At 37.3% G+C, this 70,813-nt stretch overlaps 6 protein-coding genes across 11 annotated transcripts; 4 read left to right on the top strand and 2 right to left on the bottom strand.

The window, feature by feature from the left end:
• Positions 1–401: 401 nt before the first annotated feature.
• On the top strand, positions 402–2,023 carry gbp (glycogen synthase kinase binding protein). Its single transcript, XM_027149912.2, has one exon. It carries the CDS (start codon positions 682–684, stop codon positions 1,180–1,182), a length of 501 nt encoding a protein of 166 aa, XP_027005713.2. The 5' UTR covers positions 402–681; the 3' UTR covers positions 1,183–2,023.
• An 11,623-nt stretch (positions 2,024–13,646) lies between these two features.
• On the bottom strand, positions 13,647–19,018 carry kcnv1 (potassium voltage-gated channel modifier subfamily V member 1). The gene is made up of 3 exons (XM_027148991.2): positions 18,800–19,018; positions 16,854–17,817; positions 13,647–14,670 (listed from the first exon to the last, which is right to left on the bottom strand). Exons 1-3 carry the CDS (start codon positions 18,833–18,835, stop codon positions 14,153–14,155), a joined length of 1,518 nt encoding a protein of 505 aa, XP_027004792.1. The 5' UTR covers positions 18,836–19,018; the 3' UTR covers positions 13,647–14,152.
• Positions 19,019–23,735: 4,717 nt separating this feature from the next.
• On the top strand, positions 23,736–31,964 carry dek (DEK proto-oncogene). Of its 2 annotated transcripts, none has more exons than XM_027149303.2 (11): positions 23,736–23,888; positions 24,665–24,795; positions 25,512–25,723; positions 25,813–25,907; positions 26,018–26,138; positions 26,280–26,579; positions 26,883–27,032; positions 27,117–27,228; positions 29,916–30,067; positions 30,418–30,486; positions 30,696–31,964. In XM_027149303.2, exons 1-11 carry the CDS (start codon positions 23,872–23,874, stop codon positions 30,705–30,707), a joined length of 1,371 nt encoding a protein of 456 aa, XP_027005104.2. In that variant the 5' UTR covers positions 23,736–23,871; the 3' UTR covers positions 30,708–31,964. The 2 variants fall into 2 exon arrangements, with proteins under 2 accessions (XP_027005104.2, XP_027005105.2); XM_027149304.2 differs by having other exon boundaries at positions 26,280–26,561.
• A 993-nt stretch (positions 31,965–32,957) lies between these two features.
• aldh5a1 (aldehyde dehydrogenase 5 family, member A1 (succinate-semialdehyde dehydrogenase)) lies at positions 32,958–40,137 on the top strand. Its single transcript, XM_027149302.2, has 10 exons — positions 32,958–33,355; positions 35,043–35,126; positions 36,361–36,531; positions 36,628–36,744; positions 36,852–36,995; positions 37,601–37,744; positions 37,851–38,009; positions 38,464–38,627; positions 39,138–39,196; positions 39,344–40,137. The coding sequence occupies exons 1-10, from the start codon at positions 33,068–33,070 to the stop codon at positions 39,550–39,552; spliced, it is 1,539 nt and encodes a 512-aa protein (XP_027005103.1). The 5' UTR covers positions 32,958–33,067; the 3' UTR covers positions 39,553–40,137.
• A 707-nt stretch (positions 40,138–40,844) lies between these two features.
• Positions 40,845–52,402, bottom strand: kiaa0319 (KIAA0319 ortholog). 4 transcript variants are annotated; one of them, XM_027148824.2, is made up of 21 exons: positions 52,243–52,402; positions 51,325–51,439; positions 50,095–50,801; positions 49,205–49,364; positions 46,500–46,598; positions 46,301–46,398; positions 46,114–46,201; positions 45,910–46,005; positions 45,619–45,751; positions 45,001–45,229; positions 44,636–44,759; positions 44,427–44,556; positions 43,887–44,035; positions 43,502–43,653; positions 43,291–43,429; positions 43,037–43,196; positions 42,419–42,555; positions 42,178–42,297; positions 41,955–42,036; positions 41,683–41,774; positions 40,845–41,573 (listed from the first exon to the last, which is right to left on the bottom strand). In XM_027148824.2, the coding sequence occupies exons 2-21, from the start codon at positions 51,374–51,376 to the stop codon at positions 41,401–41,403; spliced, it is 3,120 nt and encodes a 1,039-aa protein (XP_027004625.1). In that variant the 5' UTR covers positions 51,377–51,439; positions 52,243–52,402; the 3' UTR covers positions 40,845–41,400. The 4 variants fall into 4 exon arrangements, with proteins under 4 accessions (XP_027004625.1, XP_027004626.1, XP_027004627.1 ...); XM_027148825.2 differs by having other exon boundaries at positions 52,171–52,402; XM_027148826.2 differs by lacking the exon at positions 52,243–52,402 and adding an exon at positions 51,534–51,650.
• A 1,002-nt stretch (positions 52,403–53,404) lies between these two features.
• Positions 53,405–59,669, top strand: LOC113644790 (tyrosyl-DNA phosphodiesterase 2). 2 transcript variants are annotated; one of them, XM_027149894.2, is made up of 8 exons: positions 53,405–53,578; positions 53,828–53,926; positions 54,821–54,879; positions 55,119–55,625; positions 55,734–55,825; positions 56,131–56,249; positions 57,795–57,965; positions 58,154–59,669. In XM_027149894.2, the coding sequence occupies exons 3-8, from the start codon at positions 54,851–54,853 to the stop codon at positions 58,451–58,453; spliced, it is 1,218 nt and encodes a 405-aa protein (XP_027005695.2). In that variant the 5' UTR covers positions 53,405–53,578; positions 53,828–53,926; positions 54,821–54,850; the 3' UTR covers positions 58,454–59,669. The 2 variants fall into 2 exon arrangements, with proteins under 2 accessions (XP_027005695.2, XP_027005696.2); XM_027149895.2 differs by lacking the exons at positions 53,405–53,578; positions 53,828–53,926 and adding an exon at positions 54,164–54,213.
• Positions 59,670–70,813: the final 11,144 nt, after the last annotated feature.

Below are 70,813 nucleotides of genomic sequence, written 5' to 3' on the forward strand. Positions count from 1 at the left end.
GAGTGTTGATTACAATTGTCAGCTTGAACACATTTCATTGGTGATTTCATATTTTAGAGAAAATATGTTTTGAGAAAATAGGTATATTTTACTTTTTTATTAAAAATATGTCATTCATGTTTTGTTCAATAAACCTTAGGTGGGCGATATGAAAAACAATACTTTGTGCTACACCAATAAGTACAATAAAAGTTTTGTTTATCTGGTGTTATCTTGGGAACCTAAAGACCTGGCCCAAATGAAATAAAACATACTGATCACACAACCACACACTGATCATACATACCCTGCTGTTCCGTTTGTGTAAAGCTATTTGGTTTGAAGACGTAGGAATCAACCATGCGTCATTACAGGGGGTTCTGTATTGTAATTTGAATTAAAATTTTAATATCACGGTCGTATGGGTCTTGTTCAGCTATCAACTTGAACAAAAATCGAGAGAACAATGAGGGCCAATTATTTTTAACAATCATCCGTTTAACGTTAAGCCACATCACAGACGTTAGACTAGATCCTTTCTACCCGCACAAATGGTACGTTCCGTGGGTTGCGTCATTCATTGTTTACAAACCAACCCTAGCGGCTGCTTTTCGTTGGGCAGCGTGGTGGCTGTGGACGCCGGTGAAGTGCCCTCGTTTTCTTTCGAAACAAATTGCTGAAACGTTTAAGATTTACTTGAAAATGCCTTGTCGAAAGGAGAACTACATTCTCTTGGAGCAGTCCGTGACTGTCGATTCTAAAGAGGTGGACGCTCTTGTCACAAAAATCGGCGAGGCTCTTCAGCTGCACAACAATAGCGCTACACAGCAGACGATGTCGCGTCTCCACGGTCTGACCAGCGGTGGTAGCAGCAGCAGCAGCAGCAACAACAACAACAACGTCAAGCAGAGCAACAACAGTAACACTGCCATCGCACAGAAGAGAAATGGCTGCTGTATACGTCTTCGTAGCGGCCGAAAAGCGACCCGAGCAAGTCCATACAACATCCCCGGCTCCAGCGATCAAGAATGGGACCATTTCGGAACGTGGAAACGAAAGGGGCTCGACGGGTCGAGTAACGAAGACGACCCCCATCAGCTCCTACAAGAACTAATTTTATCTGGGAACCTCATCAAAGAAGCGGTTAGACGACTTCAGTTCCCCTCCGAGTCTCAACGTGATTTCTCTAAACAAATCGACTGAAACGGTGGACCGTCACAAAGCCAACGGACAGGAGGAGAACGTCGTGGTGGATTAAATTCGTTATCTGATCACCTCAGCTAACCCAGTTAGCCCAAGAGGTCACGAACTACCACTATAACATTCACACATTATTCAGTTCACAAAGACGAACTTAACTAAAAACCGCGATGTCGGATTAAAACGGAACTGTAAGGTTTTTTCGACTGTTAGCTAGCCGTGTTTTTGTTTGAAATGTGACTCGACGTTCTGACTCTGTCACTAACACGCGAAGGAAGACTGTTCTGAATGAAATGAAATGTAAACGGCAAGTTATTTGTCCTTAAACTCCACACGTATTGTGTTAACATTGTGTTTTGAAACGATATTCCTGCTTGCAGGCTAGTAGACCAAACGGTCGGTGCATCATGTTTGAGTAGCAAGTAAGAGGTTTAGCATCGTGCTACCTTTTGTTTACAGTCTTCTGTCGGTAGCTTGCAACGGGGATGGGCCACTGGTACTTAAACACACACTCTCTCACACAGACACACACACACACACTGAACAATAAGGTACTTCATTTCATGTTTTTGAACTTTCAAACTGTTTTCTACAACCACGTGGATTTCTACATCGAACCCAGGAACTGATCTGTGTTTTAAAGAGAATATCGTTTTGTAATGAAAGAGGAGTGTGAGAAGATTTTTTCACATCAGATTCTCGTTCTTTGAGAATTCCTGTATGGAGTTCGTCGGTTTCTCTGCTTTCTCTCTAATGTCTGTATACTTCGTAACGAAGTCATTTTAACAGCCCTGACTTTTTTCCAGGCAGTTTGGTCTATAATAAACACGGTGTATTTTTTTTTTCATTTGGCTGCTATTCGTGATTTATTCCCTTAATGGTGTGGTGGTGTGTAGGCAAACAAACTATACCTATTACTGAACTTTTTAGTGTCACAGTATGGAAACCTCAATAATATCACATACCTAGGAAGGTGCACAGTGTACATTGTGTACATTTTTAAAGCCTTGCTTTGAAATAAAATGGTGGTCTATTTTTGTGCCCTTAGATGTTTACACTATGCCTACTTTTCTAGGTGAAAGGTACCTATAAAGGAAAAGGGTTTATATCGTTTATAACCCTTTTTTCTGATAGATTATCTAATGAAACCGGTTAAGATGAGCATATGTTGTAACAAACATCAATCTGTACATATTCACTGATCTTCAGCCAAATGCTGTGAGCCGCACACACGTACTATCTGCGGACTCATTCTTCCTCTAGTTCCTGGTAATAGAAGCTTTTTCTGAAAAGCTGCCACGTGTGTAGCAACCAGCAGACTATACTTCCTCTATCAATTACCCTCCCCCTAACACTAGTCACTGCATTACATTATTGTCTCTGTCTCATTGGGTTTAATCTGCTTCTTTCTTTCATACAGATGTTTCACATTGTGTAATGTTTTCTTTCAGTCCTCACAAATGTTAAGCAGCACATTAGTAATCAAAAATCCTTCAAAAATCACAGGGCCAGAGACGTTTCATAAAGTGATAGCGTTAAAAATGAACCAAGAATCTTTAGACCACATTAGAATAAATTACATACATTAACATTTCATTCTTGCATATGAATTTGAGTTTGCTGGGGTTTTTTTTTCTCATTTAAAGTAGATATGTGCACTGATTTTTTATAGGTTCTTATTAATACAATTTTTTGTCCTTTAAGTCTTTAAATTGTACCATAATTGAGTTGGTCTATAGTATGAGATTTTTCAATAAGCAATATTCTATGACCGTTTAAAGGAAAACATTAAAATTGAATACATGCTTTATATTCTACACTCTGCCTGAACAGCTACAGCAGTACTTGTGCCAGGTTGTAAATTATTTCACAATGTACCCCTTTTTTAACTTTGGTTTTCTTTCCCAACATTTAAATACACATTCTGACAGCGCAAAGCTGCATACTGCTTTTAAAAATAGTGGGAAGCAGCTATGAAACTACTGAAGACTTAATACCAGTAATCCTCTCATGAATAACTGAAAATGGTGGTCTAGTCTTGGCACAGCATACATTCCTTATGCCAAGACTTAAATCTTAAGTCATATGCTTGCAGTTAATGTTTGGAAGTAGGTCCAAGTATTCATTGCCCTTTTATACAAATCTAGGACAAGTTTAGAAGAATTATGCTCAGTGCCTCATACTTCAGTGTTCTCCATCTCAAAATAGTCCCTCAGCTACAGTAATTTATAGTACACCATCTCATAAATGTTTACCCAGAGCAAAGAAGGGCATTGTAATCTCACCAAGCCAAGCCTTTAATATATATCATGATGTATCAGGAACCACATCTGCCAAAGTAAAATGGAGGGATGAAAACCATTTTATTCAGACGTTGGTTTGATGATGATGATGATGGTGGTGGAGTAGAGAGCACATTGGTGTAAAAAGACCAAAGCATTGAGGAAACAAATATTTTTTGGGAACAAGATTTGTATTCCATTTAAGGAAGCAAGTGGATCCAAAACTACCAATTTCTGCTGTTTAGAATACAGTATCTGTTTCATTTCTGTATCATGCTATCAAAAGCATTGTAATAGTTAATCAATCTAATGTAAGTGTCTTCATATTTCCAGTAGCTGATGGATTCGAGATTTCAGATTCAGTAATAATCTGTTAACACGCTGTTTATTTCTCCAACACCAGAGGCATTAACTTAAAAGTTAGAGAGCTTTTTTGTGTGGCTTCATGTTCTGAGGTGAATTTCCTCTTCACGTGTGGTCAAAGCCACACTAACCTTATTTGAGGACAATTGTATTATTTTTGAATGTCAAAATAAAATGGCACTTGATATTTAAGGATGAATGTTTAAATTGAGGTATTCACAGTAGGTCGAGGAGAGAATGAGATGCCTCAGTCTTAATTTAAGTTGAGAGAGCTTTCATTAGGAAAAGAAATGTAAACTAGTGTGGCCTTATACAGAAATTAACACTCAATTTGCTCAAAGTTCATTATGCTATTGTGTACTCATCTACTGGTTTACTGATAGTCATGTAAAATATTCATGTAAAAAATTTAAAACATTTCTGCATAACATAGTGCAGATCTTTCACTTAATTGTCTGTAAGTTCATACACAATTAAGTTAATGAAGACATCATTAATACAATGTATATTCATGAAAATTCATTTTCTCATTGGGTATAACATTTATTACACTGTAGGCAGTAGATACCCAGTGCTAGTCTAGAATATTTACTCATTTGTCTGACTGTTTGTTCCAGTTTTCTGCCAAAGCAATTAACCATATTTCAGTAAAATCACTAAGAATTCAATATGATAGGCAGGCTGTTGTTTGGGCTGCTTTATGACATTTTAAGAACATAATACCCAAACACCCCCTTATCTTGCTTTAGGCTTCGATGTCCTGTTATCTGTTTCTGTACTCATTTCTACCTCTTTTCTACCCAAAATCAAGTCACTGACAGAATTGTGTACCAATAAGAGCAATATTCATGTGTAATGCTAAAAGATCTTTAAGAGAGGATATGTACAGTATTTTAGATCAGAGAACATTGTCTTTGAATATTCAGTTTTCTTTCCCATATTCTCACCTTGCAATGATATATATATATATAGTATTTAAATTAGGAAATGATGATATTTTTAAAACAAAGAAAGTAAATGTACAATGTTGTGAAAATATAATATTCAAGATTGTTCACTGTTTCTGGGTCCCTATTTAAATATAAGCAGATTTGTCGTATTGGCCGTGTTATTGACCATTTCTGTGTACAAAAGCTCAGACGTTGCTCATGTCTGATCTCCTCTATAGAGGCATGTGTTTAGGTGACACTCCTAAAATGGACCAATATATTTTGCACAAAATAAACATTTCTACTTTTCAGTCAAGTTGTTGTACATGATATAATTCGAAAATGAAAATTTAAAATTGTATTAAATTAGACCTCACAAATTTGCACCTCATTGTATATTATAACAGTTTAATGTAGCTCAAAGAGCAGGTTCAGGTTGTTAAATATAGAAATGAATTAATTATAAGCAATATTATTAATCATTTCTAACGGCCATGAATTGTATCCTCCAGCAGAGGGCAATGAAACATAAATCACTGCACTTCCTTCTTCAAGAACAACAAATGTGGGCATATGGAAAATGAAGATGAAGAATGGATTGCAGCTTTTCTGCATTATTCTGAATCATAGCAGTGAATTGATCACATAAATACTCCTATGATCGAAACTCCCATACTCATAAATGTATATTCACTGAAATTGGACCTTCTTTTCTTTTCTTTACATGGATCACCACAAAATGGCAGACTTTCATAATATTCCCTTCTAAACAAACTTGATAATGTGCACACCATCAGCAGTGAATGAACCATCACTAGTGAATGAAGTATTTTAAGAACAGTTACTTTTACAGGAGAAAAAATAAAATAATTATTGTTATTCAAATACCTAAACCAGAAAATGGTGGCACATGTGTAGGTTTAGTCTGGTGGCTGATTTAGTTTAGCCCAATTGTATTAAACAAAACATGTTCAAATGAGTAGATGTTCTCTTCTTCTTCTGTGTAAGCCATTCATAGAAAATATACTATATGTCAAGATTGTCTGCAGGTCACAGGTGGTGTCATGGGGCATTAACAGTTCCTATAATTCTTGCTCTAGCTCAAATTGTACCTGGAGTTCTAACAGATATACGCCAATTTCTAACTCATTCCTCACCTTCCCACATGCCAAAGGCTGTTTCTGTAAATGTCACAACAAGTAAGGCACAATAATTTTATGCATGAGCCTTATGTAAGTCCAATGTTTTTTTAACTTGTCCTATATTCTGACCTACATCACAAAATAATGATGATTAAAAATAGGAACTCAGAAAACAAGTGTTGGGAATCCCATGGATGTTATATCATAGAACAATACTTTTCTCTGATACACTCAGAATGAAATCTAGAGCATCAAATCCGGTCTCCTGATTGTTTGATTACTGAGACATTTAAAATATGAGGAATAAATGTCCTCCATGTACTTAAGAGCGGTAGTGCTTGTTTTATCCATAATGTCTAATGTAAAGCACCAGCAGTCAGGCAGATTACTTCAACTATGTGGTGTTTCTTATTATGCAACATTGTCCGTAATTTTATTATTATAGGTCACCTGTTATTTCCAGATTTTATGATTGTACTGTATATCATTGATATACATCATCTCAGGCAATTTCCCGTAATGATTTAAAGGCTTGTTTAATCAAATCCTACACACATCACCCCTCAACTTGTTTTAAACAAGAATTATATTTCCATCTACTTCCTTTCAGTCTGGACCAGTTTCCTTTGGAAGACTTATTTCCTGTTTGCTTGTTTCCTAGCCATGTTGCAGCAGTAGGAACAAAAGTGAGCAGACGGCTCAACTGAGCAGTCTCGAGGTAGAGGAGATTGGCTTTACTGAATTGGTACACAGATTAGAGGAGCTGGCAGTGAGTACAGGACAAAAACAAGCCGTGTTTCTAAGGATGCAACAGCGTATTGAAATGCAGAGCTCATATACAGAGTGCCACTTAACTTACAGAGACAGATTCAGATGTACCGTATGATCACTGGCAATGTCTCATTCAAACATTAAGTTAGTTAAAATCAAGATAATCATTTTATAGATTAAACCTGGTTTGGCAAGTTTTAAAATGCAGTAAGTGGGAAGAGGAAAGGAAAATGGATGCATAAAATAAACACAACTTTAGATGAGGTACAGATTTTTATATTATATCTTAATAATCTGGGAAATAAAGTTGTCTCTGTAATATAGAATGTTCCTTAGGTCTTAGTAAGCAGAGATTCTAATCTAGAGAAACATGTGTATATAATTGAAAAAATATATTGATTTTTTTTTTGTTTTGTTTTTTACAAAAATATTTTACATAATAAAATATTGATTTCATCTGTGATTTCTTTTTTATTTAAGCTTAAAAATACATTGGAGATTATTAATTACATACATTATTGATTATTAATGGGGTATATAGTTATTGATTTACAAAATAGTGAATATTTTGTATGTCTTGTTATTGTTGTTATTGCTGTAAGAATGAATCATATATAAAGATACATAGAACAGCATCTTATTATGTAGACTAGTGTGTTCAGACAATATAAGAATATTTTGATGTGCTTGGAGAAGATCTGGTCTATCTGACTTATTCCATTTTCATTTGTATAGTGCTTTATTTGTAAATCAGTTAACTATTAGATGTAAGTTTTAAATGATTAAATGTATCTCTAATAAGCAACCCAGAGATGATTAGCGGTTAAGGTGTTGGACCACTAATTGGAAGGTCATGAGCTCAAATCCCTGGTCCACTGAGTGTCCCTTACTGGGCCCTTGAGCAAGGCCATCAATTGCTCAGTTGTATAAAAAAATACATAAAATGCAAGTTGCTCTGGAAAAGGGTGTCTGCCAAATGTAAATGAAACATGCCTGATAATAGAGCAATGTTTGTGCATGTGAAAGTGGTCTGTGTTGACTATGCCAGTTTCAATCTACACATGTAAAAAAAAAACAACTCAACAGTTTATTTACATTTTGCTTCAAATTCATTTATTCATTATTTCATATATTTCAATGTTTCATTTGTTAATGTCAAATGGGAGTGCAAATTTTTGTAGACATTGAAGCTGCTGTGTTTCTCCTTACCTCTTCACAGTCCATTACACTTCAAGGTCTAGCTGGCAGTTTTCTCTTTCAGTAATTCTGCTTGTTGCTATGTAGCTAGCTGACTCATGTTTAGCTGTATCTTCGCTTGTTAATAACAATACTGTTCCAGCTTTTGCATTAGCATTTGAGACTTTTTAAAAAGCAGATATTCTTCTTGCTGAGAATGTGAAACCCTTTTTTGTTTCTCTAGCTCATAAACTGATGACCTCACCCAGTCTTGCTCTTGTTATTGTTTAGCTAAATGGAGTAATTTTCTAGTCAATGCCAGATGCACTCAATTTGTCCTTCTAAAGTTGATGAGTCTGACATAGCCTTCAGTTCCACCAAAGCCTTTCTAGCCACTAGTTCTGCACGGTGTCATGTTGACTCCATCATTTGTAAGTTTTGTGTCAGTTCCAGCATGGCTCATTTATAGGAACTGTTAGAAATTTTGCTACAGCCATAGCAGCAGCAGCAGCTGAATGACATTTGTGTCAGATAAAGTTCTTTGACATGTTGTGCTGATATTAACCTGTGCAAAGTACTGTATGACCTGACTATGTCCAGTTGGTCAATGTATACATATTCATTCATTCAGTCATATCTTGTAGTGAAGGCTGCATGTAGCTTTTGGTTTTGGTAGATGTATTTTAATGCTTATTTGCATGGGATTACCCTATCTGCATGAGAGAGAGAGAGAGAGAGAGAGAGAGAGAGAGAGAGAGAGAGAGAGAGAGAGAGAGAGAGAGAGAGAGAGAGAGAGAGAGAGAGAGAGAGAGAGAGAGAGAGAGAGAGAGAGAGAGAGACCAGGGAGGCTATGTGAAGAAAAGTATTTCAATACAATGTATATGTGTCAAATAAAGGCCTCTTCTATGAGCACTTTTTGAGTGGTGCACAATTATTGCCACTCTGTAATGAATGTGGCACAATACAGTATACAGTTTTGAGCATTTTTATCAAAGTACTGAACGTTTGTTTAAGTCATATAATATGTGCAATGCAGCCCCATGATAGTGCCAGAAGCAGGTGTTCATTGTTGATAGCCATTATAGCTACTGTAGCTTCTATCTGGTGTTTTCATGTTTTGGCAAGTTTCAGCAAGTATGAAATGTCAGACAGTGTTTTTAGCTCTTACAATGCCAATATCAGACTGGGATCTGGGATTCAACAACAGTTATTTCTACTAAAATTCACACAGTCCACTATATAATTTACTGCAAAATGTCCGCTAACCACATACAGGTGCACTGTGTCACAACATGGAGAAAGACATAAATGTAAGAGGTACATGGCAATTGTCATTGGTCATTTTGTTTGTGGGTTTGTGGATATTCAAGACTGGGAAGACACCCAGTGCAGCACCTGTTCATGAACCGCAGGGTCCAATTGTAATAGTTGTGTGACAGTTAGCTTGTTTGTGATGAGCAGCATATACTGTATAGCACTACAGATGGATACTAAACTGTTTATTATTAATGGTAAAATGAAGCAGACTAGTAGCAGACTGATTATTGTAGAATCTACAGAGGGATGACATTGTATATCTTCCCCGTCTTACACAAAATGTATATCCAAGTTTAATAGTGTAGTAAATATACTTTATAGTATATAAGTAATTATGATATAGTACCTAACAAATATAAATAACAGTGTCCTACGAATAACAGTGACCTCACCACATTTGATAGTAGCAAAAACCTATTGTGCACAGAACTTTTGAGTGTTCTGTTATTATATTAAACACAATATTTTGTTGTTGATACACATCACCCGAGTCAGAAATACTTGGTGGAAATGATGGTTTTAAAAAATAGGCTATATTAAATAATGAATGCCATCTGTCCTATGGATTTGTACTTACAATTTAAAGAAACTGGTGTGATTTGCTAGACACTATTTTGATATTATAAATATTTCAACCTGACTAATGTGCTCTTGAATTGCCCAATCAATCGCTTGGGCGAATATACCAGCATGCAGTTTGCTTTTGCCTTAAAGTTTAACCCTGCTATGGCAAGTTTATTGGATCTTTATACAGATAATACTTAAACATACTTATGCATGTGTATTTTTAAATAGTATACATATTAAAATTTCACATTTATTTACTGTACTGTATATTCAAGAAATATCCAATTCCCTAACTTGTCACCAGAAAAAAATCTGTTCTTACAGTAGCTGATACACTGCTACTCTGTGCAGCTTCCTTCTGTTATCACTCAATTAAAACTATTTTTTATGACCAATTAGTGACACCATATTGTCCTCTGGTTGATATATTGCTTTGCTTGTTTTTTTTTTATTGTATATCGCATTGGATAACAGCGTCGGCTAAATGTAACGTAATGTTAATGTAATATATGGATTGAACTAAGTGATGTGATGTATGAGCGAATTTCAGAAATTTAGTTATATAAGCACCTTCCTCTCTTAGACCTCACACATGTCTAATTAGGACCTATTGTGTGATGCTCTGATCAGATAGCAGCTCTATGAGGCCACTCGAGAGGACACCTTTGAGCAAAAGGGACACAAGAGTAATTTAGTGTGCTAATGTGGGACTAAAAGAAAAGTTAATTAGTGTCATCACCAGATTCAGTCTGTGAACAATAGAATCCAGAGAGTGGACAGTTGCTCATAGAAGATAAAGGATAAAAGGCTCTCAGGCCTATTAATGTTTCATTTCAAACAGCACATTAAAGACATATTCCAGATTGTTCATACTCTGTCCAGATTCACTGGGTGTTGTTAATGATGGCATACAGAGTATTTGTCTGACTGTTCAAAGAACAACTGTTCCTAAGTAATTACACCGAATCACTTAAAAATGTACAAAGTTACTTAGCACAAATCTTGTAACCTTAAAGAGTCATATGAGAACTAGTTGACATACAAAGGGGATCTATAAACTACCCACATATTTTAAAGGAAACTGAACATCAGAATGCTCTACACTAAATTACTGCTCATAAATAGTCTTAAACCATCATGTGGCACAAAAACTAGTCATTCTCTGCTGCTTGCTTTCCTCAGTGACTTGTCAACTCTTCAGTCCATGCCCTGTAAAAATGTGTCAAATGAAGTAAATCCATTTGTATTTAAAACTCTCTAAATATATGACACAGAATCCCAATCACAAAATGAGAACACATCCATCTGGACCACTGTTTAACCCCATATTTACTACAATTTAAACATTACACATACTTTACAGATGAAAAATGATACACGGGTTCAGTATTCATTTATAGAAGGACATCCAAGTTTTTGTTCAGCACTAAGAGCAATTTGCATTTCATCCCCTGGTCAAATATTAGAAACGGTCAATTCACTGTTCTTCCTTGAATGTTAGAAAGAGAGCATGACTTTATCATTTTGGCCTGCAATTGGATGATTTTTTTTTATTTCGGCAAAGCCAAATAAAAAAGATAAGATAAGATGCAACCCAGCTTATAATTTTAGATTAGAAGAATGATATTAGTAAATATCTTAATAATTAATCTCTAATAACAATAGTAAACCTAATAGCAAAACATTATTACAGCAGGTTGTTTGTACAGCAGTCCTATCTGAGATGAATTGTTCCATCCTGTGCCCAGTTTTACTGGTATATGCTCCAGATCCATCACAGCCCTGATCATGGCATTTATAAAAGACGAACAAATGAATGAATGTTTGCAAAGCATTGTAGAAGTAGGTGAATACTTATTGAAGATGTTGGGTGGGATTGTTCCCAAAAACGGAAAGATAACAATTCAACATGTTAGTCTCCTGGCTGTTATTTGTAAGCATTTCAAATATTTTCCTCATGACACATTCTGCAAAGGACATGGGAATTGGGGGGTGCTGAGGCTTTTCAACATTCTCTTTCTTTGCTTTTAGGACTCTTTCAAGTGCAACTGCAGCTGCAACAGAAATAACTAAAACTAAAATAATAATAGTAATGGTATAGAAAGCGCACATCACATGTCTCCTGTCAAAGTTCCAGCACCCCCAGTGTAAAACTGTCCTTGCATTCTGCTGTCCTCAATCCTTTGCAGTTCTCATTTGGCCTTCATTTTGACTTTGCAGCAGTCACACTGCAGAAATCTTTTTATGGTGCTGAATTCTTTTCCAAAAATGTGATAAATCCCTGAGAATAGGGAGCTTTCTGCTTTCTGCGCACTGCTTTATAGTGTTGGTAAGGTGTTTAAATTCTCTCAGCTGAATGCATATTGAATTATTAGCATTTTAAATTTTATATATAAAATTTTGACTATTGCTGAACAAATACCCTGTACCTATCTCTTAGAAAATGTATTAAATTATACAGCATACATTATTCTTGGTTTGTAGTGAGGAGTTATGAATATGATTAAAAAGGCTGTTGAATGAGCAAATCAAGGTCTAGCATCATCGAGGTGAATCAAATACTGAATTTTGTAACGCTTTGCAGACATAAACTGACAAATTTTCCAGTACAATATTGCTGAATATTTAAATTCTTTAGAACATGGCAAAAAAATCTTGCTTCATTAAAAATGATTTTCAGAAAACATGCATAAAAATAGCTTTATTATCATTACATATTTCCCTTTGCTCATAGATACTCCATACTCATGTACAGTATCTGAGTCTTCAAGGACACACAGCTTTCCTCCTCCATGTCAGTCTGACCTATTTGTGAGATACCACATTGCTTCATGGGTTGCTTTAACACTCTTTTTTTTTTTTTTTTTTTCAAATTCAGTGTCACTGGTCTCTGTAGAATAAACAGCTTGAGCAATGTCCTTCATTTACCATAGGAAGGATATCCCTCCATATCTATCTATCTATCTATCTATCTATCTATCTATCTATCTATCTATCTATCTATCTATCTATCTATCTATCTATCTATCTATCTATCTATCTATCTATCTATCTAATTGAAGAATGAAAATTGAACAAAAAGATCCATGTTTGTTATTTGAACATTCTTTAATATTTGAGTATGCTATCTGAACTTATCCCTTTAACAAGAAAAGGTTCATTTTTCTGTACTGTTGGACTATTGCTGTGTTCAGACATATTTATATTTAAAATACGGTACAGCACACAGCCAGCTTTTCTTATGGACATTATGTACTATATAGCCAACACAGCTGCTAACCTCAAGATGTGTGTCAGTGATTTAAAAATGTATGCATAAGCCTTTGGAATAATGTTAGCCAAGCAATCTATTAGTTTATGCTCCATGACCATTAAAGTATGTAGGCGTCTGGCAACCTGCCTCGATTCCCGCCATTTATATTCAGTTATTTGCAATTCCTTTTCTAATTGCTTTCTTTAAAAAAATGAATGGCACTTGTTGTGGCATCAGCATCAAGTTGTTATTCTTTACAGTGACTGGAAAGATCCAATGCTCATAGGGAAAAAAGCAGACGCATAGATTATAGGTCCGGTCTGTCTTTGTGTGAGAACCAGGAATATTCTGAAAATTCTTTTGAGCAACAGCTTGAATCAAGTTATGTCATGTTGGGTCTTCTCTCGTTCCCTTTTTGACTCATATAATTATATGGTCAATTTTCTCTTGTTGGTGGTTATTAGAAGGCAGGTAGAAGGGGAAGCTAGCCATCCAGAGAATAGATAAACCCTTATCCCTGTGCATCAAACACATTCAAATGCATTCTATTTATACCTCAACCTGTACAGACTGCCTGTTCACCCAGCATCCTCTGATCTGTCTTATAGTAAATATGTGGATTGTATAACGTGAAGTAGGCAGGGAAATTACAAAGCAAACAAGAAGATACAAGAAAAAACATGCAATTTATTACATTTATGATTACTAAATACTTACAAGATTCTACTTTTTATTCACATTGTTGTACCAAATAAAAGTGATCACAGTATTTTCAGTGTATCTACAGCAAATTGCAGAAAGAAGGCCAAACTGTCTCTAATCTATAAATATCAAGCGTGTGTTCCTGCAAAAGAGGGAGCATTTAATAAGCTGACTCTTAAATGGATGTTGTGCCTTTTATATTTTTTCTGCCCTCCATCTCTATTGTTTCATAGAGCATTCATATTCAGATTGAACGCAATATTACAATGAAATAAAATTAAATGAGAAATGTAACTAAATGATCAATCCTTGCTCAACATCATTGAATGCACTGAAAACAATCTATGCCACACTTGCAGAATGTATTAGATTTATTACATGTACTGTAAGTTAAAGTTAGAAGGTACATTTTAAATAAACATTCTAGATTTTTCACTTCAAATTTCACTTGAGTAAGTTCTGCCTGTTTTGTCACCAGACATCTTCTCCTGCACTGCTGCGTGTACTTGTCCTCTCTCTGCTGTACAGCCGCAGCAGTTCTAGCACACTGCGAGCGTAGACATCACGCAGGTTTAACCCTATGGCTGGTTGCATCCCATCTGAGGTTGAGTTGCGCTTCAGACGCTTCAGTGCCTCACTGTGCCGTAGCGCTACCTCCTTCATCTTCAGAGTGAAGTAGCAGACCGAGAAGCGGTCGTTGATAATGGCAATGGGAAGAGCAAGGACAAGGATGCCTGAAAGAATACAGATGAAAGCTATGACTTTGCCAATGGCCGTCTCTGGGCGGATGTCCCCATAACCCACAGTGGTCATGGATGTGGTGGCCCACCACCAGGCGCAAGGCACATTGATGAATGTAGTCTCAGGCATGTCATGCTCAATGGCGTACTCCACCATGGCAAATATGGAAATTCCCACAGAGAGGAAGAGCATCAGCAGGCCCACCTCCTCATAGCACAGCGCGATCGTCATGCCCAAAGACTTCAGACCTGATGAAGAGTGTATATAATATGTTAAACACAGGCCACATGTTTTTGGAGCATCTGGAAGACTTAATTATTTTTAATATGTCCATTAAACATGATTTCTGGAGGAGATTTTAGGTTCAGATGCTGACAGTTGGCTGTATTTAGAGTTTAGTTACACATCCATATTAAGGATTTAATAATGAAACATATAATGTATAATATATATTCATAGCTCAGATGTAACCGCAATTCTAAATATTTAAAATGTTTTTTGTTTTTTGTTTTTTTGCACTGTGAACATTGGAGTATGCAATCTTAATTGGAGACCTTATTATAAGGATCAATTGTTGTGGTTAAAGTCATGGCAGATGAATGCTTAGTCAGCCTACCTTTCAAACAATGGCCATGTTTTATTTGCAGGCGTGCACCTGGGCTCAGTTTATTATTTTGTGATAGTATTTAATTATGTTATTTGCTATATTTAATAATTTATTTGCAACACAATGCTAGGACTATTCATGCAGAAATATTTTCACAATATGCACAATTAAACATATATAAAGGTTTCTTTCAATATTAGCCATCTTCCTATTCATATATCACAGTAATTTTCATATATATCATTTAGAAATTACTTTTGTTACATCATATTGACGAAAATTGTACAGTAAAGAAGGTTATTCTGTTTTATAGTATTCTACAGTCTGCATTTGTATCCCTGAATTTTTTATGCTTAAAGGCATGTAATTGGTGTAGACACTGTCTTTGAATACATTTAACTTTTATCCACAAAAATAGTGCTATAACTTGTAGCAAACTTGGCCTCAGAATATATTTAAACCCTGAAAGTATAAGCCACCTGAGAGCCAATAAATAACTGCGTATATCATTCAGTAGAGTGCATTTATCATCATATATCTGCCTTGAATAACATTAGTTTAAGTTGCCTATATCTGCCTTTAATAACATGTAGTTATAGTATGGTGTATTAAGCAATGTTTCTGTAAATGAATAAAATGAATTTACGCATGTTCAAATATATTGCAGCATAATCTGACTTTATTGGCTGCCATCTGATCTGTGTTTCCATAATCAGATTAACCACAGCAAAGAACAAACACAGCCTGTGTGAAGTAGAGTGAATATAATCTCACACAATATTAAAATGTCATGTAAATAATGCTGGCTGCTGTTCTTACTGTGAGTTATCAATCTGTCATCATTTCTGATTTTACTGTGCCTGCTCTTAAACATTAAACTGAGAAAAGAATGACTTTAATATGTGTTCTTAATTCATCAAACAAAAAACATGCTTGGATATAATAGGTAAATTGTATGATAAATTAATAAAGGCAGTTTTATTATTTACTGTAGTTGTACTATCATCAACATTTACTTAACAGTTTGTAATGAAACCGTGAAATCTCAAGCAAGCACCTATTTTCCTTTTTTAGACTTTAGTCATATATGCATCTATTCCTTAATTATTCAGGACCCTCTCAGGACCCTCTCACTGCAGCATTCACACAATCAAAGCTGGACTTAATGTGCTATAAAACTTCTATTCTGTTGCATAGCCTCTTCCTGCCAGTCTCTATGGGAAGAATGTCCAAATATTAATTATGAATTAATTTGCCCATTCTCTCTCTTTCTCTCTCTTTCAGATAGCTTGGGATAAAAAGATAATGAACAATGATATCAGCCAAATAGAAAGTATATTTCATTAAAATGGAGCATAAACAGATAATTAACTTACTGAGAGTAAACTGGAAATTTCTGAACAGTTAATCTTTTCATTTCAATTTAGTTGCATTTTTAAGAATTGCTGGTTAAATGGCAGTTCTAGGTCATTCAGAATTAATTCATGACCCATATGTTTACATGTTACAGCTATGGCCCTTTTAATTAGCATAATCTCTTCCAAGAGAGAGTAAAACTATAAGGAAAACATGGACACTCCTAGTTAGGAACTTATCTTGAATGCATTTTTATGTAAATACATTTAACAAATATTTTTGTTTAGATTAACTTTGGCCTATTTTTACATTTATTATGACAATCTGATCTCATGATAGATGTGCAAAAATATAGTTGTATTTCTAATATAAAAACAGTCTCATGTTTACCTAAAACGTATTGGTTCTGATCTTTGTAACAAGTCCTATAAAACTTGTCCCCCAAACATGTTTCAACTATGATAGTACCTGTGGAATGACGTCCAAGTTTCAGCATTCTGAGAAACCTCATCAGTCGGAGAACCTGCACTACTCGTCCCACATTCTCCAATTCTGTTGAGCCTCCATGCAGATTCTCCACTGCTAAGGTGATATAGAAAGGCAGGATGGCCAGCAGGTCAATGATGTTCACCACACTCCTGCTAAATTTACATTTGTCCTTCACACACATGAACCTGAGCAGCAGCTCCCCTGTGAACCACACAATACAGATGTACTCAAGAATATCCAAGACAGGTGCACCAAGGATAGTAAAGTCCAGAGAAATCAGAGCCATGTTCACGATGGACACAATCACAAAAAACATAGACAACGTCCCATACATTTTTGCGGCCCTGGACGAATCTGGCTTCTCCATGAGGTCCCAGAGATGCCGGCGAATGTCCTCACACAGTACTCCACTGAAATCATCCTCTACACCATTCATTTCAACATCATTTTCAATCTCTATGGATTCTTTCATTTCCTTCTTGCGATAGTACCTGTCCCTGCAACAGTGGTCTATGCAAAGCTCATCAATACCCCAATATTCAATTTCTTGCAGAAAGGAGAACACACACAGTTCCTCTCTAACATGCAGATGGCCTGTCTTGTAAAAGTTTATGATGTATTGAAAGGTTTGAGAATTGCGGTCAAAGAAGTACTCATTTTCACGAAAGTCTGCATCATCACACAGGTCTAAAGCTGAATCTTGGGTGGAGAGTGCCAGCTTGCCCAGGCGCGTCTCAGGGTGAGAGGCCAGCAGCTCCTGAGAGAGAATGTAGCGGCTTCCACCGACATTAATGATAAAAAAGTCCAGAGGATTGTCATTTGGTGGAGGGGGTTCACTGAAGAACACACTGGAATCCTGAGACACCACTGAGGCATTGTCCCCATAGTACTCTGCTGTACTTGAAGCATCACTAATCATAGTGCTCTGGATTGTGTAAAGCCTCTGCAAACAGAAAATAAATGAATCAAACTAATATAATACAATAGTTACAAATGAAAAGTCTTTAGTTTGGATAATGTTACTATGTGTCTATCTATATATTGAGCCTACGTTCGGGGAAAAAGATATATATTCTCATGTATAATAGAACACCATTCACTGAATGAGCACATCCCCTAAACTGTTTCCTCCTCCACCCTCATCACTGAGTGATCCCACATTACACACTGAGGGAGAGAAGAAGCTCTTGGCAGTGCCCTACTTCTCCAAAGCTGCTCAATGAGATTTAAATATTTTAGCTAGCCTTCCTAATGAATTGCTTTAATGCTACTATTCTTGCAATCATTAATTCTCCTGGGTAACTTCCTCTCTATAATATTGTCATGATAGTAATTTTGAGGCTTGCATTTTTAATCAGATCTCATGAAAGAGGATGAACAATGTCCCATACCACAGTGAACAAACAGATGTGCGACAAATTGATTACATTTATTTACCCAGTATTTAAATGTAAACTAAAACAGCAGCAGCAGTAGTAGTAGTAGTAGTAGTAGTAGTAGCAGTAGTAGTAGTAGTAATACTAGTAATAGCATTTTCTATTTTAAAAAATATTATTTAAATGTAGTTTCACATAATTCCATCCGCACTATGACATATGTAACTGAGCAGCTTAAAATGGTCAGTGCTCTGTAATTTCTGGTGGACTTCAACACTATCAATAATATATCCATAGTTTGAAATGCATTAAAAATGCAACATATAATAAAAAAAATATGTCATATAGGCTTTAAAAAAATGTGTGAAGACTCATTTGAGATAAATTTATTTCATTAAGACAGATTTTTTTTTTAAAAGATTACAAAAAAATTGAGATAATAATAATAATAATAATAATAATAATAATAATAATAATAATAATACATTATTGTTTAGGTAAGACCAAAGCAGCAAGTAATTAAAGTAATTAGAGTACTGATTAGCCTACTTGGGCAATGTTTTGGAAAAGATGATCACAGTTCATGCTCCTCTTTGCTGTTCCCTGTTGTGGCTAGTCGAGCTGGGATTCGTAGCTGCAGGTTCATACCGTTGATCTGTGATCGTTTAGTCGTGTATCTGCGCGCAAAACCAGCAGGCTTGTGCCGTGCGCGCTCACGTTTACGTGTAGTTTAAAGGTTTGGAGGGAGCGAGAGCTCGTGATTGGTGATTCAGGAACGAATCACGCCTTTTAAACGACTCTTCTATGCGCATCAAACGAATCGAGTCACGAAAACGAACGGAACAGTTTTCTTTCCTACAGTGTATAACAAGTACAATCCTGATAAATGATGCTTAGTGCATGATGTTTAGGCTATGGATCTTTATAAACATTTCACTCTTAACTAATATGTGATATATTGGGCGGCCACTTAAAAAAATACGAAACAAAACAAAAAATAAAAATAAAACATAATATGAAAACTACTTGAATAAATTTCTTTTCATATTTTAGAGTGTTACAACATGCAAGTGGGATTGAAAAAATCTGAGACCACACTGAAAAACTGGGATTTTTGGTTTTCGAATTTAAAATTTAAAACAAACAGCCAAACTGTTGAAAACAGTACTCAGCCCCATCCTCTACACCCTGTTCACTTACTGTACGACTGTGTCGCCTCCCATAAGGACAACATCATCCTGAAGTTTGCGGACGACACTGCAGTGATAGGACGCATCATAGGGAGGTGGCCAGTTTGGTGCCATGGTGCGGAGACAACAACCTCACCCTCAACACGGACAAGATGAAGGAAATGATAGTGGACATGAGAAAGGAGAGGAGAACGCATCAGCCACTGTTCATCCGAGAGCTTGAAGTGGAGAGGGTGAGCAATTTTAAATACCTGGGTTTCCACATCAGTGAGGACCTCACTTGGACACCTCACGTCAAGCAGCTGGTCAAGAAGGCCCAACAGCAGCTGTATTTTCCGAGGAGGCTGAGGAAGTTTGGCATGTCGCCTAAGATCCTCAGCAACTTCTACAGCTGCGTCATCGAGAGTGTCCTGACCAACTGCATCACTGTGTGGAATGGCAGCACTTTCATGGACCGCAAACACCTGCAGAGAGTGGTGAAGACTGCGCAGAAGATAATCAGGACTCCACTGCCTTCTCTGCAGAGCATCTACCACCACAGAGTCCACAGGAGAGCTGCTTCCATCCTTAAAGACCCTTCCCACCCCCAGCATGGACTGTTCACACTTCTACAATCAGGACGGAGGTACAGAAGTGTGAAATGCAGGACCTAAAGACTGAAGAACTCTTTCTTTCCCTCAGCTATCAGACTCCTAAACAGCTGACAGGAGTTTGCAACCATAGACAAAATTGCTTAACTGTTTACATGGACATAACTGTTTACATTGAACTACATTTTTTCACATTCATTTTCTCAGAACTGCACTACCTCACCAAGAACTGCACTACCTCACTTTATTGCCTTATTCGGCACCGCACTACCTCACTTCTTATTGCCTCTATTAAGAACTGTACCTCACCTTTATTGCTTTTATTGCTCTTACTTTATTTATCTATTTTTGCTCTTTTTTTTGTTATATTTTATTTATTTTTTATTTTATTTTTTACTTTACTGTATGACAGTGTGGACAGCAAAGTAAGAATTTCATTGTGCAGGGAAACATGCTTTCTGTCTGTGCATATGACAATAAACACTTTAAACTTTTGTTTTGAATTTGTAAATATTTAAAACAAACATAGTTAATGTTCAAAATCCTGAATTTTTACTATCCAATTCTGCACTATTTTTATATGCCTATTTATATGTAAGCAAATTTTAGATATTGGCTATGTAAACTGCTTTGTACAAAAGGTCAGATTTTCCTCATGCCTAATCTCTTCTATTGAAGCATTTGTTCAACTGGTGCTTCAAGTATAGCATAACAGGCCCCTTTCATAAAAAAGAGGTCCACAAAGACATCTTTGCTGAAGTTGGATTGGAGGAACTGTCATGTGCCCCATAGGCACTAATGAAAAGCCTTGCCTATGGTTTTTGAGTGGCATGGTCATGTGTCCTTATCATTTTGACTATATAGTGTATATTAGATGCAAATGATTGCCTTCAGAAGTTGCATAATTATTTGAATGGAGTTTAATCTGTGTGCAACTGAAATGTCACATCATCACACAGTATAAAAAAAAATCCAGGACAAAGATAGGATTACTGAACTGGACTAAAGGGCTCAGAGGCTCAAGGAGTCAGCCAATGTGTAAAGTCACTCTTATTAACTACTCCTTGACATTTTTTTTCCCTAGAAAACTGAGCCATCCACCGAGAGTCAGTAAATGGGGATGGAAAGAATTAGTCAGAGAGTAACACTATTAACTTTGGTGGTAAAGCAAAATGTGTTCATTTGTAACAGAAAGAAGTAACAGCAACTTATATACTGAATGGTTCTTTGGCTCCATCTACTGTTTCTTAAGAGGAATGCAGCTATACTAAGTAGTAATTGGTTGGGTCTGCATAATCAATGTTGGCTACAATAAAAGGGTACAAGCTGTATTGACAATTCAGTAAAAGCGAATAGACATCAGTTGCTGTAATTTTGAATTCTCATTATATGATCATGATCATTGTGTGGGCTTGCGTTTTAGGGCTATTAATATCATCAGTTGCATTCAGTCTCAAAGCATGTGCTGACCAACTGGCTCCTATCTTCACCGATATCTTCAACAGATCACTGGAGCTGTGTGAAGTCCCCAATCATCCCGGTCCCCAAGAAACTCTTCATCACTGGATTGAATGACTTGTGGAGGCCTGTCACTCTGACATCTGTTGTCATGAAGACCTTTGAGCAGCTGGTATTGGCCCACCTAAAGACTGTACAGAACAGATGCTGGATCCCCTACAGTTTGCCTACAGATCAGAAAACAGATCAGTGGACAACCCAGTCAACACTGGGCTGTACCACATTCTGCAACACCTTGACTGCTCAGGGACATATGCTCAGATTCTCTTTGTCGACTTCAGTTCAGCTTTTAATACAATAATTCCGAAAATTCCCCACTCCAAACTCCTAAAGCTCACTATACCCCTGCCATCTGTCAGTGGATCACCAGCTTCCTGACAGGCAGGAAACAACAGGTGAGACTGGGAGATGTTACCTCCGGTATTCGGACAATCAGCACCGGCGCTCCTCAGGGATGTGTCCTCTCCCCGCTGCTATTCTCCCTCTATACCAATGACTGCATTTCAAGTGACCCAACTGTTAAACTCCTGAAATTTGCAGATGACACTACGCTTATCGGTCTCATCCAAAATGAGTCTGCATACCAGCAGGAGGTGAAGAGGCTGGTGCTATGGTGGAGTCAGAACAGCCAAGAGCTTAACACTCTCAAAACTGTGGAGATGATAGTGGACTTTAGGAAAGACCCCTCAACACTACCCCTCACAATATCCAACAGCCCTGTGTCATCTGTGAATTCCTTCAAGTTTCTGGGCACTACCATTTCCCAAGACCTGAAATGGGAGTGCAACACATAAACTCCCATTTCATTTAAACTCCATTATCAGAAAGGCCAAGCAGAGGATGTACTTTCTACGTAAATTAAGGAAGTATGGTCTGCCACAGAAGCTGGTGTTCTACACTGCAGTCATTGAATCTGTCCTGTGCACATCCATCACCATCTCATTTGGAGCAGCAACAAAACAAGACAGGAACAGAACTGCAACGCACAGTTAAAACAGCAGACACAACCCCTTTCAGCTCCTCCCTTCTGGCAGGCGGCCGCCACAGAACTTTGCTTACTAAAACTGCCAGACACAGGAAGTTTCTTTCCCCAGGCCCCTTATCACCCTGATTAACAACTCACCATAATTATATTCCCTGCTTCATATCTACAAGTACTGCATTATCAGAACTGTCAGTCATCACATCATCTGTCTATGTTACACACACTGCTGCTGCTGCTTATTGCACAAAAGGCATAATATTGCACAAAACTGTTATTTACACTACCATGCACTTCTCACACTTTATGTGCATTAATGATCAGTCATATATTCGGTGTTCATATTTAATACTCGTGCTGTCTATATTGTATCTCATTGTCTGTATTGTCTTGTATAGTCTCTTTTGTATTGTCCTGTATAGTATAGTGTTATTTATGTCTGTACTTATGAGAGAACCAAATTCCTTGTGTGTGTCAACACACTTGGCCAATAAACCTGATTCTGATTCTTGTTCTGATTCAAACCCTGTTGTGTGGGTTACACTTAATTCGTTTTGCAAAAAACACCAGTAACACCGGCAGTACTGGGATCAGTATCTAGCTGTCCAGTTTTATGAGTCCCTGCACTTATTGCTCATCTATATACAAGGTTTGTTGTTTTGTACATACAGAAATGCTTTTCTGCTCTCACCTGCTTGTAAAGAGAGAATCAGATTTTATAAATTTGAATATATAAATTTGAAATAAAGTTGAATGAGATTATTTTTTTGAGTCTGTCTCCATTTCCTTCCCATGTACACAAAGCTCTGCCCCAAAACTCATGGCAAACCATCAAACAAACAATGATTGTATGAGAATGTAAAGGGGGTATTTACTTTGACATTTTGTGTATAAAATGACAAACCAGATTCAAATTCAAACCAATCTTAAATGAGTATTATTTCTTAACCTTTCTACATAACGTTACTCATTATTTGTACTAGTATTAATTGTAACTACTGAGTACTGTACGTATAAGTAATTTTTATTCTACACTTCCTTTATAATTTCGATGTGACGTTTATTTAGCTAACATACATCCCATTCCTCTCTGCTGGTTTTGACATGGTCCAAATCCCAGCTGATTTGTACGAGAAGGGGACTAGATAGGGACGGTGTACAGGCCGTCTTTGTTCCCTATCTAGTGCGCACTTGTAGGGAGCACGAAGACATTTGGAATCCGGTCTTTGTGTTTGTCCCTAGTCCCAGGGTGAGCAGGTCACGTGATCACACGCCCACACTTTTCAAACGCCATGTTGCAGATTTTTTTTCAGTTCAGTTTGAGTGATTTTCTCCCGCAGAATGTCCAGTCCTAGACTGTAAGTATTGTTATTAATATGCGTTAAATCCTACACATTGTGTTATTTAAATATGACGAGTTTTTGCTGATATATTTATAGCCTGTTGATTAAAGTATCGTTTGTTTTGGTTAGGTTTGTGGGCGGGACGGTTTGTTAGCCACCTAGCTAGTAAGCTATGCTAAATGTTTGTAGCTATTATTAAATCCATAAACACAATTCCAGAATTATGTTATAATGGCAAAGGTGTCCGAGTAATTTATGTCTAGTCCATGTATATCGGTTTATATTAAAATAAATAGACTAAAAGCTGTTTGTTGTCGTTATTAATTCAGCAGCAGGACAAGCTGCTCGCACCGCTAGTTTACTCGCGCCAAATTTTTTTGAACTCTGAGTCAGATTGCTAACGATAGTAGCTACAGCGTTGTAGCAAGATTTTGTCTGTTTAGTAATACGAGTATTTAAAGCGAATGTGCTCTATTTAATACGCGTTAATAGTACACAATGCTTGTCGTGTTTTTAATCTAAACGTATCCACTTAAAATAATTGTGTTTAAGAGAAGCTCTGTGTAAGGATTGTTCCTTGTTTATCTCTGTAGCAGTGCACTTGTGTTAATGGACTCTGAAGTGATGTAGTTAGTCGGTTTAAGCAGGTGTCACAGCTCTTGGTATTTAAAGTAACTGTCTTTAGGATTTACAGTCCTGATTAATAAATCATCCTCATGTCAGCTTTAGGTGTGAACCGGTTAAGTGCCCAAATAAACCGGGTGTTTTTTTATTCACCCTGTGTGTAACAGGAATCTCTCTGAGATGACTGACACCATGGAAGTTGAGATGAAGTCAGCTGCTACAAATGAAGCCATCCATGACATAGGCACTAAAGGGGAACAAGATGAATCAGTGCCACACAAACCCAAGAGCAGGATATGTATGTAAATCCACAGGATTATTTTCTCTTTAAGTAATAACATTCAGTAGCAGGAACTAAATGTTTTGTATGTGCTAGGACTCTATTTATTTATTTATTTATTTTTGTAAATTTGATCCGTTAATTTACACTGTTGTGAAAACTAATTGAATCAGATGTGACGTTCTTTAAGTATTTTTTTCCATTTTATTTTATGTTAATTTTGTTTTTGCATCTTTTTTATTTATTTTTCCACTTGTTCAAAAACACATTGGCTACTTATCAGGTTAGATACAATGGAAAAGTTGAGACATTTTTGTCATCAGTCAATTTAGTTATCTCTGTGATTGACAGCACCCAGATCGCATTTTGAGAGAAAAATATCATATATTTACATAGTTGTTGTTTTTTTCACCAAATGTTTACTTAATTTATTAGTACTTTGCATTATAAGCACTTTGTCATTAAGCCACTGAGGGGTTAACTCTCAGTGCAGAACTCAAGCATGGATAAAATCGGAGGGTTCTCTCCAGAAGGGCATCTGGTATAAAACCTTGTGCCAGAGGCTCTGCTGTGGCGACCCAAACAGGGAGCAAAGGACAACAAAAACATTAATAAGCAGAACTGATTATAGGGCCAGTATTTCATCTATGAGCCACCAGTTGAATAGCCCTGTTCTGTCCTTCTAAAAGTTACCTGTTGTTTCTTTAAACACTTTTTCACTTTTGTGTTTGTAGTTCCAGGGGAAATCATAGAAGGAAAACGAGAAAAGAAGACGGTCCAGAGATTCAATATGCAGATGGGTAAACCAAAAGAGAAGCTGAAAATTGAGAGTATAGGCCATGGGGACAAATTGGGAGACATTGCTCGTGTCAATCATGCCATCGGAAAGCTCAAAGCCCCACAGCTAAAACCACTTCACAAGATATTATACGATCGTCCAGGAGCAGTAAGCTTTTTACACTGTAGATTACAGTATCTGTATCAATTACATGAGTAATTTCTGAGATTTTACTGAAAGATTTTATTTTCTAACAGGTATCTTCACTAAGGAAACACCTGCGATTGTTCAATGGATTTCCATTTGAGAGTGACAGTGACCCTTACAACAAAAAGAAGGAAAAAGTGTTAAAGTAGTGATTCACATCTTTGTTTTATATTAACAAATGAATATTTGTATTGTATTAATGACATTTTAACAGGTTTTTATCATGATCTGAAGGCCTATTTGTCTGTCCTGCAGGCTTCCTAAAATACAACTCAGGACTATTTGTCAAATTCTTGATCTTGAGAGAAGTGGCACTCAGTGTGTTCTGGTTGAAAGGATTATGCAGTTTCTCATAAATCCCACAAATTCTGGAAAGGTAAGACATGCACATGGGATTTAGATTTAAATTTAATGTAGATCTGTATATATAATAAAGAATATTTAAATTATTATTTTTAAATTTAATGTAGTAGTGTGAACAAACATGACTTGAGTTTTTGTGGTTCTCTCTGTTTAGCCGGTAATCTTGAAAAAGAAGAGAAAGAAGAAATCTACAAAAGATGCCAAAAGAGAAAAGAAAATTTTAGCCAAGAGTAAGCACCAGCAGTTAGAAAGTGGAAAGTCTAAAGCAATTGTTACTGATTCCAGCAGCGATGAAGCTGATGAAGATGAAGATAAAAGTAAAAACAAGGATGGTGAAAAGACAGACAGTCAAAAACATGAAGATGAGGAAAGCATGTCTGAAGAAGAGGAGAACATGGATTCAGATGAAGAACCAGAGGATGATGAGGATGAAGAGGTGGATAAATATGCAAAGGTTAATAGTTTGCATGTTTTTGAACTTGAAATATGAACAATCTTTAGCATTAAAGCATTAAAAGCAATTTTATGATCAGGAAGGGTAATAAATACCTTTAAGGTTGTACAGGGAGGGTAACAGAATTTTGCTGTTACTTGTTGATCCTTGCAACATTAAAACTTAGTCTCAGAAGACATATGAGAATTATGGACAATTTATATATCAGACCTGAAAATATGTTTCATTTTCTTATCTTGTCAGTATTCATTTTTTATTTACTAATTTATTTTTGCCTTATTACTTTACATTAACTTGACCCAGGCACCAAAGTCAAAGAAACCCAGTAGTAAAAAGAACCCCGCCACAAAGAAGGATGCAGACTCTGATCAGGCAGTGTCAGATGATGATGATGATGATGATGATGATGACGGCAACGATGATGAGTCTGCTGAAGACACACCTCCAAAAATAGTTAGCTTTGATATTTTTTTTCAATGCGTATAAATTGGTTTTACTCAGCCTACATATTCATGGAAGGCTTTTTGACATTCTAAGGTTAAAAAGAAACCAGCTCCCCAGAAGAAAGTGAAGGCCAAGCCTGCTCCCAAAACAAAGAAAGCAGACAGCAGTAGCAACAGAAAGAAAAATAATGCAAGCAAGACCAAATGTAAGTTAATTGATATTAAAATGTATATTTTGGCAGTTGTAACCTTTTTGCTTTTATAATGCAGACCTGCCAACCTTTACGCATTTTGTGTAGCAGATACGCATTTAGACATCAAGGTACGCTGCTACGATTTGTCACTTCAAAATATGCATTGGAAAAAAACGTTGATGCCTTTGAGTTCAACTGTCTGTGCATTTGCGCACCAGGCAATGTGCCTGTGGGTGTAACCGCATTGGGCAACAACCTGAGAAAATAATAATTCGACCAATCATAGCGCCAGTTTAAAACTCTTCAACACTACACGCGGAGAGCCGTCAAAACGAATGTGGTTTTCATTTGTCTCTGTCCGTCTTCAATTCTTCTTACAGTGACTTTTTTTTTTACAAGTTAGGACTTAACGTTTCAAAGGTAAATGGCCAGAATTGTGAATTGCATCCATTTTAATAAGCCTGCCGAACCACAGGCGGTGTTGTGCCTCAAGTTTAAGTTTTACGCACAGATCAAGTTTTACTTTATTTGCCAGTATTTATATAGGAAAACGTAAGTCATGCCTGTAAACGCATTGCCGTTGTACTTTAACGGAAAAGACAAACTGGCACGAGCATGCAGAAATGAATATCCACAAGCGTTTGTATCCCTTTTATAGCACGCAGTCATGCTATAACATGACGAAACTAATGTAATTTTTTAAATATCAATCGTATTCTGACTCGATTGTTACTGGCTCCTGTAGATCACATCTGATGAACATATTTTTTTGTGAAAAGCAGGGAAATAAAAGCAGAAAGTAGTAATGACGAGGGAGGTATTATTATATGATCAGCCAGTCAAAACCATAGCGAAGTCTAGAGTCTTGCATTATTGCTGAGAAAATTAACACATGTATGTGTTGTCAGATATGAAGTTACTGTTTAGTTTATTAGATCTAATTTATGGCAATACATAGAGTTGTTAAAAAAGTATGCAGATATTATACACAAACGATCATGCACATAACGTTATACTCTTTATTTTAGTAGCAGCCAAGTATTGTTATTGTGCATTTTGTACTTTAGTACTGTAAAATGCAAATATTCTTACATGCCATTTGTGCCTTAAAACATATTAATAATGTACAAAGTGTTTTCATGCAAATGCGCATGGAAACCTATTATGAAAAACAAGAGGATGATGATGTGTGTGTGTGTGTTGTGTGTGCCTTGCAGTTAGTAATACATATGATGTCAGATGAGGATATTGACAGAGAGGGAGAGGGAAGCAGATCTTAAAAGAAGCGAGTATATGCCCCTCAGAAGTTCTTGACCGGTGTTGTTCCTAAAGTTTAGGTTTTATGCACAGATCAAATTTTACGTTATTTGCCAGTATTTATATAGGAAAAATATAGTAAAAATTTGTGATGAATGAGCTTGTGAACTTAATCAACACTGACCAGCAAATGTGCCTGATCTTGCGCCTCGTCGATGCAGTAAGTTGCTACTCAAAAAAATTTTCCAAGGTTGGCAGGTCTGATACTATTAATCAGAATTCTGGACACTAATCCAATCAATATTGGGGCCAAGACATCAGCCTCTGTGACAGCAGGGCTGAGTGTAACTATAAATACACTGAATGTTTGTGTACACCCAACCATCAAACCTGCATGTGTTCCTTCCGTAGACTGTTCCCCCAAATTTGGAAGTGCACAATCAATGTTTTTGTATGCTGTGGCATTAAGCTTTCCTTTCACTGGAACTAAGGGGTCATGTGCATTGCGATTTCAGTGACGCTATGGCAAGTGGCCTCCACAGAGTTGGGACCACAACCCCATTGATCACCTTTGGGGTGAATATGAATGGAAACATCAGTGCCAAACCCCTTGCTTTACTGATTGAACAAATCTCCAGGGCCACAACAAAATCAAATCGAGTGCTGGGTTTTACAACAGCGTTCAAAAAGCACAAAAGCAGGTTTCCCTAAACAGTTGGTCATAGAGTTTACAATAAACTGTCTAATGAAAATTCATTTTGGCAACATGTTAACATTTTAGATATGAGAAATGTTCTTTTAGTGGATTAAAATATTGCATTCCTAAACAACAGCTCAGAAACAAACCCTGATATGAACATTGTAACATGTACGTCTGCAGCTGATAAACATATGAAGCAAACTATGATCATGATTTTATTTGTAGTTTGGAATATTAATTGGTGATCGTTTATGAATGTACATGTGCTTGCCTTCCAGGGCCGTAATAATAATAATAAGCGAAAAGCATTTATGTCACACATACCTTTCCACACAGTGAAATCCTTTTCTTTGCATATCCCAGCTTGCTATTAAGCTAGGGCCAGAGCACATTTTGGTCTGCAGAGCTTTGACCATTAAACCACCACTGCCCAAATTGTATTGTCTGTAGCTTCTGGGAACCATGGTGATTGACATTTTCTTGCCAGAATGCAAAAAGGTTCCAGTAAGCACTATCTGTATTAACATTGACCACCATACACAATTCAGTGTAAGAGCTTTGTAAAGCTTGTCTTGTATTTATTTATTTTTTCTTGATGCCTAGTGTTAATATTGTATTGCAAAAACAAAAATATTCATTTTTGAGTGGTTGGTACAATTGTGTGTGGTTGGTTGTTTGGAGCACAATGTTTGGAGCACAATTACAGGATTGACATGAAGTCTTCTATTTCCTCTTCTTTCAGTGAAGATTGAAAGCTCAGATGATGATGATGATGAGCCTCTGATCAAGATGATTAAAAAGCCACCAAGTAATGAACAGTTGAAATCAGCTGTCAAAGACCTCCTGAAAGATGCAAATCTAGAGGAAGTGACGATGAAGCAGATTTGCCAACAGGTGACTTCTACACAGGACTAAATAGAGAATGCAGGATTTAGATATTTCTGTCTACAGAGGTGGTTTTGGCCGTAAAATTAGCATATAAAAAGGTTTAGACTTTGGAAGATGATCTGTTTGAGCAGACTGTACAAATGAGGAGGTGAGAGTTAGACTGTCTGAAGTGTTTCTGCATGTCTGTTTTTATCTGCCAGTACTGCTGTTCAAAGTAATTGTGGGCAATTAATAAGATTAATACACAGTCATTCAGGGTGTGTTTTTTTTTTTTAACAACGACTTCTGTAATTGGAGATGGTTAATAGCACATCATGTTATAAGCTTATATTTACCTTTTACATTTTTTCATTTAGGTTTATGACCTTTATCCAGACTTTGACCTGACGTCCAGGAAAGACTTCATCAAGCAGACGGTGAAGAGTGTGAGTAAATGAAAGTAACATTTTTACATCTTGGCATTTTGGTGCTTTTATTTACAAGGCCATTTGTGTATTGACGTTTCTGGCCTAAAATCTAAATTTATATCAATTTGCAACATATGATTCATCTTATTCCTTTGATACAGCCTTCTCATATTTCTGATTATTTGAACAAATTCAAATGTTTACTTTTCTCCTTTCCCTTTTTCCAGCTGCTATCCTAACAGGAGGAAGCCATTCTTTTGCTCTCTTTATTTTTTTGGTTGAACAGTTTTCAGAGTTACAGAAGAGTGTGTATAGTCATCCTATTTTCATAAATACAATTGATCATTATTTTGTCTTTTTATCATATTTTTTGCAGAATTATCAAATGTTTGTGCATCCTCTTTGTATAGCTTTATATTTGAGAATACATGGGTAATTTTGTATAGCACATGTACATATAAGGTTTTACCCCCTTAAAAAGGAAAAAAAAATGTTCTAAATTTTGATGTACATGTATTTTTACTGTTGGAGAAACATGATTTTGATCTAATTTGATGCTAATTTTGTGTTTGATCAATGTACAGGTATTAGTTTTTTCTCATTCACAGTGTGGTCTGTTTTATTTTTCTAGTTTACCTCTGTTATTTATTTCTTTTCTTGTTACAGAAATGGTGCAGGGAGAGAAGTCAAATTTACACTCAATTTTACAGCTTCACTCATTTACATATATATTCGATCAGCCAATTTAATTTTTCACTAGGGTTAAAGCTAATTAGAAGCTTCTGTCTATTACTTTAAGTCTAGCACACTGGAGGCTGAAATCATCACATGCTTTACATCACTGAGCTGTGATAACATGTAAAAATAATTTAACAAAACTAGCAAAGAAATGTATACTGTCACATTTAAAGGGATTAACAACCCACAGCTTATTTGTTGATCAACATGGCTCAGCTTTCAGCAGTGTGATGTATTTTTCTCTTTTATTTGGAAAACAGTAGGTCATTTGGTTGATTATTAACATAATACACACAGAATGTGATTGGCTTAAATAAAGTGTAAATTTGACTTCCCAAACCATTGTTTTATTGTGTGTATGAGAGCATACTTGCAAATGTTTGATTTATGTGACTTTTATTTTCTTGGACCATTTTGAATATAGATCACTGATATTAAGTATTTTCCTCTGCAGATTATGTTTACAATACTTGTCTGACTTTCTGGTATGAACAGGCAAATAACCGCTCAACTAACATTACAGATGGAATGCTAGTGTGTAAATATCCTTTCCCATTCTTTTTTCAAATAAGCTGGTTTTATATTTAACAGGACACATTTTCAGTTGTAAACACATTAACTTTGGCTGGAACTTATTGTTATGTGTAATTCAAAATTAGTCTTTTTTTCTGGCTTAATTTAGGTATGCACTTCTTTACTGGGTATGTGTAAAGAATTGTCATAACTGAATCAAGGAAATAAAAAGTTTTTTAATTTTATTTAATCTTTATTTTATTTAGAAAACAGAAACTGATTCAAGGAGAATTAGGTCCATTTTCTGGAAGTTGTCTTATGATCATATTCTCATGACATTTGCCAATACCCATTAACTGCAAGTTCAACCACATGTCCAGTGAAAGTTTAGATGTACAATCTATGACCAAGAGTTTGTGGACACTTGATAACCGCACTAACATCTAATATTTATTTTATTTATGGCATTTAGCAGACACCCTTATCCAGAGTGACTTGCAACTGAGGGTTAAGGGCCTTGCCCAGGGCAGTGGTAGCTTGGTGGACCTGGGGTTCGATCCCATGACCTTCCGATCAGTAGCCCAACACCTTAACCACTGAGCTGATATTTTTTGACGGTTATTCACAAGATGTTGGGGGGTGTAGCTGGGGGGATTTGCACAGTTTATGATGAACACTAATTTAAATTAAATTTGTCTAACAGTGACAAACATACAGCTACGTATTGCCTCTTGTTTTAGTCCCTGATTACTATGTAGAAGTAAAAACTGATGTACATGGTCATCATGAGTAAGCACAAGTTGTGCACTTCAGAAAATATTTTTTATCACAAGAACAATAAGTTCATAAGATAAAGACAGAAAAACAAATGGCTCATGGCCTTTCTAGATCTTCTGTAAATTATATCACGTTGTGCTTATTAATTTCTTTTGCCACATTTTAGGTGTATAAATTGAATATACTGTCACAGGAATACTTTGAAACACGTGTTTCCATTTAAATAAAGTGTGTGGTTGCATGTCTACAATCCAATCATTGATTCACAATCGATTGGCTTCCTTTGGTTGGAATTAAAGCCTGAACCCAAAGCCTTTGATAACATTAGAAACTCACATTTCATATTCAATCATGTACATTCTGTCACTTTTTACCGTCATTCATTCACATAAAAAGCATGCCGAGAGCAGAACAGACAGGATTGTAGTTTATTATGCAGATTGTCTGTCTGTTTCTATAACGTTAAAGAGCTGTAGCTCGTGCGGAAACGTCTTCATACCGCTGGATCCTGACTGTGTGGCTCCGTTGAAGCTCGGCGGTTCCTTCATTGTCTCATACTCTGATTCGGGTAATGGCTAGCATCTGTCTTGCAAAAAGTCGACATTTTGTTCGTCAGACATTCCATAGTCTTCCAAGCATGTTAAGCCGTCAATACAGCCTGAATATTACCGGCGAGCTGCTACGGACTCAGGGCTTCATCAATGGCGGCTGGGTTTCGGCCTCCTCCAAGTTCCCTGTGCTGGATCCAGCTACAGGACAAGAGCTGGCACAGGTCTCAGATTGCGGACCTCAGCAGGCTCAGGAAGCGGTTAGGGCCGCGTACACAGCTTTTTACTCATGGAAAACTCACACCGCTAAGGTAAATAAATGTTAGTTTAGTTTTTTGTTTTTTTTTGCACTGGGGAATTTAAGACATTCACTTTCAGACCATATTCCCCTGCATCTACGCCTGAGTACGCTGTACTGCTTTACTCTAAGTGCTGATACTGGAGGATGTGTGTAAAGTTGTATATGTCTGTGAAAGTATATGCCAATACATGCTAATCTTCATGTTGTATGCACGTATAATATTCAAGTAGCTTTTTGCTATATGCTAATTTTCAAGTTGTAATAACGTTATGCCAGAGCACGTATAGTCTTTATCCTTTAAAAAAATAAAGCTTTAACAACGTTTTTGCTGATGCATTCCTGAGTGTATGTTGCTACTATACTTCTATAATGAACTTAATACACTATAATGTGACATTTTTGACTGCTCGGCAACAGCGAGTAGCGTTAGCAACATGGGTCAGGGTACATTCTGGCAAGCGGTTTCTCAATCGGCAGAGCAAATGTAGCACACGCCGTTCTGGCAAACGGTTTCCCTATTGCTTAAAAATCCATATTAATGGACTTTTATTACATAAAAGGCAAAATCCAGCCTATAAACCATAAATATTTGACTGAAACCTGTCTATTAATATCTGTTTGCATGAACTTTAAGTTTGAAATTTGGTCAAAGTTGCCCCGCTTCTTACACCTGGAGCCTCGTACTTTTAATTCCTTCCTATGATCTCGCGCTGGGTAAACGGAAGGAATGTTGTGCTTTGCGAATTACCCATCGCGAGTTGGTAAACGGCGTGTGCTACATGTACCCTGACCAACATGCTACACACCGAACGCTCGTTAAACCTCTCATGTTCACGGTTTCTTTGTTATACAGCGATATGTATGGCCTATGCTATAGATTTAACAGTGTATATTAACGGGTCTAAAGCTAAGCTGATTATTATAAACACTGATCATTTAATAGTAGAGATGGGGCACTTCACTCTGTTTTCTGCTTCGTGACTCTTATATTGTTTATGAATATATTGACTCAAAGCCTACGGTGGCCGACAGGCAGAAGAAAAACGCGCAGAAAACGTACACGGACATGCACATTTTCCGCAAAACTAAACACGTGCATCGATTTGAGAACACACAGGGTGCACGTAGAAAAGGCATGCAAAAAATTAAGTATATGTGTTGTGTTCATAGATTAATTCACATTACATAATTAAGGCATGTGGTCGATAAGTTGTTCTACTGACCCGAAGGTCATGAGTTCGAATCCCACGTCCACCAAGCTGCCACTGCTGTTCCCCTGAGCAAGGCATTTAACCCTCAATTGCTCAGTTGTAGAAAATGAAATAAATTGTACGTCACTCTGGATAAGTGTGTCTGCTAAATGGCAGAAATGTAATGTCAGAAATGACTGATTGCTATTTTTGATCATTCTTGTTAAAAACTTATTTACATATTTTAACATCTTATATATATTTCTTGACCATTCTCTCAAAACTAGCCTTCACTGACTGAAATATTTTTCTCATTTTGGATGACTATTTTAATACATCTTAATACTAAAACTTGTCTTGGAAACCTGGTGTTTTTAAATGATTGTCATGATATCTTTTAAGTATTTTTTTTAAATAAATGCTACGTACTGGTTTGATAGTAGTTTTATACATCTGTTTTTGTTTTTTTCACTTCCATGCATTTAACATTTTTCATGCACTTTTCAGGAAAGGAGCCTTCTGCTACGGAAATGGTTTGATTTGGTCAATCAGCACAAGGAGGATCTGGCCAAGCTTATTACAGCAGAGTGTGTGAGTGACACTAGAGTACATGAGCATTCAGTTTGGTATTAGAAATTAGTGCCAAACATGTCTATGATCTCTCTCTCAGAATGAAGTGTAATGAAGTCTAAGAATAATGCTTTGTTTTCCAAAATACTTGTTTTTGCCTCTCTGACATTAAATCTGTATCAGTTATGTCTTGAATAGGTTTCTGTCAATGTTAGCCCATTCTTGAACAAACAGGGTACACAATTCATCTAGGGTTATGGTGCCTATTCTAATACTTACCTGCCATTATAAACTTTTCTTTTGGTTGATGTCAGTCATTTTTGCAGGACAGTTGGTGTCCCTGTGTTTCATTATGCTAGTGGACCATGTCACACAGATTTGGCTGTGTGAACCCAATAGATGTCAAGCTGGAAAATGCTGTTGTGCTCAGAATATGGATCCATGTTTGTAACGTGGATCCAGATGTGTTTTTGTTTTGCATTCAATGTAGCCCAAGTAACCCAAGACTTTTTAATGCAGAGAAGTAGAATATTCTGTACTGGCCAAATCAATCACCAGCCCTAAATCAGTTGCATGGATTTTAATTGCTGAAAGCAAGACACCCCAAGAACTGAATTACCAGAAAGGAAAGCTAGCATCTGGTGATGTCCTCCGATATACTATAGTAGACAGCTGAAATAAACATAGGTTTGTCAAGGATCAAATATTTATGACGCTGATTGTGTATAACTGTATTGTGCTAGAAACCAAAATCCCACCATGAATGTTTAATAGAAATTCGATCACCCTGACAAAGTTAGTTTCAGCATTTGCTTCTAATGCTCATGCTGTTGAAGGTGTTTTGATTTGATGAACTGTGTTGGTAGTGATACAGCTTTGCTCACCCTTAAGCAGTGTAGTAGCTAGGAATTTATTTCATGAAGAATGAAAAACATTCATCTTACCTCATAAAACCAGACCTACCCTTTCTGTCTCTTCCTGCAGTTGATTTTCAGTACCCCCCTCTGCTGAGGAATTAATGGTAATTAAACATGCAATTACGAATATGCATTTAGCACTGGGAACTGGCACTGTTAAGGAGAATACATAACACTGGCTTTACAATTCATTTCAAATAACATCCATGGACCATATATAACCTGCCAGGGTGCATCAGGATGTTCCTCCAAAATTGCAGACACATAGATGCATGTTTATTGTACGTAGAATTGTGCTGGTAAAATAAGTGGATATCGTTTGCATTATGAATTTCCAGGGCAAGCCCATGAAGGAGTCCCTAGCTGAGATTGCATACTCTGCGTCTTTTCTTGAGTGGTTCTCTGAGGAAGCTCGCCGTGTCTACGGGGACATTGTGGCACCAGCAGCCAAGGACCGCAAGATACTGTTGCTCAAAGAGCCAGTGGGCGTAGCCTCTATAATCACACCAGTGAGTAGCTCATCTTTCAGCTGTGGACGCTGCGACTTACTATCTATATCGGTTTACAACTATGACAAGCTAATATCTCTTTTTGTCCAATCACAGTGGAACTTCCCCAGTGCCATGATCACAAGAAAGGTGGGAGCGGCCTTGGCGGTTGGCTGTACTGTAGTGGTGAAGCCAGCTGAAGACACGCCCCTTTCTGCTCTAGCTCTTGCTGAGGTTAGTACTACTGACTTTTTATATATAGTTGTTTTTTAATATGTTAATACATGTAACAGTTTTTTGTGCAAAGTTGACAACAAATGAATATGGATATATTTGTGCAGCTAGCAGCGCAGGCCGGAATCCCTCCTGGAGTGTTTAACGTGGTTCCTTGCTCCAGGGAGAAGGCCCCTGCTGTGGGAGAAATCCTCTGCACTGACCCTCTAGTGGCTAAAATTTCTTTCACTGGCTCCACTGCCACCGGCAAGGTATTCATACTCGTGTGCACAGCTGTGGTTACAGTATGGTGTACTGCATAGGAAATGACACTGTTATTAACCCTAACTTCAGAGGTTGCCATTCACCTTTTACATACATGTGACACGGAGCCACAATTTCAGCAACATTGGCAAGCGATTTATAATTTGAGATTTTCAGTTTATACAAATTAGATATGGCATGAATGATTTGTTAGACAAATGCTGTAGCATGTGTGACTTGACATTTTTTTATTTATGCCTTTATAGCTTTAGTCCCTACCTGCAATTATTTTACTGTTCTACACAAAAAAGAAAAACTTGTGGTTGGCTCTTCATATAAAATCTTATCAATTGTGTATAAAGACATTATAAAGTGAAATAAAGCTTGGACGGAAATATCCGAGATTGTTCGTAGGTAGGAAGATTAGCTTGCATGGGTAATTCTCAACCGTTACAGCTCTGTATTGCTACAAATGTTTCTCTTCACTTAAAAAAAAAAAAGCTAGACAGTGAACATCCAAACATCCAAAAAATTGTGTGTTATTTGTTCAAATGAAATGAGTCACATTATAAGAAATCTTCCTGTTAATGTATGTGTATTGAATTGAATGCAGATACTGCTGAAGCATGCAGCAGAAACTGTCAAGAGGGTGTCTATGGAGTTGGGTGGACACGCTCCCTTCATTGTCTTTGACAGTGCAGATGTGGACAAAGCTGTAGCTGGGGCAATGGCTTCCAAGTTTAGAAACTCGGGCCAAGTAAGGCGCTAATAAAAAAAAATTTAAAAAATTGAACTAGCTTTAATTTTCCAGCTTTTGTGCCCTTTAAGCAGTACTCACTCCTGATGTGTGCTGTGTGATATAGACCTGTGTATGCTCCAACCGCTTCCTGGTGCAGAGTGGGATTCATGATGTGTTTATGGAAAAGCTGGGGAAGGCCATGGACGCAGAGCTGCACATAGGCCATGGGTTTGACTCCACAACCACACAGGGGCCTCTCATCAATGTTCGTGCTGCTGAGAAGGTACTTTCCAATTTGAGACTCAAATCAATGACTTCTTTCAGCCTAAAACAGGAATCCGAGGAGTGATTACAGTGAGTGTAGGCACATCAAATTTGAACATTTAAAGATTGACCAGGTGAATTTCTAATCTTCAAATGTTTGATTTGAGTTACTGTAGTGTTCTGAACCAATCTAGAACCAACCAATCTGCACCAACAATCATTCTATGGTCAAAATAATTAAGATCACATTTTTTCCACAATCTGGTGGTTGAGTTGAACATTACCCTGTGCCATGAACTGCTGTAATATAACTGGCAGTTGAAATAATTGCCTTAACAAGTGCAGTAAGTGTAAAGTTGGTCCTAATAAAGTGCTCAGTGAGCGTATAAGCGATTGAGTAGTGAATAAAACAGAAGCAGCTAATGGCAGAAAGTTGAATGCAAGGAACATCAAGGGTGTTTTTTTCTTCTCAGGTGCTGCATCAGATCACAGATGCTGTTTCACATGGGGCTGTAGTACTGAAAGGTGGGAAGAGACTTGAGGGATCTTTCATGCAGCCTACACTGCTGTCCAATGTCACAGCTGACATGCTCTGTATGCGAGAGGAGACTTTTGGTCCTCTGATACCAGTTCTCAAGTGAGTAGACGTCTCCCTATTGTTTTATTGTTTTATACATTGTTTAAAATACAATGTTGGGTGCTTGTAATTATGATTATTCAGTAGGCATTGATTGAATTTTCTGCAGTTTCGTCTGTAAGGCAAATCACAGGTTTTATATTGTTTTTTTTTTTTTTGTTCTTGTATAAATAATGCACAGTATAAACAGATATGGATGGAGTGTCCAGTGTTTGTGCTGTGTAACAGTCAGACGCGAATCTATAACTTTTTCCAACATGTTTCTTTTTTTCCAACATGAAAGGGCTTTAAGGTTTCTCATGCAACATGCATTTAGTCATATTACTTTCAGGAGAGAAAAGAGAGGCTGGTGATGGAAAGACTTAACAACGGTTTAATTGCGGAACTAACCTTTTACTGTACTGTACTGTATGCTATTGATGAGTTTGACCTTAAATACAACATAAATTATAGTCACTGAATAACTAAAAGGCTTTTCAAGCTCATTTTTATGTTGTTTTGCTTGTTAAGATTCAACACAGAAGAGGAAGCTCTTGCCATTTCTAATGCATCACAGGTTGGATTAGCAGGTTTGTGAAGTAATTTCATATGTAAATATTTTTAAGCAAACTTTATTTGACTTTGTTTTTTCTCATCCTTCATCTTTAACCGTACATTCCCTTGGGTGTTTAATGAGTATGAAAAGCATTACCAACCAGCAAGTTCTTTCTCCTCAGGCTACTTTTACTCTCAAGACCTGAGTCAGATCTGGCGAGTGGCTGAGCAATTGGAGGTGGGAATGGTTGGGATAAACGAGGCTCTTCTCTCCACAGCAGAAGCCTGTTTTGGTGGTGTTAAACAATCAGGCCTGGGTAGAGAGGGCTCAAAATATGGTATTGATGAATACCTGCAAGTGAAGTACATGTGTTTTGGTGGGCTTATCTGAGCATGGTTCTGCTGTTGATTTTTATTTTGTACTTGGATTGTACATGCTCTGATCCTAAATGCACAAAATTTACGTTGCTCTTTTTTTTTTTTAAATCTATCTATGTTTGTTACAGCGAAAAAGCACTGGAGTTTTGAAAAAAAAAAAGGAAAAGATTCCTGTTAAACATGTATTAAAATCCTTGATACATCTAGAAGTAAATTGTTTTTGCAGGTGTATGGCTAATAGCCTTGTGAATAATTGTCATATTAAGGATATTATTTTTGTAAAAATGTTTGCTATCTCTGAATAAAAAATGGCTAACAAGCGATGGAGTAATATTAAAAAAAATATTTAGTCTGAAAATTATTGTTGTCAAAAGTCTTAAAGTGCCATGGATCTGTGACCTGTTTGCCTCTTATTTGTTTTTAATATCTGAATAATTTCTTTGTACCTGTTTCAGTGTCATCTCTACATGTTGCCCATACATTTAAGAAGTTTTGTGATTCTCATTAATCAAAATGATTTGTCACAAAAGTAATCATTTAAAAATCTTTTTGGACTGAAAACAACATATGTAAATAAACCAGATTTTAACACTCTTAATGGTGCACTGTGAGATCACTTGAACACATGATTGCTGTCATGACAAGTAAAGGCTTGATACAAACCACATCTGTAATGAAGTTGAGCTGAACTCAAATTTATTGGGTTTTATATTTAGATCAGCTATAGCTTCAAGCATAGTAAAAATCAGATTTCTTTTAGTTAAACTTTAGATAAAATATTAAATGACATCATTTGAAGAATAGAAGCACTGCAGCTAAGTCAGCATTCCTTCTTGAAACTTTTGGTCCTTGTCTATGAACTAGTTACATTGAGTGTAATGGAAAATACATGGTGGGGATCTAACTCTTTTTAACCAACTATGGAAATTTCCACCAGTTTTAGAGTGTCTTTGCTAAGCATTGATTTTCTTTGTCACATGACACCAGTGCTTAATGGCACATAGGAAAGTACACAATCAGGATTTGTAGTTTTTTCATAAGCTTTTCTGTTTTTTTTTTTTTCATAGCATAGTAGGGGCAATATATTCATAGAAAAGATAAAAACAGACGCCACGCCCCCCCCTTCATGTTTTCAAAGTAAAAGAGAATATCAATCCCATTTCCGCTCTCTGAGATTCCACTAGTGTTAGTGTTTGTTTACACTGAATAAAAGTGTCTGTTGACAGTGGACTGGAAGCCAGTGGACTGGTGAAAAGGGTTAAAGCTGATAATGACCTGATACAGAAAACATTTACAGTCTGTTGGTAAACACAAGTACACTTTATTTCAAAATAAAGCTAAATCACTCCACTGACTGATCAAATCTGAATTCATATCCAACATCATTCATATTCGACTGCATCTGACAACTGTTCAATACCATCAGTTATCAATTTAAAATTGAAATTTTCACAAACAGAATTCAGTGTGGCTTTGTGATGCTTGTTTTGCTTTAAAACCATCAAATGTAAGATCACTGTAAAGTTCGTGTTATATTCAATTAAGGAGATTTCAGGAATAGTTTAATCAGCTTGATAGCAGAGGAATGCTTTTTATTTTTAGGCCAAATCATGCAATCAAATACCTAAAAAAATTATTTGCAACTTTCGGTGTTTTCCCACTAGCTGTTATTAAACTAGGCAAGAGTAAAATAAGGATTAGCCTGTAATCAAAGAATAGGCTTTGCATAATGACAAAGACTATTTACATTCAAGCGTCGGTGCTCTTTAGAAACTTTATTCTCTGTAACCTGTAAAGATTTACCAGTCTGAATCTATAGCAGCCCTGTGCAACATTGTTTCCTTCTGAGAAAAGGAACATCTCATCCTTCCACGGGCCGCAAGCTATACGTGTCTCCATTCATCATGGCACCGTTAGCTCGGCTTCTTGCCCTGTCCATTGTCTCGTAACTGAAGATGGTGTCCTGGTCACTATCAATCTCAGATTCTGACATCATCAGGCTGGAGTTGTGCTCTGTGCTTCTGTGCTTGATGTCTGAAAGAGACCAGTGCATTTTTGTATAACTACAGGGTGTCACAAAAGTCTCCATACAGAGAGGAAATAAATGCTTTTTGCATTGTATATCGAGACTTTCATGACATACTGTATTTCGGTCGTAATTCCATCCTTTCCTGTTCATCCATATTGTCCAGTATTGTATACTTGGTTTTCTTTCTTACTTTTGTACGTCGGCTCCTGGGCATGGTGAAACAACAACATCAACAACAGCAGATATGATTTACTGAATGAACAGAACATCCGTAACTGAACAAAAAAAAATACATCAAACATGATCAAACTACATTTTCTGTTCAAAACATTCACTGATGTGTCAAAGGTTATAAATATAGAGATGAGAAATGAGATCGGAATTACCTTTTACACCAGGCCCAGCTTGAAGACACCAGAAAAATGACCACCACCACACAGCAGACTGTGACATACAGTACACTCCAATCTAGAGAAGAATCATTTGAATCCATGTCTCATTACTGTGAGTTTTCACTACTCAACAGAACATTTAAACTGATATTTATTACTTGGTCTTTTTTGCTTTTTTGTCTACAAATTTTATCTGAACATTACATTGATTCCTTACCACAGTTGCTCTCATCATCAAGAAAGTGTCTAAAGGGGTTCTCCATCCACAGAGGATCACAGGAACAACTTCGAGTGACAGGGTCACACTGACCATGACCAGAACAAAGCAACAAACACACTGCAAAGATTTGCCACAGAAAATGACAATGAATACAGTGCATCGGAGTGCATAAGTCTAGACCATGGTGAGAAAGGGATATCCTTGATTAATATATAGGAGGAAATGTGTTGCTACTCACTGACTGTGTCCACTCTGAGGACTTTGAAAAGCAGATAATCTGTCTTCTCCTTCAGAAGCTGATACCTTAGGAGACGGGCCAGTTTTGGTCCAGGAATCGTCCCATCAGAACCTTGCACTGAGAACCTAAAAACGGTGCTGTTCACATACACACACATTCAAGGGCTTTCAAGCTACAGAGATAAATATGCTTATGTCTGTGTCCTGTGTAATCAACTGCACTATGCACTTGTTGCTGAAATTGCTTAGTGTACTTTTTTACAATTGAAATACTGAAGCATCAACTCTGGGACAATCTACCTTGTTTAACATTCCACACTGCTCATACTTTACCCAGTATTAACAATTAATTATGTAAGCTGATGTTTCACCATTGCTGAAATTGCTAAAATTTCAGACAAGTTTGTCTCATTTCCATACTTACCAGTTGCTAAGCAACAATGTTCCAACACTTATCACTGAAATAGTGAGCGTATCATATGATCACCCCCACTCACAGACAACTATACTCTTCACTATAGACAACTATACTGTTCACATGGGACTTAAGATGGAGGACAAAAATCTATCACAGAAGGCAAAACAATGTAATATTTAGAGCAAGGCTGGCTTATTATACCTGATATCAGACTGCCCATGTAGGCCCTTCATATTGATGTCTTCATCCAGTACATGCAACAGCGCAGCCAGCTGCCTCACCACTGACTGCTTCTGCTGCTGACTGACCTGAGCTAATGGGACCTGCAGCTCCATCTCCACCTCCTCCCGCTCACGCACATCTACACACACAAACAAATATATTGTATCTGTTATACAATATGTTAGCACTTAGCATTTTTTACTTTGCAGAAATACAGTTAAAAATAAACTTACCAGGACGGACTTCCACTGTTGCCATAGCAGTGCTGGAGTGACCCTGACCATCACTGACTCGTAGCTGGAACAGGTAAGTGCCCTCTACAAGGTTGGCCAGGTACAAAGTAGCCTCATGATCTGAAACATACAGAACATCCTACAGAGACAGAGTTTGCATTAGAGAATGGAGGCAGTGCTAAATGGTGTGAATAATATGAATTTTACTCACCCCTGCAGCTGGACTCTGCTCGTCTCTGACCCACAGAAAGGACACATTTGCAGAGCCACAGTTCGACACAGAGCCTCTCAGCACCAGAGAGTTATTGGGTAAGGTAAGTGTGTGACTACCACTTGCATGGGCAGTGAGAGGCAGGCTTTCAGCTGTGAAGAACAATAACTTCTTTATACATGCAGAGTAAAAAAGTAAAGAATGAAATGGCCAATTATTTACTTGTATGTATGTGATGAATAGTAATGAACAAAAATAGCAACTGAATGGCAAAAATGTACCATGTAAAAAATAATAAAATCAAACAGTCCGTTTTTAAATGGCTGACCAAATCCAGTTTTATGAACCTGCTTTTGAATATAATTATCTGTAGAACTCTGCTTACCTTGTTTGATTGTAACTGTGAGAATAGTGCTGTCAGATGCTCCCTGTTCATCCTGCACCATCAGTTTAAACCTGTAAGTCCCAGCTCGCAGGCCTGTTACCAGTGCAACTGCTGTGCTGGCATCCTTTATCACTGATCCAGGAGGACCACTTGAAATATAAAATTATTCATTGTATAAATATCATTATCCAGACAATTTTTAACAAATTATAGAAATTGAAAATGTGAAAAATTAAAAAATATATATAAATATGTAATATCTGAATTTGTATATGCTGTAAAGCGGCTTTGTACATCTTTAAAAGTGTTAGAGAAAAAAAAAACAAAAAAACATAAAACTGGACTGAATGGAATATGTGAATTGCATTGAATAATTTATATTATTTTAGAATAAAAAACTGAACATTAACTTCACTGTTATAGTTCTCTTACCCTATAGCATATTTAGACATGTAAATGTAAACATGTACTTTGCACAGGACTGCAATAAAACATACACAATATCATGCATTAGCATAATGGACCCTAGGCTGGCTGTACCTCAGTATTTCCCACTGGTAGCTGGTGACAGCTTGATCATCAGTGCTGTCACTGCCATTCAGGGTGATGCTGCTCACCGGAAGTATCAGTTCTCTGTCAGGACCTGCCACAGCTACAGGAGCTCTGTTCTCTAAAAAACAACACAGATCTGGACTGTGTGCTGTTCTAACGATAAATTATTAATTACTTTTGATAAAACCAATGATTACCACCAAGCACCGTGACTGAAACTGTGTCTGAATCCTGTTGACCGCTGGAGTCAGTGACGGTGAGCTGGAAAGTGTACTGACCCTCCTGTAGATCAGAGAGCTCTAGAGCTGGAGATCTGGCATCCTGACACAAACCCAGATATAGTTAAACGTGTGCATCTATAATATTTGAATCAATTTCTTTGTTTGTTTGTTTATTTAAATATTGTGTGCTATTTTTGGTTGGGATGTTTGTTACTAGGTACCAAACTACAGATCCCAATTCAGTTTTCCATTTCTAAATGATTACTGTTTACCTTTAAGTAAATTAATAGCTAGGATTTTAATTATAGGTAGTGCTTCACATGTGTTAAGCTTATTTTCACCTGTATTGTTGCTGATTTGGCTGGGCTGCTGGGCTGAAGGCTCCACAGGAAGCTGCTGATGGCATGGTCATCTCTGCTCTGATTGGCCCACAAAGTCAGGTGGTTCAGAGGAAGCCTTATGACCTGGTCAGTACCTGCTATAGCCACTGGTGGCTCATCTTTAGGACTGCTGACTCTCACCGTGGCAGTGGTGGAGTTACTCAGTCCCTCAGAATCCACAACCGTCAGCCTAAACCAGGACAACATAAATATCAAGACAGGGCACCAGAGGACTATAAGCTAATCAGTGCAGTACAAATTAAATGTGGAAGAATCATGTACCACAGAGTGAGTGACTCTTACAGCTTTCATGAACAAATGATTGGCTAAATAGTGGTCCGACCCAAATAGCGAACAACCTGAGGAGATCATTTCCTGCTTGTGTTGGAACACAAAATGTGAAGTAAACACATAATTTATTGGGGAAACATAGCACGCTCTACTGTTTCAGAAATGTGAGATTTAAAATATATATATATATATTGTTCTGTAGCATGCTCAGTGACATCTAACGGAGAAATCACAAACGCATCTTTGATGTGGATGGATTTTGTGCTTTTAAGAATGTGGCACTTGCACCTGAATGTATAGTCTCCAGGAGAGAGGTTCTGCAGTGCGAGTACAGATGTGTTCATAGGTCCATCACTGGTCCTCAATGGTCCATCCACCTGTTCCCACAGGTAACTGACAATACCTGAATCATCAGAACTTTCTGACAAAGGACAGGACAATAAAATCTTGTAATAACGCTCTCTACTGACCCTATATAAAGCATAATTAATGACAAAACACCTTTGTTATTAAGTATTTATCAAGAATTACAAATTATAAAAATGATCAAGAATTATAAATAAAGAGAGATGAACCTACGGCTGCCATTAATGAAGATGATGGTATCAGTAGATGGTGATACATCCTGGTGTTTTGGCAGAGCAACTGACTTAGGAGACATGTTCAGGCTAACCTCTGCAAAAGGAAAGTAAAAGGAATTCAGACCAGCTGGAACAGCAGCTGAAAGATGCTCAAATGATATTAAGTGCATGAAAAATATGGTCAAGACAGAGAGGTTTTTACCAGGATGCACTGTGAAGTTTACAGCACTTTCCCCATAGGCCTGCATCCCTGTCACACATATTTTGACTGCATACACACCTGAAGACAGCTACAACATGTAGGAAGTGTATTAAAGTACAACAATTAAAGCCAGAGTACCATTTAATGTGTTCAAGTGCAAGCTGAAGCCTCCAGTATGACATCATACCTCAGAGACCTTTACAGTCCTCTTGTGTTTTCCCTCCATCACGCCTGGATATCCAACTGGCGCACTAACAAAACTCCATTCATATGTATAAGGGCTCTCTAAGAGTAAACATGAACATCTCTAATAAAACACAAAGTGTCTTCAAACAGAGCAGATTATCTCTCATTCCTGCTTGGACAAAATAAAAGTTTTAGTATACCAGGTTCAGTTTGTGAATCGACTGAGGCGGTGAGTTCTACAGCATTCTTAGGTAGCGTTATGTCATCAACGTCTCCAATGGACACAACCAAGGCTTCCACTGAAAGAAAAACATATATAACCATATCTGATTATTTACTATTTTTATAAAAATTGCAAGAAAATATATTTTATTTAGGACTGAGCCTTACATAACATACTTAGCAGACCAATACTACTTTATATCCAAAATACTACTAAGCCAATCAACCTATATACTTCTGTAAATTTATTTTTTTAAGAAGGAAATGTCCCCTTTAGCCCATAATCTTTTTCATAGGAATCCTGACAAAGCTGTAGCCATCCATGGCCAGGAGGCCAAAAGAGGCTGTGCTGTCTGGGTGGAAATGGGATGGTATTGGTAATACTATTTCTCCTTTCTTCAATAGCCCACAATAGCTTATGGGTATTTGAGCCCTTGTGGAATAAATAGGTAACTCCTCTGAATAGGTTACCTATAAATAGGTAACTCCTCTGTGACAAATAGGTAGTAGGTGTTAAAGTAACATCCACATATGTGTCAGGACCCAAGGTTTCCCAGTAGAACATTGCCCAAAGCATTACACTGCCTCTGCAGGTTTGAGCGAAGCACGTGGACCCAGCAATCCATGTGATGTAAAACAAAACGTGATTCATCAGACCAGGCCACCTTCTTCCATTGCTATGTGGTCCTGTTCTGATGCTCACGTGCCCATTGTTGTCACTTTCAGTGGTGGACAGTGGTCAGTATGGGCACCCTGGCTGGTCTGCTGCTATGCACTTCCATACGCAACAAACTGCAGTGCACTCTGTATTCTGACACCTTTCCATCAGGACCAGCAATAACTTTGAAGAAATTTGAGCTACAGTATCTCATCTGTTGGAGCACACGGACCAGCCTACGCTCCCCACATGCATCAATGAGCCTTTGCCAGCTGTGAGACTGTCACCAATGTTCCTTCCTTGGACCACTTTTGTTAGATTGTGACCACTGCAGACCAGGAACACCCCACAAAACCTGCAGATTTTGGAGATGCTCTGAACCAGTTGTCTAGCCATCACAATTTGACCCTTGTTAAACGTGCTGAAATCTTTATGCTTGCCCATTTTTCCTGCTTCTAACCCATCAGCTTTGAGGAAGACAAAATATCCACTTGCTGCCTAATATATCCAACCCAAAAACAGGTGTCGCGATCAAGAGATAATCAGTGTTATTCACTTCACTTGTCATTGGTCATCATGTTAGGCCTGATCAATGTACAGTGGTCTGATTTTTTTATTTTTTGCACGTTTGTTACACTTTAATGTTGCAACAAGCAGTTTTTAAATAAATGTTTTTATCATTAAGGGAACACAAAATCCAAACTCACATGGCCCTGTGTGACAAAGTTTCTGCACCCAATCCCCAACCCCCACCCCCACCACACCACACATACACCAGTTTGCAATCAAGAAATCACTTAAATAAGACCTGACTGGCAAAGTGAAGTAGATCAAAAGATCCTCAAAACATATACATAATGCAGAGATCCCAAAAACTCAGGGACAAATGAGAAAGATATTAAATGAGATCTATCAGTCTGGAAAAGATTATAAAGCCATTTCTAAAACTTTTTTCTGAGTGAACCACAGTCAGAGCCATTATCCACAAATGGCAAAAACATGGAACAGTGGTGAACCTTCCCAGGAGTGGCCGGCTGACCAAAAATGATCCAATATGTCACAAAAGACCCCACAACATCCAAAGAACTGCAGGCCTCACTTGCCTCAGTTTTTGACTCCACCATAAGAAAGAGACTGGGCAAACATGGTCTGCATAGCAGAGTTCTAAAACGAAAACCACTGCTGAGCAAAAAGAACATAAAGGCTCATCTCAGATTTGCCCGAAAACATCTTGATGATCCCCAAGACTTTTCATGAAAAAAACATCATACCAACAGTAAAATATGGTGGTGGAAGTGTGATGGTCTGGGGCTGTTTTGATGCTTCAGGACCTGAAAGACTGTCATAAATGGAACCATGAATTCTACTGTCTACCAAAAATCCTGAAGGACAATGTGCGCCCATCTGTCTGTGACCTCAAGCTGAAGCAAACTTGGGTTCTGCAGCAGGACAATGATTCAAAACACACCAGCAAAGTCTACCTCTGAATGGCTGAAGAAAAACAAAATGAAGACTTTGGAGAGGCCTAATCAAAGTCCTGATCTGAATCCTATTGAGATGCTGTGACATGACCCTAAAACGAGGATTCATGCTCAAAAACGTCCAATGTTGATGAATTACAATTCTGCAAAGATGAGTGGACCAAAATTCCTCCACAGCGCTGTAACATTGACTCATTCCAAGTTATCGCAAACGCTTGATTGCAGTTCTTGCTGCTAAGGGTGGCCCAACCAGTTATTAGGTTTTTCACACACATGTAGGTTTGGATTTAGTTTAACCTTGATAATAAAAACCTTCATTTAAAAACTGCATGTTGTGTTTACTTGTGTTATCTTTGACTATTATTTCAATTTGTTTGATGATCTGAAACATTAAAGTGTGACAAACATGCAAAAAAAAAAAAAAAACAGGAAGGGTGCCAACACTTTTTTCACACTACTGTATGTTTAAAAAAAAAAAAGAAAACTATTCATTCTTTATAACTGTAGAAAACAACCATGTGATATCTTTGTTGTACTATTGTACCTGGAAGTGAAGAGGTGCTGGGGGTTGTAGATCCCATGTTAGATAGAGATGGGACAGAGCTGCTAACTTGGCTCAGTTTGGACAGATCATCACTTATTATCTCTGGCCTGGCTGTTGGGTCCAAGCCCATTAAGGTGATGTTAAACTGGTCTTCCTCATCCTGAAAAAAATGTAATTACACTGTCAGTTCCACTAAACCAAACAGATTCCAATAAGTGATATTAAAGAGTGTGGTTATTTAATTAATTAAACTTAAGTACTGTATTCTTACATTCCTACTGATTTCTACTAATGTTACAATAGACAACAGGAAAACTGAGTCAGCATTTTAACAAAGACCAAAGATCATGACTGTTTAAGGAGCTCCAACTCTCCAAGTCCAAATCCAATGCTCTTGAAATCAACACTAATTTTATAGCAACCCAACTGTAAAAAAAAAGTAATTTAACTGTATTTACTCTATTAAAACAATACAGTTTTCTGACTGGCACTGAATCCTTCTACTGCCAAGCTTGAACTGTTGGGCACTTGAACAAGACCCTTAACCCTCCATTGCTTCAGAGGTGCTTTATCATCGTTTTGACATCAGCTTCCTAACAATCTGTAATAGAATTATCAAGAGATGTGATTAAATGAAATAATATCTGTTCAAATCAGATCATCCTATTCTTTCTATCCTACAGTGCTTCAGTATTGGTCAGAAAAAATAACCAGCAAAGAGCAACACAATCAACTGGATGTAATGGTAGATGATGTGTATGGTACAGTTGTTTGGTCAGATATTGTACAGAATACATAATATGTTGTTTTATTTATAACTTCCCAATTCACATTCAGTAGGCAATAAAGATTTGTAAGTGTTCATTTATAAATTGATCAGTATCACATACTTTTACAGTAGGCAAACTCAATGCTGAAGGACTCCATGAAGGTTCTGCTGGACTCACAGATGTTCTGCTTCCATTTGTCACTGCTAGAGAGGAGCTGGGAGTGACTTGGCTCCCCTCAGTACTCTCCATTACAGAGAGATTTATTTTGCCTCCCCCTGTCTCTGAGAAGTTAAATCCATCTCTTTCATCAAGAGGCCAGTCAAGAATTCCTTGACTCTTCTCCTGTTCCATTTTTGAAGCAGTCCTCTCTTCACTGATGTCATCTTCTCCAGTCCTGTATCTATCATCATACTCCACTGCATTGTTGTCTAAACCTTGAATGTCCTCCAGTAAAGCCAGGTCCTTCAGATTATTCTCTGGGCCCCTGCGTCTGGGTAATGGATGCCAGTGACTGGCATAAGGCTCACCCCGTACCAGTGACTGCAAGACCAGGGTCTGTGGGCGTCGGCGCTGTAGGAAGGTCAACCATGAGTCTGTCCCAGGCCTCTTTATAGGCTGGCAGTTTTCTTTTTGCTGACAGCTGAGAATGTAGCACCGTCTGTCAAAAAACCAGGCCAGGTCGCAGCCTGGAAGATCACAGCAGGCACCTTCACACTGGGCCAGAGTCAACACCTCGGGAACTCTTAGGATGCTGCTGCTCCTCAGCTCAGGAGAAACTACTGCCTCAGAATACCTTGGTCCCTGCCAGCACTGCCCTGCTAACACATCTTAAAGCACAAGAAATTAACATTTACAAGAGTTAATTTACAAGTTGCTGTATATCCTTATTTGTGCACTAAGAAGCATTCAGCATCTAAATCTTGCCATATTTAATGAACATGCTACCAGCATCTTGAACATTAAGAAAGAATGGTTAAAAACAGAAAGATAAGAGGAACACACAGTCTTCAAATGTAAAACTGTACAGGCAATGCTAACTGATGATGAGTGTTGATTATGTAATTCTTACCCAGGTGACTCATAACTCTTACCAGATGGCTGCATCAATTTAAAAAGCTGCCATCAATTATTGAAAACGCATTTAACTGAGCATTTCCTAACAAATGAATCCCTGAATTCAGTTATATTTTATTTTTAAAGATTAATTATGTGGAGTAATTCACTAAAAGAGTAATGAGATGAGAAACACTAACATAACTGTAATGTTATGAGCCCTGAATTTAATGAATGTGTTCTCAACAACTACCACTGTACTTTAATTACAACAAGAAATGTAAAATTTCTTTTTACCTCTTATATTGTGCAGGATCAAGTAGAGTGAAAGGAAGGGTGCAAAGTTCATTATGCCAATGAAGTTTCAACAGATAGTTTGATCCTGTTGGTCATCGGTTCAATGCACTGATTTCTTAAAAATGTCAAAAAGAGGAAAACTAATTTAAAACAACTCACAGTGAACATAAAAAACTTTCAGATCTATATATATATACACACACACATACCTCAGCCAATATATAAACATATTTTTCTTGCAAAGCCTACAAAACAAATACACTGAGCCTTTACTACTGCGACCAAGCCATCTGCCATCTTGACAAGTGTGTGTTTGCCATTTATCTGTCATCCTGACCTATGAACTTACTGGACAATTGTTGTTTTGTTTGTTTTTCGGTGGATATAAAATCTGTCCTTAAGTACACAACTGAAACTAGCAAATGACAAACTGTTCGCTGTTATATAAACAAAGGACCACACCAAATTACCCTAGAACGTGGATTTATAATTAAAAAATTATTACTATTATTATTTAATAAAAGCTACAGTTTTCTCCCTTCATTTCCTTGTATGCTGTAGCAACTCATTTAATTAGCTTTAATATAAGGCTTATATAAGGTGGCTGTTATTATAAATAACCAACACAGCGAGTCGTTTTCTCATTATGGGGAAAAATACAAGAACACCAACGTAATTATTCCGGCTTATAAAAGATGTTTTATAACAGAAGCGGCCATATGTTCTACCTGGCATCCTTTGCAAGAGCTTCTACAGGATCAAGAGACTGCTAACTAAATTGAGATTATTATAAATAAATAAACTGATGCAATATAATAAATAAGATATGAATAGAGTTTACTGTACCGAGATCAGGATATGACAGTTAGTGTAGTGATACAACGCGACATCATTTCCATACATCCCTTAGTAGCTTACCATGATGTCCAGTGTGTACATGGAGGATGAGGATGAAGCGACATTGCAGGACTGCGCAGATGAAGATGCGCCGAGACGAAAGCGTGCGTGCGCGTGTGTGTGTGTGTGATAGGGGGTTAGGGATGAGAAGAGTGCGAATGGAGGGAGTGGTGATGAAGTGCGGAAGAACACATCATGAAAACATGTGAGAGAGCAATGCGATACGTCTCATGTGTCGTTACGCCGTTTCCTCCTTTCCTCCTTTATTATTATTATTATTATTATTATTATTATTATTATTATTATTATTATTATTATTATTATTATTTGTAGTAGTAGTAGTAGTAGTATTGATAAAATAAAAAGAAACAAGAATGCACTTACTTTTTTATAAAACAACAAATATATTATATTATATTATATTATATTATATTATATTATATTATATTATATTATATTATAAGAGCTTCACTATAACCCAGTATTTCTCAAACATACCAAATTGTATTATTATTATTATTATTATTATTATTATTATTATTATTATTATTATTATTATTATTATTATTAGCATAATTATTATTGCCATTATTTCTATTAGATTTTTTTAAACCAAAGCTTACAATGATAAAAGTGATACACAAATCACAATTTAAATCACAATTTCCATTATTTAAAGAACAAAGTGAACAAAGAAAGTGATGTGACATACGGCTAAGTACCGTGACCCATACTCAGAATTCGTTCTCTGCATATTAATTAAAGGCAGCATTATCACACTTATTAGTCTGACTCTTAACTTAAATGGATTTCACCCCAAAACGTCCTTAAATTAAAAAAGATTACGAGATTGCAATTTTACAAATTATTACTTACAAACAAAATGGTGAAAATGTCAAATAGGTGAAAACAGGTTGAAGATTTATATTTGTATATATGTCCAATAAATGGCCAAAATATTACTGCACACTGTATAACTGTATTGTTCATGGATTTTAAAAGGGTTAAAATGGACCTTGTCTGAAAGTTCCTTCTCTAACCAGTACAGCATTGTGTCCTGCTGTGACCGCGTGCACTGTGGCGCCCTCTGCTGGCACTGCTGTAGCACTTGTTACCAAAGACTCGAAACGAAACCAAGAAGCCCTGACATAATGAGTCATAGTTACGCCTAGATTCAGGAAATAGAAAGCGAAGATTCGCTCACACATACCACCAACATTATCACCCGTCCCCAACACACACACACACACACACACACACACACACACACACACACACACACACACACACACACACACACACACACACACACACACACACACACACAGAGTCCCTCAGCGCTTTGCAGTGAGATCAGGTAAGACAGATCTCTACCCAAAATAAACGTAATCATTTGAGACCAATGGCGAAAGTTTGATTTTGACATTGGTGGGGACATAATTTATTTGACATTGGTGGGGACATAATTTATTTGACATTGGTGGGGACAACATTCCCCGTATTTTGTGCATAAAACTGTTGTTATATGTTATAAGAATACTTTCTTCCTCACATAGCCTGTATAATCACTTTGCATATTGCTTCATACAACGGAATATAACTGCAGCCGACCTCAACACAGCGAGAAAGACAAAGCCAATCAAACAGCGACGTGGGTTAGAGAGGCGGGACTCAAAAAAAGGCAAAGGCCAATCCTTTTAGAGAGGTGAGTTACAGAGGCGGGATTCATTGCAGTGGGTAGATTTGTTAACCTTTTGTGTCTATTTTTTACAGAACGCCGTTGTAAAATATTTTCATCTTATTTAATGATTCCTGGATAAATGTTAAATGAAATAAGTAAAAAAGCACAAGACACAGACGGATATCAGTGGTTATGTATATATATAGGCTTGGTCGAATTATTGCTAGGGACAATTGAGTGTTCCCTGGATATTGGTAGGGACACGTCGCTGCCGTCCCTACCCAAATCGACGCCCTTGTTTGAGACACATAGTAAATAAACTCTTTTTAACTTCTAGCTACTAATATTTGTGTGATATATATTTTTTATTGACGTTAATGTTTAGAACAGTAGTTGTTTTTATTTACATCATTTAAATTGCTATTATATAGGTCCAAAACAACGCTTTACATTCCCAAGATAAGTGTTAATTCCACACTGTCAGTGTGACAGGTTTTCGGTTCTGTATCCTAGTGGAGCTTCTGCCAGAAATGTATTCATTCAAGTCGAATATGTTCTTTATTTTTAAAGGATTATAATTTTATATAAACCCTTTAATGTGGGTGTGTCCAAATTCCATGCTCAGAAACAGAATCCTAAGGGAGATGGTTATGCTGTTCTAATACTATTAAATACTTTTATTAAATACAGTGATTGTGCCATTATCCCTGATATAACAGTTATATCAGCTGCCCTAAATATGCTATTTTACTGTACATGTATACTCATAACTTCGTCCAGGGTGTATCCTGCCTTGATGCCCGATGAAGCCTGAGATAGGCACAGTTCGGATAAGCGGTAGAAAATGAATGAATGAATGAATGAATGAATACTCATATCACTAGATGTTTTATTTGTGTATTCTTTTCTCATAACCAGGAATATTTGAACCGATCCTTATATCTGAGAATGGCGGACAAGCAAAACCATGAACAAAGGTAAGGACCCAAAAAGTTTTGAAAACTTTTGGTTTTGGTTCTTTGTACAATACAGATTTGCTTCCACTGTTTTACCTATGAACAAGTTCTTAGTTATTAGTTTTTGAAATATGGCTACTTCTGTCATAGCGTGGCTGATATTTCATAAAAACTCAGAAATACACTGTTATAAATGAGGGAGAAAACTAGAATTTACATTGTAGAATACACAATTTCTTATATCTTATATCTTTTTAAAGTTTTGCAAGTCCAACAGGGGACGACAAAGAAAGCAATAAAACTTCAGAAGTTAGCCAAACTCAAGGAAAAGCTGTCAAGAAGAAAAAACGTGTGAGAAATAAGCAAAGTGCTGAACGGGCGTCAACAGACAAAATCGTTACACAACATGACACATCTCATGAACCATCTGGTAAAGAAAAACAGCACATATTCTTGCAAGCTAACTGTGACCAGTCAACCCAGACAGAAACTCCTAAAAACATATTCAAGGACCAGGCTACTCAAACTATACCACTCGAGCACATTCTCACACAGACTTCCGAATCAAAATCAACGCAAACACAACCTGCCAGGCTCTCATATAAACAGTTGTATGAAAGCCAGGCATCTGTAAATGAAGACCAGGATGGCTCTCCTGATCAGTGCAGAAACCCAGAGCAGCTCACTGTGCTCACCTGGAACATAGATGGTTTAGACCCTGAAGACCTCAGAGAACGTATCCCAAGCCTGTTGTTGCATTTAGGAAAGTGAGTATTGTTTATATTTGTCTCAGATACTTAAATGATTACTGTATGCATTATGACATAGCTGCAGATACATGCTCTTACATCAGATTTCTTTTTCATGTTTTTAAGGTACCGTGCAGATGTGGTCCTACTTCAAGAACTTGTGCCACCTTACATGAAGATTTTAAAAGAGATTATGACAGATTATGAGTTTTTGGCAGGTGAGACTCTTTGTTGCATTTGTGAAAGGTGGCTCAAGTGATTGAGACTAGGTTGTGGATCGGGTTTCAAGTCCTAGCACTGCCAAGCTGCCACTGTTGGGCATATGAGCAAGGCTCTTATCCCTCCTTGCTCCATGGGAGCTGTATCATGACTGACCCTGCGCTCTGACCCCAACCTCCAGAGTTAGGACATACAAAGAAAGAATTTCACTATGCTGTAATGTATATGTGATTAAATAAAGGCTTCTATTTGAAATGTATATGATATGATAAAGTCATGACTTTTATGGTATTTTTCTTTCTAGGCAGTGATGATGGCTATTTTACTGGAATACTGCTTCGAAGATGCAGAATGGAATTAGTTCAGAGCAACATTGTGAAGTATCCCACTACAGAAATGGGAAGGAATCTGTTAATGGCTGAGGTGAGCTTTCAGTTATGCTATTTTACCAGCAATACAATATGTTATCTTTTACATGCTGCATATCAGTTTCACATCTATTGTCTTGAGCCATTTGATAAGGTCGCACTCTTTGGGGTTTGAAACACAATGTCTTAAGAGGCATGAGACATTTTTCTAAATGCTTTTTTAGTGCATTTGTACAACTTTGGTATGTGAGAACTGTCAGAAAAAAGTCTTTTGGCTGTGGGTGTAACCCCTTACAGTCTCTGCTTAATATAGAGTTATTTGTTTAAAAGCATATTATACAGTGACATCAATGAATTATTCAGTAAAACAGAAAAAGAAGGCAGTTGGGAGTGTGATCCAAGATCTAGGTAATTATTAAGTGCTTAACTTGTAATTTCATCCTAAAATGTTTTCAGTTTAAAAGGTGAAATGGAATGTTTTCTAAGAACAAATCACATTAGTATTTCTAAAATTTGTAAAAGAATCCTCAAACTGTTAGAAAAGTCCAATTTTAAAACAATAAATAGTTCTGCCTCTGTAGTGCTCCTGTTGTCAACTCTTCCGTATTTGCGAATGATTCCACAAAAATAATGAGATGTCAAATTATACGGATTCATATTTTGGGGGTTGTTTTGGCATTTGAACGATTTATTACACAAAATCTGCAAAATCTGCAATAATGATTTTGTGAACAGATAGAAAGAAAATATTGTTTATGCATTTTTCTAATATGGAATCTAGCAAAGCTTACAGTGTAATACATTTTGTGATGGTTAAACTTAGAAATGAAAACTCACCTGCTGCTTTAAAATGTGAGTAAACTAAAAATAGAAGTAATGAATGCAAAGGATTTGAAAACTTCTCAACCTGAGTTCAAAATCCAAATTCTGACAATCTGTGATAAAAAAAAGAGAAGAAAAAAGTTTACATAACTTAGTCATGTATTACATTGTAGAGATTTCTCTGTGACTAATCACTTTCCCTTGGCAACAAGACTGTACAATTACTGTGTGCAGTAATATATGGGGATATATAGGGGCAAATGTATTTAGTCATCACAGTAACGTCAGTAGCACTATATGTATTGTTATTAGTCTGCTGAGTTCTTATCCCACTGGTGTGCTTGTGGTTATTGTACAAACTTGTCAACAAGAGGGTGTCTTGGTATATCATCATAGAATAGTTGAACCATAGGGGCTCTACAGAGACAAAATTATATATGCTTTTCTATTACATTAACATTTAGAGCAGATGTATTATGTATAGTATATGACAAGATTTGTTGACACAAAGAATTTAATTTTAGGTATTAACAAGGTATTTTGTTTGGAGTGGATTTACTCTGTATATACAAACAAAACAGGACTTTGACATTTGGCTAATGCCATTCTGTACTTTATTATTTTGTTTGTATTATTGATAATAAAAGCTATTATGAAAGCTGTTTCTGTCTAAAGCAAACATTTTTATTTTTAGAAAGTGGTACAGGTGGAACAATTATTTACCACTGCTGTGGTCCCAACATGGCCCTCATGTGTGTGTGTATGTGTGTGTACCCAGGTAAACTTCTCAGGCCATCAGCTTTGTTTTATGACCTCTCACTTGGAGAGCTGCAAGACCAGCTCACAGGAGCGCATGAACCAGATGCGCAGGGTCTGGAAGAGGATGAGGGAGGCACCAGAGAGCCAGACGGTCATATTTGGAGGAGACACCAACTTGAGAGACAGGGAGGTGTGTGTGTGTCCGTGCAGTGTAAAAATGAGACAACCAGACACAACTGGTTGTCTCCTTTTTAGACTGCATTTGCATAAAAACAATAGCATAATATCTAACCCCTTTGTTTAACCTCCCGTATGTTTAATGTTCACAACTTGATGTCTCTAACCCCGGCATGTGGCATGTGTTGTCTTGTGTATTAGGTGAAGAATTTAGGAGGTCTCCCTGATGATATTACAGATGTATGGGAGATGCTTGGAGAGCCTGAGGACTGCAAGTACACTTGGGACACTGTCAATAATAATAACAAGGACCTACCATTCTCTGCACGGTTGCGTTTTGACCGCGTTTACATGAGAGCAGCTAGAGAGGGTGCTCAACTACAGCCAGACTCCATGACACTGGTGGGCCTGAATAGATTAACATGTGGTCGTTTCACCAGTGATCACTGGGGTATTCTTTGCAAGTTCTCTTTTAAGTCATCATTGGAGCAGGTCTTATGAAATTCCTCTTACAATTGTACTTTATTATCTCAAGGAGATTTTTCTTACTGGCATTGCCTCTGGGTTGCAAATTAGGGATTAATAAATTTATAGTTTATTTCTTTAAAGCTGCTTTGTGACAATGCCCATGGTTAAAAGCACTTTACAAATAAAATTTTATTGAAATTTAACATAATATAATAACAGAAATGCTGGAACCTGTTTAGAGTAAATTCAAGAATTAAAAAAAAAACTCTTTGCTTTCCCTTTGGTAATCATTAGGTATAATCTGTCACAATCCAAGCATTTGATATTACAGAAATAATTATGGAAATTACGGATATTAACTCAATATCAAAATAGTCATTTTAAACTATGCTTTTTTCCTGGTGTTTATGATGTCTTTCCACTGGAGGGCACTCTGTAACAATTCCTCTCAGTGCCCTCCCGCTCCCGCTTCTATTCTATAAGCTGTTGTATTTACAAGTCAGCATTACCATTGCTGTATTTAGTAGTCCACACATGCAAGGGAATATAAAAGAGCCATTATAAAACAAAATCACATCATCAATAACTCATCAGCAGTTATATGCTGCTGCTTTACTCAAAATGTTGAGCTTCTCTTACAACTGAACTGGTGTGTATTCTTAAGTGTACTGACATAGACGTATATGATTCATTTCCTTGATTTAATTTAAGAAATTGCGTTACCCTTGGCCAGAATCAGCATTATGTTTTTATTGCCATGCTTTGCAGTGAGGGATTTGTTTTCTTTCAGTCACCTTTGCAGGCAAAACTGGACAACCTTGTCTAAACAGATGGATGGGAATAATTCTTTGGTGGGGAGTTAGGAAACAGGGCCCTGTGTTTTCATTTGGAAAATTGATATAGACCTCATCTTCTCTGCTGCTTAATCCAAACAGAATTGAAATATCTGGTAAAGTCCACTGGAAATCAGGAACGGTGGCAGGCTGTCAGCAAAAATAATTATTTGTTATTGGAGTTTTGGGGAAATGGGTTAGCAAAGAGAAATGTCCTTGCACACTCTATATCCAGCTAAGAAGATGGTCTGTGTCCATCTCCATTGGATAGCACAGCTTACATGAGTGTGTCTACCTTTCTCTTTTCATTTGAAATGTTCACTTGTTTTAATCAGAAGTGATTTTAAATGTTGCAATCTTAAGATTCAACCACCATGTTTGAGATGAAATAAATTCAGAGATTTTTTGATGTGTAATCTGGGTTATTAAATATTACATGGGATATTAAAGCAGTATTTAGCTAAAGCAGTAAAATATGGATTTTTTTTGTTTCTGCTGCTGCTGACCTTCATACTGGAAGTTCACACACTTTTATTGAGCTTCTAATTTTAATGTGTTGTTGATTTATTTAAAATCCCTGCCTGCATATGTCAATAGATTTCTATTACAGGGTCAAACATGGTTCTTGTTTATCTGCTTCATTCATTTTCCATTTTTACATAATTGATCTGGCTCTGCAATTTATTGGGATCATGAGTCTTGGGCACTGTACATGTACTATTATATTATACAATACATGTACTAGAGAAAAAGACAAGCGAAAATGAATACATTTTTGTGCCAGATCTTGGTGTGTTACTCCACTACGTTGTTACTTAATGCTGTTAAGAATGTTGATTAAGTCATTTAGCATCATGTAAAATTGCCTGCTAATTACTGCATCATTCATTTACACCCAAAGGCACTGATCTTCATAGGAAAAATTGCATATGACATTGACAAGAATGATAATTATGGGAATAAATGTGACATTTAGTCAAAACTAATTGTGTTACTGGGCAATATGCAAAAAAGTGATTATCACACATCAGGCATACCACCAGTATTTATCCACTGCAGCTTTACACATTATACTCTTACATAACTCCCTGTTACAACTCATACCAACAAGTCCAGAATATAGCATAAAGTCTATTATCAAAACATTTATGCAGGCTCAGGGAAACAAAGGCTGTAATATCACCTCGAAAAGAGGTATTGTTATGGAATTAGCATTTCTATTATGGGAAAAGGAGAAAGTATTGAATATAAGTCAGTCACTCATTTCCAGCAAATTTAATAAGCACAAAGTCACGATGAAGTATGGCTTAATGCTTGCTTCCACAGATGCAACTAATTTTGTACACATAACCAAGCTGTACTTACTCTAAGACAGCTACGTTACAGACTCTACTGAACATCTTAGTGAAAGTGTGATGAATATAGATCTCACTTCACCTGTAAACTTTAAAGAATACTGAAATGACTAAATGTTGTCTACCACAGAAACTGACCTGTTTTCAAAAGATGCTTGTGAAGGGGTTAGCAGCTGTCACTACACTTCCTGGCCACATTTGGCTGATCAGATTAACAAGGACTGATTTTGAAGACGTCCTATCTAATCCATTGTACGTATTTCAAATTTGATCAGCCGTAGCTGTCAATGAGCCTAAGTGGATCACACGGTGAAGAAAAGGACATGAGAAAAGCAGAACATTTCTTGCACTTCATTACAGCTCTTTTGAAGGTTGTTCTGAATAATGCTTTCACTGCTCAGTTATGGCTATCTGTCAATGCATCATACTACATCTTTCTGAACACGTTCTTTATCAGCTTCAGTGCAACATGCTAATTCAGCAACTGCAGAAATTTCCATACTGCTTTGTTGCATATCCACACCAGATCATTTATCATGCTTTTGTTTTGTAGATGGATCTGAGTTTGTATGCTTATATTAACATTAAGCTTTTATGTAACCATTACTTTGAACTATAGTAAACATAAATAAATTGCTACACTGTAAAATCAATAATTTGTTCAAAGCATGCCATCATGTTCTTAAAAAATGTTCTTATTTTTTTTACCCTATGATGCTAATCAGTGCATAGAGGACAGCAGCGGTTATTGTGCAAAGAATAATCCGTATCATGAAGATTTCAGATCTTCATTGATTTGAGGCCAAATATGTGAGGAACCTGAGGCATCAAGAGATGTACCAGCTCCAGTTGGATTCTGCTTTATGAAGTATTCGGACATTCTAAGACGAGATGCGGACAACAACCTCCTCATCAATACGCAACTGTCAGACTGTATATTTACAGTCACACCTTCCAGTGTCATCCAAATGAGGATGGGTTCCCTTTTGAGTCTGGTTCTTCTCAAGGTTTCTCCCTCATTCATCTTCCATCCTTGCCACAATCGCCTCAGTCACCTCAGGCTTGCACATTGGGGATAAATACAATCACATTTAAATATAAATCTAATACTAATCTTTGAATTTTTGTTTTATATTAATCTTTGTATAATATTAAACTTCTGTATTATGTTTCTTATGTTCTGTAAAGGGGGGGGGGCACGGTGGCTTAGTGGTTAGCACGTTTGCCTCACACCTCCAGGGTTGGGGGTTCGATTCTCACCTCCGTCTTGTGTGTGTGGAGTTTGTATGTTCTCCCTGTGCCTCGGGGGTTTCCTCCGGGTACTCCGGTTTCCTCCCCCGGTCCAACGACATGCATGGTAGGTTGATTGGCATCTCTGGAAAATTGTCCGTAGTGTGTAATTGCGTGAGTGAATGAGAGAGTGTGCCCTGCGATGGGTTGGCACTCCATCCAGGGTGTATCCTGCCTTGATGCCCGATGACGCTTGAGATAGGCACAGGCTCCCCGTGACCCGAGTAGTTTGGATAAGCGGTAGAAAATGAATGAATGAATGAATGAATGAATGATCTGTAAAGCTGCTTTGAGACTATGTTCATTGATATACAAATACATTTGAATTGAATTGAATTGAATTGAGGGGGCACGGTGGCTTAGTGGTTAGCATGTTTGCCTCACAACTCCAGGGTTGGGGGTTCGATTCCCGCCTTGTGTGTGTGGAGTTTGCATGTTCTCCCCGTGCCTCTGGGTACTCCGGTTTCCTCCCCTTCTCCAAAGACATGCATGGTAGGTTGATTGGCATCTCTGGAAAATTGTCCGTAGTGTGTGAGTGAATGAGCGTGTGTGTGTGCCTTGCGATGGGTTGGCACTCCGTCCAGGGTGTATCCTGCCTTGGTGCCCGATGACGCCTGAGATAAGCACAGGCTCCCGTGACCCGAGAAGTTCGGATAAGCGGTAGAAAATGAATGAATGAATGAATGAATTGAATTGAATAATCATAGCTTATAGCTTAGTGTCAAGTGTAAAGTTGTGTTCCTGTTCTAAATAAACTGCAAAGATTTAATATAATAATCACATAAAATATTAAAAATATCAAATCAGATTAATAGTAATATAAATAAGAATAATGTTATTGTCAAATGTTATTGTCAAATTCATTCACATGGGGTAAATATGAGGCAATTGGTACTATTTTAAATTCTTTTACTTTTGAGTAATTCATCTAAAAGCATATTATAAAGTAACTGCGATGAATTCATCAGCAACTTCAGGGAAAATAATGGTGTATAATAATGGCAGAATGGGCCAGCAGGTCCACATTTCTCACTCTTGTAACTCTTGAAACACCTTGTTACACCAACTTACAGAGAAGGCAATACAAAAATTTCTGCCCTTCCTATTAATTATATTGCTGTTAACTTTAGATACATATGAATGAAGATAGAAGGTTTATGTGTTATTGTGCATTGCTGTGTATTTTAGTTGATTTTTATACAGCACAATAATCCATATCATGCTTTAGCAGTGCCAAATTATTTATCAAATGATGTTAAATTCTGAGAACATTCATGTCATATGTGAGCTGCAGAATCTGCCAGAAAATGGTGCACAAAGATGGCATTTCCACAAGGGATTACATTAATTTCCCAATTCTTTCCTGACAGGATCAGGCCAGATAAAAAAGGCCGTATGATATCTCTCTGATAACAGGGTGGTGATTGAGAAGGCTCTTGATGAAGTGTGGCAGCTCAATCATGTTCTGCATTTGCCATAGTAAACACACACGTTACCTCTACTCTTCAAATCAAGCCTTGATGTATCAGTTTAGACTGCTTCATTTACTTCTTATGTGTTTACTTGCTGTTTGATTGCTTTTAGTTATGTCTGAAGAACAATAAGCCATCCCTCATTTAACTTTTATTGAACAAAACTGGATAAAGCAGACACAGAGCAACAGGCAGCATGCACTGGAGCTATTTTTTCTCTAACCTGCAGCCTGCTACGTGTCTTATCCAGAACTCAGTTGTCATGAACACCACTGTGTCTCGTCTGATGCAACGTTGACCGCTGGAAAAAGGTTAGCAAATGACGTCTTAAGGCGTTTAACAGCTGCCAGACGCAAAACAACCACCAGCTGCTCAGACTGTGTTGTTGTGATGTGACTCCTGGTGATTAATCTCACACGAAACGCCCCAGGTCACTTTCATTTAGTTTCACAAATATTCTGGTCTGGTTGATTATCCTGATTGATAATTCTGATTTCTTTCAATCATTTATTATATTACTTCATAAAATTTGTTTTGTTGCTTATTATACATATTTTTGAAAAGCTTATTAGTGATGAAAATGAGAGCTCAACGATCTCAATCTGGCTAGAATTTGTTGATTTATTTCGACTGTGCAATGCATAGGATCATATGAATACAGGTCAAGAGCTCCAGTTCATGTTCTCATCAAACATCAGAACCATCTCTATAGAATAGAAAGCTGTAAAAAGCAACAAGACAGCAATATTTCTGCAGGTGGAAAGCGAATGAGAAAGGTCAGGGAAGAATTGCTTGACTTTGAGCTGACAGGAAGTCTATAGTAACTGAAAATAACCACACTTTACAATCGTGTTAAGCAGAACAGCATAACATGTAGCACGATGATCCATGAAGCACTACACTAGGTTCCATTCTTGTCAACAAATGCTCATTGAAACTGTCTGTGTTATGTCAGATTTTTCCCCCATTCTGTTTCATTTGAATTTGAACTGGAGCTTTTGATGTGTACAGTATGTGCATGATTGTATGCATTGTGTGACTGTATAATGATTGGCTGATTGTGTAATTGCATGAATGTGCAGGTGTTTATAAAAAAAAACAAAAAACAAAAAAAAAAACGTATTCAATAAGTGCTAATATTTAGGGAGGCAGAGTGGTGAAGCATCTCATGCTGTAGCTTCAACCTGGCGTTCAGTCCCAAGCTTTTGTTACTGTCTATATGAGGTTTCTCATGTTCAGCCTGTATCCACATAGGTTTCCTCGGACATATCTTTACTATCCAAATAAACCATTATTTTATTATTTTTTGAATATATGGTTCAGCATATGGAACTATTTGACATCATTAGCTAGGACTGGATTGAAAAAAAATTGCATATTTTTCTGACATCCTTCTGCACAATGCATCCAGTTATTATAATCATCATTATCACAATTTTCACAGAGGCTGTAATCGTCTTCCCACTAAATCTACACTAAATTAGAGTCACAGTCTTGCAGACTATCATTTTAAGCCACAGGGAGACACTACAGTAGTTTGATTATTTGCCTATTAAAACAACTTCCTATTGTTCACAGTTTTTAGGTAAGTCATGTGTGTGGAACTAAATTAGGAACGCTGAGAAGAATGTAGGATGTGAACATGACGGTAAATGAAATGTCTGCAGGTCCTGAGTTTTTTTGTGCACATATCTACTGGAGAGGTACAATATGCAATAAAATAATTATTTTCACCCAGGTTTTACTTTGCATTGTAACTACAGAGATTGATCATTTTGGACAAAATCAGAATTGTTAACATCGGAAGCTAAAGATGCAATCAATATTTAAAGTAGCAAAAATCAACTGAAGTCATAGTCACTAATCAAATCTGTAAGGCCACATGAAGAGAGCAATTCCATTTGAGCATATGGAGTATAATTACATGTTGTATGTGTTTGTGTGTCCGCCTTTGTCATGATTGTGTTTGCAGCACTTAATTGTGTGTCTCTACTGATGTGCTTGTAAACACTTGATTCATCAAGCTGGAGAAGGTTGAGTGATTATATTTAACTCTACATTGATCTGTACCACTACAGCCAGCTCATATGGGTTTTGCCTCACTTGTTTTCAAGGTTACATACTGTTGTGATGATCCAAGTACTCTTAAGAGCTACTCCTTCTATATACAATGAAGGACTGTATAAGTGTGTGTGATTAACAGTTTAAACTTCTGTATCTTTGGTATTTCTGTTGTTACATTGAGAAGTATATGCAAGAGGCCTATTAGGAAAACAGACTTCTGGCTCTTCTGTCCCCTGTCTTTTTTTTTTTACAAGTCTCAGTCAACAGAAATGTTTGCTTAATGTGAATTTTTGCTTTAGACATTTGATCACTCACATAAACAAAAAAAAAATCTTCAGAATTCTTCTCCATGAAAAGAGAACAATACAGCATTTTCTGACTACAGGATCTGCACTAATTATTTCTGGATGACTTCCATCACCCTTGTTTTACTTTATTCTGTATGTATTATCTACTCTACAAAGGATCCACAATTTTTCTGCTTGTTTGGTCCTTAACCTCCTGAAGTACTCTCATCTTCTTCATAACCCCTGAAGTACTCGCTGAGATCCCACACTGGCTTCTATTTGCAGGAAGAAATCAAAGCTTCACTTTTCATTGCAGATATTAAAAAAAAAACATGGTTAAAAATTACACACTAGCACAGTTAACTTAATATCAGGGAGACTGACGTCCCATCCCTCAGATGTAAAAATGTGTATAATAAGTGGTATAAAAGACCTAAAAGCACTAAATGCCTTCTTCTTCAGGCAATATCTAGAATGATGTTGGATTTTTTTAGTTGATTTAGTAAAGATTTATCTATCTTCATCTATTCAGTAAATGACAAATGAATATATTGAACTAATAAAAGATCTCAAAACATACATTTAGTCAGAATATGTTTTGTGCCCCCCCCTTTCTCTCTCCCTCTCTCCCTCCCCCCTCTCTCCCCCTCACTCTCTCTACCCCTCACTCTCTCCCCCCTCTCTTTCTCCCTCTCTCTCTTTCTCTCGCTCTTGCTGTCACTGTCTCGCTTCATGTGTGTGGTTTTCTATTTTCCTGTGTTAATGGTAACACCCAAATTCCAATTGCCCTTTGGCCCTGCCTTCTCACAGCAATTTACTTTCTAAATAAAGCCTTCTATGTTCGGGAGAGCTAAAAGGAAAAAAATAAAATAAGAGAGAGTTTCTCCCAAATCACACCAATACACACTTGTGGAGAAAGATCTCTGTCTACTCTGTTGAAATAAAGGCTGAAATCACCCGAGTGCCCCCAGGAGCTGTGATTCATTATTGATTTTTCTGGACAGCACCAGGGGCATTTCTAGAGCTTTAAGGTAATGAGAGTCTCAGCCCTTCAGAGACTTCACTTGATTTTTTCAAGCTGTCTAATATGTGCTAAAATGTTTTCAGATTGATGTCTTCATGGTTTATCAATGACAAACCCTTAGTAAAAATCAGGATTACCTGATGTCTAAGATCAACAGAGAATTTGCTGGGTTTCTCCTCTCCTTGTGCTGGCTTGTGTCAGATGTTGTGATGATACATGATGAAACTAACATTCATCAATTTATATATAATTTATAATAAAGCTGAAATGGTACAAATGTTATCTGAAAAAATCTTGTTCTTCTTTCCACAAGCCAAAAATAACTATGAAAATAACACTTTTTCCCCTAATCTTAACTAAAGCTGTCATCTTGTCTGACTGCCATGAATCATACTGCTTGACCTGCAGTCAACAGAAAAAATAAATTAAGTACAATTTTTCATGTGCAATGGATTATTTATATTTAATTTAGGATTGCACATATTTAATTTACCTGGACATTGCTTATTTTTTTTATTCAGGGATTCCCAACTAGAACAGAGAAGAACAGAGAAGAGTTTTGTAGTATAGTTGCCTCTTACCCTGAGAGATGGTGGAACCAGTCGAGCAGTGCTGGTAGATCGGAGGTTGCGGGGTGCAGTGCGAGGAATGATGAGGGCTTTGAGGTAAAAGGGAGCTGGTCCATTTTTGCCTTTGTGGGCCAGCATCAGTGTTTTGAATCGGATGCGTGCAGCTACCGGAAGCCAGTGGAGGGATCGCAGCAGCGGGGTGGTATGCGAGAACTTTGGCAGGTTGAAAACAAGCCGGGCAGCTGCATTTTGGATCATTTGCAGAGGACGGATTGTGTTCATAGGTAGACCTGCCAGCAGTGCATTGCAGTAATCCAGTCTAGAAATGACAAGAGACTGAACAAGTACCTGAGCAGTCTGTGTGGACAAAAATGGCCGAATCCTTCTAATGTTGTAGAGAAGAAACCGACATGAGCGAGTCACATTAGCAACATGAGAGGAAAAGAACAGTTGATTGTCCATGGTTACCCCAAGGTTGCGAGCTGTTGCTGAAGGGGAGATCAGATCGTTGTATATGGCAAGATCATGACCTGGAGATGAATCACCTGGGATGAACAGCAGTTCAGTTTTGCTAGGATTGAGCTTTAACTGATGAGCAGTCATCCATGATGAAATTTCTGCCAGACATGCTGAGATCCGGTTAGAAGCTGTGGCATGTGAGGGTGGGAAAGAGAAGATAAGTTGTGTATCATCAGCATAGCAGTGGTAAGAGAACCCATGTGATGAAATAACTTCCCCAAGAGAGTGAGTATACAGGGAGAAAAGAAGAGGACCAAGTACTGAGCCCTGTGGGACGCCAGTGGAGAGTCTGCGTGGAGTAGATGCCACTCCCCTTCATGTTACCTGATATGAGCGTCCTTCCAGGTAGGAGGCAAACCATTCCCAAGCTGATCCGCAAATCCCAAGACTCTTGAGGGTGGATAAGAGAGTCTTGTTGTTGACTGTATCAAACGCTGCTGAAAGGTCAAGGAGGATAAGGACAGATAACAGTTTGGCTGATCTAGCAGTATGTAGCTTCTCAGAGACATCCAAAAGGGCTGTCTCTGTAGAGTGAGCTGCTTTATAGCCAGACTGTTTGGGATCTTGGAGGTTGTTCTGTGAGAGTTAAACAGACAGTTGATTATAGACAATGCGTTCAAGAATTTTTGAAAGAAATGAGAGAAGTGATACCGGTCTGTAGTTACTGATGTTTGATGGATCCAGAGCAGGTTTCTTTAGGATGGGAATAACCCTTGCTCTCTTGAAAGTAGTTGGTACCTGACCAGATGCTATGGATCTATTGACGATAGTGGAAATGAAGGGCAAGAGGTCTTGTGAGATGGTCTGGAGCATAGTGGTAGGGAGTGGATCCATTGGGCAGGTGGTAGGATTGCAGGACTGGATGAATTAATTAATTAATGGATGATGTTAATTAGGACATTAACATTAGGCTGCTCCGTTCCACAGTGTATGATCTGAAGACAGAGTTTAAAATGTGATTGATTTAATAAACACAGTCTCCATCCTGGGGACTCAAAAATGATTGATTGAAATATAATGAGTGGGTCTGGTGTCATTGGAAAGCTGCAGAAGCTCTTTATAAAGGTCATAACGTTGCACCTGCAATCAGTAGCCTTCAGGTACTTCATAACTGTAGAAGATTTTTGTTTTGTTGTCATGCAAAATTACATGGCCAGTGCTCTCTCTCTTCATCTATTGTATTGAAGCCTGCAGATAGGCAATGCACTTCTTTGGAAAGTCATTTTTAAGCTGAAAACAACAGGAAAATCAGACCTAGTGTCCTGAAAAATAAAGAGTTTGCCAGTGCACTAACAACAAGACAGTGAATATTAAGGCAACAGTAGTTGATAGAAACATTGTGAGAGCTATGAAAAAAATCCAAAAATAAGAGTGAGTGACATTACCAACAACCTACTGTATACAGAGCAGAAGTGTAGGTATCACAATTTTTTGAAGAAGATTTTGAGAGAAAATTTTGAGGCCGTGTCACAAGATGCAATCCACTCATCAAAAATAAGAATCAGAAGACCGTAATGGAAATTTACATTTACATTTACGGCATTTAGGAAATCACAATATATATTAGAGATGAAGCACAAAAGTTCTGGAACCAAGAATAATTTCCAACAAAGTGACCAATGATTAGAGAAAGCATGGATCTGCTCATGATCCAAAACATATGAGCCTATTAGTAAAGCACAGTGAAGGTATTTTCATGGTTGGGCTTCATGGCTGCTGCTGGAACAGGCTCACTTATCTTTATTGATTATGTAACTCATGATGGTAGCAGCAGAATGAATTCAGACATCTACAGAAACAATCTGTCTGCCAATTTACAGAGAAATACATCTAATCTAATTGAGAGGAATTTCATCATGCACCCAGACAATGACCCAAAATACAATGACAACACAACAAATGACTCTATCCGGGGAAAAAAGTGGAAGATTTTAGACTGGCCTGCGATAGCATCACAAATGAAGGATGCAAAAGATTCAGTGGCTTCCAGCTTGAAGCAGTTACTGCAATAGGGAACCTTATATGTGTTGTTTACTTTTATTTACTTTCCATCTTTCCCTTTCTATGTTTTTGCTCACCTAAAAATGAAATGGTCTGCCACCAAAGGTTGGCAGGTTCTGGCATGTACACATCTAGCTTTAAATATCAGGAAATAAAAGCTGAGATTCAGATTTTTTTGAAGTCCAAACAAAAGAACTGATGTTGCTATTCCAATGTTTTTTTAGGTAAAATTAAATAAATTGATTATTGAATGCTGACATTAATCTAAGTAGTTTGATTATATTCTTAGCAGCATATGTTTGTCACCCTTTGATGCAGCATGAGTCGAAGCGTAACTTGAAAAAAATGCACTGGCTGGTTTTAGGTGTTTCGGATGAAGCATGTGCTAGCCTTCATCCTCCCCAATTGGTGACTGTCATGTGCTAAGGGAGAGCTGGTTGGTGAGTGGGAACTGGCAGTCGACCCATAAGGGACAATTAACAAAAAGGAAACTTCTCTCTATCACTTTGACTTTCAAATGTTTAATTTTCTTTATATGATATTAAAATATATAAGAAGATATAACCATTTATTTAGGTCTTGCAGTACCTGCTGTAAGTGTAGAATAAATACTACATAAATACATAGTTTCCTTTGGCTTGCTGAGCGCCTTTCCAATCTTTCCATGTTATCATTTTAGTCTGACAAGGATTTGCTGCAAAATAATGTCCAGTTCTGTCCAACATTCTACTTCTTGCACAACAAGCACTAAATGAAAGTTGATGCTTAGCTGGCATAATTGATGTCTGGGGGAGCAAATGCTGTGGGAGGAAAGAGAAGTAATTACAGACTCGTTTTCACCCTCCATCGCCTTCCCATTGTGTTCACTGTTTTCATTCACCTCTCAGCGCTTGTAAATTATAAATCCCATTCAGAGTGCACCAGAGATTATCACCTTTAACAATCTCAGAAGATTTATGACCAGCATTAGTATGTGCGC

This window comes from Tachysurus fulvidraco, chromosome 3, assembly GCF_022655615.1.
Source record: "Tachysurus fulvidraco isolate hzauxx_2018 chromosome 3, HZAU_PFXX_2.0, whole genome shotgun sequence".
Taxonomy (NCBI): domain Eukaryota; kingdom Metazoa; phylum Chordata; class Actinopteri; order Siluriformes; family Bagridae; genus Tachysurus; species Tachysurus fulvidraco.

What these genes read in the sequence shown, in the direction of transcription:
- gbp (XM_027149912.2), top strand. Translation starts at nt 682, where the DNA reads ATGCCTTGTCGAAAGGAGAACTACATTCTCTTGGAGCAGTCCGTGACT.
- kcnv1 (XM_027148991.2), bottom strand. Translation starts at nt 18,835, where the DNA reads ATGAACTGTGATCATCTTTTCCAAAACATTGCCCAA. An exon ending in TTTTCCAAAACATTGCCCAA is followed by an intron (nt 17,818 to 18,799) that starts GTAGGCTAATCA and finishes TTCTGTTTGCAG; the next exon opens with AGGCTTTACACAATCCAGAG. An exon ending in ACTTGGACGTCATTCCACAG is followed by an intron (nt 14,671 to 16,853) that starts GTACTATCATAG and finishes ACTCTTCATCAG; the next exon opens with GTCTGAAGTCTTTGGGCATG.
- dek (XM_027149303.2), top strand. An exon ending in TAATGCAAGCAAGACCAAAT is followed by an intron (nt 27,229 to 29,915) that starts GTAAGTTAATTG and finishes CTCTTCTTTCAG; the next exon opens with TGAAGATTGAAAGCTCAGAT. An exon ending in TGAAGCAGATTTGCCAACAG is followed by an intron (nt 30,068 to 30,417) that starts GTGACTTCTACA and finishes TTTTTCATTTAG; the next exon opens with GTTTATGACCTTTATCCAGA.
- aldh5a1 (XM_027149302.2), top strand. Translation starts at nt 33,068, where the DNA reads ATGGCTAGCATCTGTCTTGCAAAAAGTCGACATTTTGTTCGTCAGACA. An exon ending in ATGTTCGTGCTGCTGAGAAG is followed by an intron (nt 38,010 to 38,463) that starts GTACTTTCCAAT and finishes TTTTCTTCTCAG; the next exon opens with GTGCTGCATCAGATCACAGA. An exon ending in ATCACAGGTTGGATTAGCAG is followed by an intron (nt 39,197 to 39,343) that starts GTTTGTGAAGTA and finishes CTTTCTCCTCAG; the next exon opens with GCTACTTTTACTCTCAAGAC.
- kiaa0319 (XM_027148824.2), bottom strand. Translation starts at nt 51,376, where the DNA reads ATGAACTTTGCACCCTTCCTTTCACTCTACTTGATCCTGCACAATATA. An exon ending in CCAAATCAGCAACAATACAG is followed by an intron (nt 44,760 to 45,000) that starts GTGAAAATAAGC and finishes GGTTTGTGTCAG; the next exon opens with GATGCCAGATCTCCAGCTCT. An exon ending in TGATGATGAGAGCAACTGTG is followed by an intron (nt 42,037 to 42,177) that starts GTAAGGAATCAA and finishes ATTCTTCTCTAG; the next exon opens with ATTGGAGTGTACTGTATGTC.
- LOC113644790 (XM_027149894.2), top strand. Translation starts at nt 54,851, where the DNA reads ATGGCGGACAAGCAAAACCATGAACAAAG. An exon ending in AGATTATGAGTTTTTGGCAG is followed by an intron (nt 55,826 to 56,130) that starts GTGAGACTCTTT and finishes TTTTCTTTCTAG; the next exon opens with GCAGTGATGATGGCTATTTT. An exon ending in GGAATCTGTTAATGGCTGAG is followed by an intron (nt 56,250 to 57,794) that starts GTGAGCTTTCAG and finishes GTGTGTACCCAG; the next exon opens with GTAAACTTCTCAGGCCATCA.